This window comes from Arvicola amphibius, chromosome 2, assembly GCF_903992535.2.
Source record: "Arvicola amphibius chromosome 2, mArvAmp1.2, whole genome shotgun sequence".
Taxonomy (NCBI): Eukaryota; Metazoa; Chordata; class Mammalia; order Rodentia; family Cricetidae; genus Arvicola; species Arvicola amphibius.
Genome location: NC_052048.2, coordinates 113,071,237 through 113,133,423, shown reverse-complemented (window position 1 = coordinate 113,133,423; position 62,187 = coordinate 113,071,237). Strand labels below are relative to the sequence as shown.

The 62,187-nt window shown below is 41.8% G+C and overlaps 1 protein-coding gene and 1 pseudogene across 2 annotated transcripts; one reads left to right on the top strand and one right to left on the bottom strand.

The window, feature by feature from the left end:
• Nucleotides 1–15,695: 15,695 nt before the first annotated feature.
• On the top strand, nucleotides 15,696–57,240 carry Gtf2a1l (general transcription factor IIA subunit 1 like). Of its 2 annotated transcripts, XM_038320449.1 has the most exons (9): nucleotides 15,696–15,716; nucleotides 18,531–18,632; nucleotides 18,826–18,943; nucleotides 33,903–33,958; nucleotides 36,593–36,677; nucleotides 38,367–38,956; nucleotides 54,315–54,575; nucleotides 55,236–55,325; nucleotides 57,133–57,240. In XM_038320449.1, the coding sequence occupies exons 1-9, from the start codon at nucleotides 15,696–15,698 to the stop codon at nucleotides 57,238–57,240; spliced, it is 1,431 nt and encodes a 476-aa protein (XP_038176377.1). The 2 variants fall into 2 exon arrangements, with proteins under 2 accessions (XP_038176377.1, XP_038176378.1); XM_038320450.1 differs by lacking the exon at nucleotides 18,531–18,632.
• On the bottom strand, nucleotides 48,405–48,844 carry LOC119808109 (annotated as a pseudogene).
• Nucleotides 57,241–62,187: the final 4,947 nt, after the last annotated feature.

The following is a 62,187-nucleotide window of genomic DNA, read 5'->3' as shown; positions in this document are numbered from 1 at the left end:
TTCAGTCTTTTTCTTCCGGGGGATGCTGCAGGCCTGGGAGGAGTGGGAGGTGGCGTCTAGCTGTTGCTTTTGCCTTTTCTTTGGCGCTTTGATATTTTCACAATGTTCAGAGTGAGTTCCACCCAGAGGTCCTGAAGTGCAGTGAAAAAGGACAAGGAAAGAGCATCTCCAGGAGTGGCATTGTTAAATGCCAAGAGGCAGCCTCTCCACAGGATCATTCTGAGATATTCTGAAACACTTTCCAAAGGCTTTGCTATGCACTCTTTGCGGAAAAGGACACACTCCATATTAAACTGGTGCTGGCATGAGAGACGGCTGCGGGTGGAGCTGTCAACTGGATGGTGCTCGCAGCTGCCTTTTCATCTCTTTCTTTCCTTTGGTGGGTAGCCCAGTTCCATAACCTGTATCTCCTTAAGGCTCTTGAGGTCTTCCTCTCTTCCCTTCCACTTCATGTGACTGACACCAGGCACTCAGATCTCGGTGTTCACCCTTCGGATGCTGTGTCTGGGGCTTTTCAAGTGGAGATGCTGCTCATGCTTCTGCAGCCCCCAGCTCTCCAGGAGTCTCCTGACCTGCGGTGTGGTCACCATGTGCTCTTTATTGTAGTGGTCGGGAGCCCAACCTGTGCTCCATGCTGTAGTGTGTGTGGGTACACCTTGTACCCTGTGCTCTATGCTATAGTGTGTGTGGGTACACCCTGCATCCTGTGCTCTGTGGTGTAGTGTGTGTGGGTACACCCTGCACCCTTTGCTCCATACTGTAGTGGGTAGGGGTACACCATGCATCCTGTGCTCTGTGGTGTAGTGGGTGTGGGTACACCCTGCACCCTGTGCTCCATGCTGTAGTAGGTGGGGGTACACCGTGCATCCTGTGCTCTGTGCTATAGTGTGTATGGGGTATACCCTGCACCCTGTGCTCTATGCTGTAGTATGTGTGTGTACACCCTGCACCCTGTGCTCCATACTGTACTGGGTGGGGGTACACCCTGCACCCTGTGCTCCTACCACTACATGGTCCCTGGACCGTCCTTTCTCAAATTCATTTGTTTCTCCATCCCAGTTTAGGGGCCCTGTCCTAGGGGTTTCCTATTCAGGTTAGGTGGCCCTCATAAATGATTTTAAAACCAACCATATTATAATTATTTGCACATTTTCCTCTCACCTCATTTTTCTGGTATTTGATTGGGGTAGTTCTACCCACAGTGATTATCTATTTTGTGGAAGACACTCACATACCCCAGACTTTAGCACAACTGACACCATGTTGGAAGTGCATTCAGGCCATAAAACTCAGCACATAGACAGCACCACCTGCCAAAATGGAAAGGCCTAGTCCATCAAAGCCCATAGATCTGGGCAAGTCTCTAAACGTACTAACCTTACTTCTCTAGTTCTGCTTCTGGTCAACTGTTCTTATTAACTGAAGCGTGTTAACCCAGGATATGGCTTTTGTGCTTAAAAGCTCACCCTGAGAAAGGACTCAGGAGTGCACCGGGATCCTGAACACTCAGGGTGGTCGATGGCCAGCTAATAAAGACCTTCTATTGGCTTCAGCTCGAGTCTGAGCAGGCTTCCCTGGTGGCTGGCCCACAACAATACAAGGGTGGTGATAGGTAGGGAAGAGAGAGAGAGGCAGCAGTGTGGGGCTGACCCTAGCTGGGTGGATGACCTTGAAGGAACGCTGCATGAAAGAATGGTGGGATGGATTTAGCCCTGTGCAGCATTTCCCTTAGCCTATCTGCTGCCTAGTTCTTAATTCCCCCCACTTTTAGGGTAGTGATTTTTTTAAAAGATTTATTTATTTATTATGTACACAGTGTTCAGACTCCATGTATGCCTGCAGGCCAGAAGAGGGCGCCAGATCTCATTGCAGATGGTTGTGAGCCACCATGTGGGTTGCTGGGAATTGAACTCAGGACCTCCAGAAGAGCAGTCAGTGCTCTTAACCTCTGAGCCATCTCTCCAGCCTTAGGGTAGTGATTTTATATTGTAACAGCTGAAATAAATTCTGACCGATAGTACTTAAATGAATAATTTCCTTATTTGAGGTCTTATGCTAGGAACTCAAGGGCCAGATACAGTTGAATCATATACAGCCTCAGTCCTCAAAGGATTTAAAATTGGCCCCACTTGTAGCTACCATGCAATCTTCGAGTTAAATGTGCACATATAGCCAGGAAAAGATGAATATGCTTATTTGAAATTTGATTTAATTTTGTTTTTGAAAACTGCCAAAGGCTGAGAGGAAGCAGCTGTAGGTTTTCAGCACCTGTACGTGCCATGGAATATGTTCTATTATTTAATACAGGTCACCTGAGAAGTGTTTCTCTTTAAGTGTCTTGGAAGTACTATGCAGCCGTGACTTCCTAACATCCCAGCCTTTCTTGGTCTTGACACATTACTAGGCACTTGATTTCCTTCAAACAAGGAAAAAAAAATGTAACTACAAATGAAAAACATTTGGGGAAAGAATTGCTAGTTTCCCTTAAGTCAATGAACACAATAGACAGGCTGTTAGGAATCCCTGATGTGGCCAGGTCTACGGGAAAAAACTGAGGCTGCAAATCAATGTCTTTAACCAAAGGGACCAAGGTATGAGCGACTCTCAAAGCCAGAAGAAAACATCAACCAGCGAGAATGGGGAGAAACGATACCTGCCTATCTGTGACATCTGCAGAGAGGGGTGTGGTTATTGTCTAAAGGTTTTCTTTGTCCTGTTGTTTTGCTTTTAAGCCAGGGTCTCTCTATGTAGTTAGTTCAGCCTGTCCTGGAACTTGCTCTCTAGACCGGGCTGGCCTCAAACTCACAGAGGTCCATTAGCCTTTCTGCATTCAGAGCACTGGAATAAAAGACGTGAGCTACCACACGTCTTTTTTTTTAAAATTTATGTTTTGAATTTATTTTGAGACAATGCCTGCCCCTACCCATCCTGGAAGTCAGTATGATAGCCCAAACTGACCTCACACACTCCTAATGCTCGTCATGTAAGCCTCTCAAGTCACAGGAATGGCCAGGCCCTTCCCCCGAGGGCCTCTAACTGCCCTAACTGTGCTGGACCCTATCCCTACCCTACAGAGTAAAAATCCCACCAATCTCTGCCCTGGAAAGTTCCACCCTGTAAAGTTCCACCCCCTTCCCAAAAAACTCTCTATAAGCTCTCTATCCTGTTAGCTTGCTGCTGTTTCTGGCCTGAGCAGAGGCAGCCACTCTCCTGGCTTTTTCCCCTCCCAGGAAATTTCCTGTGTGGGGTTTGTTGCGCGGCGTGACTCTGTGGTATTCTTTGACTCCTGACTGGCTATCAGGAAACCTGTTCCATCTGAGCTATCATGCTTACGTTTCTTGATCCAGAACCCACTGCTGGGATTACAAGTGCGCATAGCCACATCTTGTTTGAATTTTCTGTCTTAATGCCTCTTTCTTAGTCCCCTGCACGAGAGATTGGACTTGGACTTTCTTGTTTGTGCCATTTGGCAATTCCCACATCACCAGCTTCCCCCACATCTACCAGACCAGGATGTTTGTAGCTAAAAGTTCAGGGAGCTCATCCCTGGGGTTGTAAGGTCTCTAACTGCAGTGTCTTTTTAATGTAGTGCTTATGCTTGTTCATTTTATATTTAATATCCAGAATATTTAGCTGTTCTCAGAGGAATAGGAATAAGAATGTCTGCTATGTATGTCGTTCCTTCTACTGATGCTTGAAGCACATAAGGCAACAGAAGAAACTATTTAGGTTGTTTGCACAGCCTATAAAATGAGAAAAATTAAGCAAGAGGAACTGTACAATTATGTTGAGAACAAAGCTGGGTGGCTCTAAGACAGAGCCTTCAATTGAGATTATTGGCCTTACCCATCTTCTTTAAATACAGACTTATGTTGGAGAATTAACAGAGTGAACATTATCTTAGCTAATATTTCATGTTCATGTATAATTTTACACATTATGACAAAGACATGAAAATGACACATTTGTTAACCAGGAGCTTACAGCATTCTCATCGAAACATTGATGAGATATCAGATAAGTAGTGACGGGGAAAACTGAGTCTGGGATCATCTTGAATGCTTTTTGTGAATTATCAGTAAACGTACAAGTGTATACAAAGGCTATCTCTGTTGAATAGCAAAGAGCTGACTACCTTTGTTCCACTGTGGGATCAGGAGGGACCTCACCCGGCTATCATGTAGCATCCTGTGGTCGCTTTAACTGAAATCCTCTTGGGGAGTGGGAAGGGAATTTGTCGCAATGGAACAGTACCTGATGCTCAAATAATGTAAGCTGATTTTTGAAGTTGTATTAGAAAATGGAAAATGTTACAGAGATGCCGAGTCTAAATAAATCAGAACTGCCAACAGTGGAGCCATTTCAGAGTTACAGGGAGGACAGATTACCTGAGTTTTCATTTCCTGTAAAACATGAAGGTTGAAGCAGAGGCAAGGAAACAATACTGCTGGATTTAATGCATTTGTGGCAAAATGTTCAGAAGCTAATTCGGGCTATTTGCTGCCTTAAGTCATATGCCCAGAGACTAAATCACGCTTTTCATTAAAGATAAATATATTATTAGAACCTGTGCCATTACTGAAAAAGAAAACCACATTTGATTGTAATGTTTAATATGTAAAAGAAATAGGTTGTCTTTAAAATATATACATTCTAACCCCCTTATGCAAGGGAGGACCTTTTCACACGGTAAACTGATTGAATGTTCTCTCTACAGACTCTCAGAAGGAAAATAATGAGAACATATAGAATATGTAAAGATTAATTGGATTATTAAGATTTTCTTAAGTGGCGCAAGTGCTGGTGTATATAGAGATGGGCATCATGGTCTCTGGATGAAGCAGGAGAAAATGAAGGTGGATGATGGCTGGGAAGAGCCTTTTGCTTTTGCACAGGTTTAATTTCAAAGAACTAAGAACCCGAAAAAGGGTCAAGGTTCAGAATGCTCTTTTTATACTCTGTTTACTAATATAAAGTATTGTCCCTGTAAAATTGCATCACCAAGGTTTTGGGATCTTCAGAGTTCAGTTTGACTATCCAAAGCGCTTTGTGTATGCAACACTACCACCTGGATTTGGAAAAATTACCAAAAGAAATGTGGCCAGCACGTGACTAAAGCAGTCTGTTTCATGACAGTCCTGGGTCAAAGGCATCCAGTACTGCTCTCTAAAGATTATTTTATATTCCATTCTTTTAAGGTGCTCTGTGACTGACGAGGTTAACACTGAGGTTACAGGGAGGGGAAGACACACCTCCCATAGGCACTTGGCAATCCGACAAAGGGCTTACATTCCTCATCTCTTGCTCCATGACTCCAACACTTAACATGCTTAACATAAGTACCATTTCCAACAGTTTCTGAGAATTAGAAATCTGGGAGGTGCTTAGAGGGGCTTCTGCTGCATCCTCAGAAGGATGCATTCATGCTCTCATTAGGACCAGAATCAGTGACAGGCCAATTGCAGAGGCTCAAGATCCAAACCCACTTGTATGATAGTTTGTAACACCGGATTCCTTAGCATGTGGGCCTCTCCATAGGTGACACAAATGTCCTTGTGGCGTGACTGTTGTAGGATTCAGCTTGACCGGATTGTACCTGTATTGGTTTGTGGCTGTCATTGATGCCTTATGTCTTGATGACACCTAAGACTTAATTCTGTCCATAATCCTTCATCCTTGCACTCTGTGACATTCTGGACGGGTTTACCTCTTTCTTCAGTCTCTCCACACCTTCTGCCCTTTGTGGTTGGTTTTGTATATCTCGTTTTCATGAAACAATGGGCTTCTCCAAAATGGCTGCCAACTGAGCAAGTCATCTCACCAGTGTAACAAGGCTTTCTTTCAGGCCACCAACCAGCTCCCAAATCATTTCAGGAACTTGGTATTAGTTATGAGTGCTCAGCCTTATCTTAGCTCTTACTTTAATCTGTTTCCCCTTGTCTATGTTTTGCCTTGGGGCTCCCTCCTTCCCTCCCTTCCTCACTTCCTCTCTTCCTCCCTTCCTCCCTGCCTCCCTTCCTCCCTTCCTCCCTGCCTCCCTGCCTCCCTGCCTTCTTCCTCCTGCCTTCCTGCCCCCCCTCCCTCTCCCTCTCTCTCCCTCCCTCCCCCCCGCCCTCTCTCTCCCCCTCCCTCTCCTCCCCCCCCCTCTCTCTCTCTCTCTCTCTCCCTCTCTCTCTTTCTTTCTGTTCTACTTTCACTACTTCTCCATGTCCAGCTGCTGCCTGGCTTCTGTCCCCAGGTGTGTTTCTCTCTTTCTCCCTTGTTTTCTCTTCTCTCCTGTTCTTCTTTTGCCTAGATTTCTCCTCCTATTTATTCTCTCTGCCCACCAGCCCTGCCTATCCCTCCCCTGCCTAGCTATTGGCCATTAAACTTTGTGTTAGATCAATCAGGTGCCTTAGGCAGACAAGGTGAAACAGTAACATATCTTTTCATGATTAAACAAATGCAGCATAAACAAATGTAGCATACCTTTACACAATTAAAGGAATATTCCATAGCACACCACCATTTCCAACGGTTTTGGGAGTGAGAAACCATTATTTTTGCTTTATTCACACATAACATAGAAACACTGTGGTGCAATGTGGGAAGGATGCCACCAGCTTGCGATTGTAGGGACAGGGGATCCTCTGGTGGCCATCCTAGAAACTGGTTCCCATGTGTTCAGACAGGATGTGTATTTTTTATGACTTTGTGACACAGTACCCTAGGAAATCAGTGTGATGGAGTGAAGACTTATTTCGGCTCATGTTTTACAGGTTTTAGTTCATGGTCTTTGGTCCCATCACTGGGCCAAGGGACCACAGTATGGTGAGCAGTATGACAGAGCAAAGCTGTGTATACTATGGCAGTTAGCAAGCAATGAGAAAGAACACCAAAGGGAAAAGGGTCAGGAACCAAATGTGTCCTTCATGCCTACTTCTTCCAGCTAGGCCCACAGCTATGAAACAACCAATGGAATAACCCAGTTAGGACTCATGGGTAGGTAATGGTCAGTCAACTTGACTGGACTTAGAATTATTTATGTTAGGTCTCAAAGCCAGGACAATGGCTGAGGTTCCTACTTAACATATCAGAGCAGACCCAGCCTCCAGGCTCCCCAGCATCCCTCAGTCCCTCTGATAGGGTCCTTTTGTCCGGCATACCCCCTCTCCTTGCCTTTAACTTTTCCAGCACAGGGATTGAGCTGTCCTCCCCCCCCCCCCCCCACCCCGCTGTGCTTCCTTATTCAATCAGCCATTTTGGTTCCTTGACTCCTTTTGTCTACCCTTTACTCTCTGGTTCTTCCCTCTCACGTCTCCTCACATGGACCAGGGTCATGCTCACTCTGGACTCTCCCAGATGTCTTTGCCTCTGACTACGCTCTCCCTTTTATCTACAATAAACCTTCTCCTCTACCATACCGTCCTTTTTTATTTTTTATTTTTCATTCATCTAGCACCATAGCCTAGGATTGGCATATATGAGCTCCCTTTCGAGGGAACAGGCCTCTTTGAACCAAGCTGTTGCTTTGGCTACCCTGAGGTATGCACATATCAGTTGTTTCTGCTGGCACCTGCCATTCATTAACTTTGACCCCAGTTCTAGAGTCTGCCTTCTCGGCCACTTCCCCCTCCTGTGCTCTAACTGCTCTTCTCCTTGTCAGAGCCCCAAGAGTCATCTTCCTCTGAGAGCCTTCTACACCCTCACAAGTATCTACCCGCCTGCTCGCATATAGTGGGTCTGGCCTGGTATACCATCTGGGTCTGTGTACCAAAGAAATTTACCTCATTCCTTTCCCCATGCTCTCGCCTCTCTCTCCAGGATCAGTGTCAGCCAATCTGCCTGCTTTCTCTGCAGTCACTACCAATGCCACCCCAGTGTGCAGGAAGCTCCTCTTCCCCCCAGTGGACACCCTTCCTCTGTGATTTGGAATATTTTTTACCTTGACAAGTTTCCTGTTCTGCTTGTGGATGACCTGGTTGGAATTTCTTGTCACAAAGACATTTTATCCATTTTAGCTCCATTACTTTCTCTCGCCTTCGCCTCCCTGGAGGAGCTGCAGTCCCCACCTGCAGTCTTCCTAAGCTAACTCTCAGCCCCCACCTGCAGCCCTGCAAACTTCTGCTATCAGTTCCCTTCCTAAACTTCCTCTACCCCTCAGAGCTGCCTGCTCTTCCTCTTTAAGCCCTCCTAGGCTTTCCCCTCTTGGGTGGGTCTCCTTCTTCAGCTTCTCTAAGCCTGAGCCCATATGGAATACTAGAGACAGCTCGCCCTTAGCACAGATCAATAGCCTAAGATCGGCACACTGCAGTTTCAAATTCTCTCACATGGTAACAACTTCTCGCACGGCACCAACAAACGATCCCCAAATCTGCTATATAGAAACTTGCTCTGGTCCACACTTCTAAAAGTCTCAGAGGTTCTGCTTGGCGCTCTCAATCTTTCATCTCTACTCTCTGTGCTCTGCTCTCAAAAAAAATCTCTTAAAACTCTGTTGTTTCTCTATGTTAGGGTTTGTAAGTTCATTGAGTATAGTTAAAAAATCTATAATATTTGTAAGAAAACTTGGCCTTAAACTTATAACAAAAGGCTTATAATTTAAAATCTATACACAGGTAATCTTAATTTGCTACACCTTACTATATATGTGATTTAACGCTTGTTTAGAATATATTGTATATGTAACTTGGATTCAACTTGTGTTTAAAATATAGATCTATAAACAATTAGATACTTTAGCCAGGCGGTGGTGGCGCACGCCTTTAATCCCAGCACTCGGGAGGCAGAGGCAGGCGGATCTCTGTGAGTTCGAGACCAGCCTGGTCTACAAGAGCTAGCTCCAGGACAGGCTCTAAAGCTGCAGAGAAACCCTGTCTCGAAAAAACCAAAAAAAAAAAAAAAAAATTAGATACTTTAAATAACAACCGCATGGTTGGCAGTTATCTTTACTAAGGTTACAGGGTACATGCCATGTGACTTCACCATCTTAAGATGACCACATGGTACAAACCAGCTAATGTGGCACCTATAAAAACCTCTTAGTTCCATTGAGCTCTCCAGTTACCATTACATATCTTCTTCAGACTAACAGCACGTCTTCACATATTTTAGGTTGCTTTGGATTTTTGTATGTTGATAAATTTAACCTTATAAAGTTCTACTCAGATTAACAAAAGTTGACTTAGAGATTTGCACCTAACTACTTATGTCTTTGCTAACTGTTCAATACTAGGCTTCTAAAAAATTTAAATAGGTAACAATATGTGTTTGGTAATTAAGGTGTATTTGATTATAAGGTGTATAAATTCCTAAGGTTTCCTCAGGTTCACAGTAATATTTGTATAGCTTCTTTGTCTTTGCTCTTTTTGTCAAGCTTTAGTTATTTGGATAAACTAAGCCATAAAACAAAAACCCTGCAACATTCTGTCATGGTTCACTATAAAAGAATCAGGAAAGAAAAGTCATGGACTACATTTATGGTTTAAAGTTTTATTTTGATGGTAAAGGATCTTCAATTAAATCTTCAACTCAAAAATTTAAGGTTCAAACTTAACAGAGATAGAGCTGTAAAATCCTAGTCTTATGAAAGCTACTAACTTAAGCCGTTAAAGAAAATCAAGACATACCATTTAATATATTTTATATTCCTAAACTTAATAGATGGTCCTCAAGCTCTTCAGAGATCTTCTGAATATGACATTTGAAATGTTTAGTGAAAAAGCTTCTCATAATAGATAGAAATGCTATTAGTGGGAATCCCAAGTTCTCCAAAGAAGACAGATAGGGCGTGATGACTCTAGCTGAATTGTGGTAACTCGAATCACCAGTCAATGCTTCCCCATACATTGCCTGCTGCCAGGGCTCTGCCCAAACTGTGGACACTTTTGTAGTGACTGTCTAACACGCCCTGGTCAAAGTAGAGTCAGTTCTCCAAATTCCTTTTCCACAGGAAAATTTCTCCAACCTGGGTTTGGCAGTTGAAGGTCAGTGCTGTTCTGTGTGGCAGCTGAAGACCAAATGCTGTCCTGTATGCTCCTGAAGACCAACCATAGCCCCCAACTGTTAGTAGAGGGATGTTTGTTCTTTCCCAATTGCTCAGACCTGAAATAATCACACAGAAACTATATTATTTTTTTTTTGTTTTTGTTTTTCGAGACAGGGTTTCTCTGTAGCTTTGGAGCCTGTCCTGGAACTATATTATTTAAATTACTGCTTGGCCAATCACTTAAGTGTATTGCTAGCTAGCTCTTATATCTTTGGTTAACCCATTTTTATTAGTCTGTGTATAGCCATGTGACTGCAACTACCAGCGAGGTTCCGGTGTGTCTATTGCCAGCGGTGACTGCATGTCTTCTTGTGCCTCTATCTTTTTTCTCCCAGCATTCAGTTTAGTTTTCCCCATCTAGCTCTACTCTGCCCTATCACAGGCCAAGGCAGCTACATTATTAATTAACCAATAAAAGCAACACATATACAGAAGGAATTCCCACACATTTTCCCCTTTTCTATGTAAATAAAAAAAAAGGTTTGGACTTTAACATAGTAAAATTACATACAATAAAACAGTCATCAAGCAAGAATTACAGTTATAATATTTATATCTACTTTATCTTTTATTGCAACTAAGGAAAACTATAATTATTACTATCTATTCTTCAAGTCTATCAAAGACTCCAGAAGGATATGATATTACCTAAGGAAACAGGAAGTGCATTGTAAGCAACTTTCAAAACTCTAGAAATGACAGAGACATCTCTCTACTGGGACAGTCACTCAAAGTTCTTCTGTAATGGTGGGTCATCCGTCTTTAGCCTACAGGCCCTGTATCTGGCAGACCTTTCCATGAAGCAGGAAATTTCAAAGACAGTCCTCCTATACTGACAGTTTGTCAGTCACTTTCTTCTGTGTCTAGCAGAATGTCTGGCAGACTCTTTCATGAAGCAGGAACCCCAAAGGACTGTCTCATCTTCTTTAGGCAAGTTCAGCTGTCATTTTTCTGTGGTCCTGCATCTAGTTTATACATCATACCATCAAGCAGTCCAGGCAAGAGCAGTTTCTTGCCCAAATGGCTAACAAACTCCATAAGGAGTCTCTTCGATGCCCATCTTCCTCTTGAAGTAGATTGGTGTTGCCAGGGGTAGATGTGTTTCGTTGTCATGATAAGTTTTAAATTCTTAAAACATTTTAAATGCCATATCTGAAGGTCTCTGAAAGATTTGAAGAATACCTATCTAACTGACATATATCTCTATATATCTAGAAATCCTGAATAACATGACTAGAAACTTGAATATTATTGCTGACTCTCTATTAACCTATATTTCTTAATTAAATATTACATTTTAAATGAGCTGCACAAACACAATACCTTAATCAAGAGCAGAAATATACATATAACAAAATTGACCTTAAATTTGTATTAATAGACCATGATCATGTCAATGCAAATCTCTATAGCATATCCCCCTTTAAATGTAAACAAATATTTATAAACAATATTTGGGAATTCGGGCATAGTTCTCTCCAAACTGCTTCCTGCATTTTGTTGGGCAAAGTGATTTTTGGGGGTGTTCACAGTGACCTTTAGGGGGGTCTTGGTCCATCAAACTATCCTAGTCTGGAAGGATTCCACAGGTTCTCATCCTCCCTGGAAACAAAAGCAGAACCTCTTTTCCAAAGCAACAAATCCTTAGACCCAAATTTTGAAGTTTATATACCTTTATGTTGATTTATCTTAGCAGCCCATACAATAAAAATGTCTCTGTATACTTAGCTCTTTTGTAGTCAAATAATTTAAAGAAAACACAATAATGACAGAGGTTTCTATCCCTTTGGGTCTCGCAGTGGTTCAGTCCCAAAGAAACACACAGAGGCCTACATTAATTATAAACTGGTTGGCCTATTAGCTCAGGCTTTCTTATTAACTAACTCTTACATATTAACCCATAATTCTTGTCTGTGTTAGCCACATGGCTGGTACCTTTTATCAGTGAGGCATTCTCATCTTGCTTCCTCTGTCCTCTGGGTGATAACTACAGACTGAGCCTTTCCTCTTCCCAGAATTCTCCTGTTCTTGTTGCCCTGCCTATACTTCCTGCCTAGATACTGGCCGATCAGCATTTCATTAAACCAGTACAAGTGACAAATCTTTACAGAGTACAAGACCATTGTCCTATAGCACTCAACAAAGCCATTGAGATCACAGGAGCCTAGGGCAACTAGATAGTGGGTAAGTCTTTGTCATTTTAATGAGTACATAGGCCATGGGATTATACCTCCTGCTGTAGCTTATTCTTCTCAGATCTCTGATGATGTTGACTGACTTACTGAAGCTTTAACAGCTAGTACACTAGCTCCTCCCCCAAGACTATGGCTGCCTTCTCCTCACAAGTAAAAATCAGGCCTCAGGCCTCACTTTCCTAGAACATTTAGGTGTCCAGCTGAGAAGGACAGACAGTTTGCCTTGCTACCCAACTCTGCAAAGGGACAAACTTACAGGTGCTTTTAACTCAGAATCATTTTCGGGTCCCCAAACTTTTACTATGACCCAAAGGTGTGAGTCTTCTGTCTTTTCCACAATGTGGATTTCAGTACAAATTACAAACAGTGGCAATGCTAATATATCTAAAGATTTTATCCTTTTTTTATAAATTTAAAAAATTCTTGTAAGCTACAGGGTGTCGACTTGGATCTATGTCTCACAGGTTGATTACCTGGTCCTTTCCTCTACTCTTTTTTGGTCCTCTGGCTGCTGCACCTGATTCCTGCTTTCTCCCCTCCCTCTTCCCTTCTCCCCTCTCCGTACATGGCTCAGGTTCATGTCCACTATGGACTCTTTCAGATGTCCTGGCCTCTGGCTATGCTTTCTTATTTATCTGCAGTAAACCTTCTCCTCCACCTTGCCTAGGAGCAGTCATGTCCTTCCCTTCTTATTTCTTTTATTTCATTCAACTTAGAAGACTGATGAAGTATGCCTACACGTGTGCACTATGAGCCTTTTAAAAGAGGGTTAACTGAAGCAGAAGAGATATTCTGAACACGGGTGATGTCATGTTCAGAATACCATGCCATGGCTGGGAGTCCAGTCAGAACAGGAGAGGAGAAAGGGAAAGCACCAAGGGATGGCACTCCCCTCTTTCTCTGTGCCCTGGCCTGCTAAGGTCATCTCTAGAGAGATACTTCCCTCAGCTATCAGATTATTGAGACATTGGATCCCAATTAGAATTTTCCAGGAGCCTCATGCCAGCCAAGGGAAAGCTTGGGACTTTGGTGACAGAAGGGAACTTGTCTCCAGAAAAGAGATTTCATACATGCTGCCAGTTAAGTCAGACCACCTTGCAGGGAAGACTGGGGCAGAGACAATGATGGGTCAGTCATGGGTGGACCCCAGCTGAGGGAGAGGGACCGGCTTGCTACAGATAGGTTTCGTTCTGTCTGAAACTAAAACACATCAAGACACTAAATTGAACACTGGAGTCACACTCACCTTGTGTGTTCCTCATCCCGGTGTGATCGCATTGAGTACGTCTCCTTTCCGTGCTTGTCACCATCACTTGTCTCTTTAATCAGCCTGTCGAGGATGTGCGAAGGAGCCTAGTGTGTTAGGGTTGCCAGTAGCAACTCCAGTAACAAACTGAACTGTTTTGTCTCGATGGACTGAATCCTTTGAACTCACAAATAAAATAAGTCTTCTTAAACTTCAGTTATTTCTGTCACAAAGTTACCTAATTGGCCTCTAGAAGCCCTATACCTGGGCACACTGTTGCTTTGAGTACCAAGCATTAACACCTGTATGTTTTGGACATTTCATATCTAAGGTAGAACAACCTAGATCTTGGATTCAAGCACCCTTCATTTAATGGTCATTGTTGGCTACTGGGAAGAAACCAAAGCAGAATCTATCAGTGACAATTTAGATACACAAAGGCGCAAACAGTCCCTGAGATTGCTTGACCAACATTGCATTATTTTTCTGTAAAAAGTCTATCAGCTATATTATGTAGTAACAATCCAATTGTTAGTCACACTTTTTATGGGTACCAACATCCACATTTAAATTTATAAACACACACGGTCTATGCTACAGCTCTGAGAAAGGTATTATGTATAATGAAGTACAATGAAATGGCACACTGTCACAAAATGTTAGACTGCTACCCATTCTATGCATTTAGGATGAAAATTTTAAAACCTTGAAAGAAAGATGGAAAACAAGAGACCTTTCAGCTTTCTTATTTCCCAGCTTGAATAATTTAATTGGATTTTATAATATCAGAAGGAATCAATGCTTGCTTTTAGCTTTTCTATTTTGGGTGAAAGGTAAGTCACTTTGAATATTCCTGGTAGTAAATTGCCATGCAAGTAGAGAGACGTAACCATTAAATATCACCACACATACTTAATGGCTTTTTGTAGAATAAATTCCCAGTAGTTTTCAATTTAGGAAAAGTCTTCTAGATGACAGCAAATGAATCAGCTGCTAGAGACTTACACTTGGTCCAGGCGAGCCACCTCAAAATGGGGAGCGCACACCATTGCACCTACACTCACAAATAAGCAAACAGTCCACTCTAAACCTTAATGGGATTTTTAAATCATCGCATAGACACCTGGTCGGTGGAGTTCTGCTTTCAGATCAGAAAGGATGTTTGAAGGCAGGGTGGTGGAAGTAGACGGCTCTTTCCTTGTTGAGCTAGCGGGGTTATGTGTGCTTAAATCCATCTTTGACTTTAGCTAGTTAAATCTTTCCATGCCCCAGAGAGCGAGCTAGGGGAAGGGAGAGAGGGGAGAGGAGGGAGGGAAGAAGGAGAGGGAGGTGGGAGAGAATATAATTACAGGTCGAAGATGGAGACTCTGCCTGAAGAGCGAAGGAGCCATGCTGGCTCTGCGGAGCCGAGCTGACCTGATTTAAGTCATAGCTCTCCATCTCTGCAGCATTTAAAATCATATACTCTGGGGAAGACTCAAGCACTGAACCTTTAAAAAGAAAAAAGCTCTTCAGGCAATTTTCATGTGGACCCAATGTTGAGTGTGTCTCAGGACAGTGGGTCTCATTTTAATGCCCACCAGAATCAGCCGGAGAACATTTTGAAGTCACTGTATGCTGGGTCCCTGATTGCCAGTCTCTGATTCAGAAGGGATGTTCGCATTTGTGGGTCCTTAGTCGTTTGTATTATTTCTTTTACATGACTTGATGCATGGGTTGTGTCTTGGGCCCTACTTTCCTTCTAGCACACAGGTCAGGATTGGCAGCAAGCATCTTGATGGCGCCCATTTGCATTTTTGACAGGTTCCCAGGTGAAGTTGCTGCTGCTTTTGCCCACACTTCAACAGCTAGTTATAGAAGTTTGGCTCTTGTCACACTTTATATCGCATCGTGGAGTGCAGCTGTTTAGGGAGGCGTGACAAACTGGTAAAAGCAGAAATAACTCATCTGCCTTCTTTCTTCCTACATCCTTCAAAGATGAAGTTGCCCCACCCCTTACTGCACAGGCCCACTTAGCCTGTTAAAGCTGGTTAGGCACCTCACCACACTCATGCCAAGCCCAAACTCTATCCCTCCAATCATTAACCTTTTTTCTTGTCCCGCCTTACTTAGCTCCGCCCCTCAGCGTCCTCGTGGTTGCGCAGCAACGAGCGCCTCGGTTCAAGAGCTGGCCTGACTGCTCTCTAGGGCACAGGCACAAACGGTCAAGCGCAGAGCCGCCGCCAGCATGGCTTTCGTCAACCTGGTGGTAAGGAGGCAGCACCCTTTAGCCGTCCATGGCAAGTCACAGACTTTGATAGGCACCCCGTCTCACCATGGATTAGAGGAAACTGAAGACAGTCACGTGGGCTTTGATTCTATTGGGAAAATTGTGCTTCCCACTCCAACAGAGACTACCTAGGTTAGGGCCTTGAAACTGTATAGAGCATCTTCAATCAGGATGATTTCCTCTACGTTCTCTTGTCTTTTTCGTTTCTCTTCTCTTCTCTTCTCTTCTCTTCTCTTCTCTTCTCTTCTCTTCTCTTCTCTTCTTTTCTTTTCTTTGTCCTTCCTTCCTTCCTTCCTTCCTTCCTTCCTTCCTTCCTTCCTTCCTTCCTTCCTTCCTTCCTTCTTTCCTTCCTTATCTTTTTTCTTTTTGATAAGGTCGTGTAAAGTAACCCCAGGCTGGCTTCCGACTTTGGATCTTTCCACATTCTCTCTCACTGCAAACTCCAGCCCTAATTCTCATTCTTTATTAGGACATGTCTGGTTTGCGCTATATTACTCCCTAACCTTGGAATAGTAGGTGATGAGATTTGGGTTGTTGCCCCCACCATCTCGCCTTTCCTTGTCCTTTAGCATCTTAACGCATAAATGTGGAACCCACTAACCCTAGATAAGGGTATCTAAAGCTCCTACAATGAGAGTTTACTAGCAAAACAGCATTGTTCACTACTCCCATCGGAAGTGAAAATCCCAAGTTAAAGGCCAAAACAATATCAACAGATGCACATTTCCCGAAAGAGTGTGAGAGCCAGGATAGGTTTGTGTGTGTGAAATTCCATGCGTATCTATGGGGTCCAAAAGGCTCTGATTTTAGAGACATACTCATGTACATCTTATGATGCCCTAAGGAGTGTAAAGTACTTATACCAGCTTGCCGGACTGTGACTGTCAATGCACATATGTTTTCTTTTAGAGACGTAGGTAAGATGGAGGTTCAGACTATATACAGTTTTAATAAAGATAACGCAGAGAAAGCAATCTGAAGCTTATGGGTACTCCTACAAGAGAGACTACATTCAATACTTATTTTGCTTTTGAAATATTGTGTTTTAACTGGCCTCTTTTGGACTGCCACTGTTATACTCCAAGGGTAGAGCTTAAAAGATGTTTTTAGCCCTAGGAGTTTTTTCCTCCAGCTCTTAGAGTGTGATCATTTAGCTGGGATTAAAACCCAAGCATCAGTTTAGAAGCCCTTATCAGGGTAGACTGTCTTAGAAGAAGCAACTCATTTGGGGGCACTTAGTCTTAATAGGTATGCCTGTGACTGACATTCAGATGGTACTGATTGGCCTATTCATAGACTTACCCCGGATCTTTGGAAGGATTAGTTTAAAATATGCTGTTCCTAGAGTGAGAGGGTTTTTTTTTTTTTTTTTTTTTTTTTTTTTTTTTTTTTTTTTTTTTTTTTTCGGGAGGCATGAAAAAGCAGTCCATGAATATCTCAGTTTTCATTTGAGCTGGGTTAGGCCATCCAGAATAAAAGCAACGGGAGTTCTTGCTTTACCATATGCTATCTGTGGCCTTCTCCTGGATCAGGATTGTTTGTGTAGGAGACCTCGGCGGGACACATTTCATATAGACCAGGAAGGCCGAGTGTATTTCACATGCTTCTTGTGCTGTTGGTGTAACCTGTGACTCTGGGTAGACTTTACCTGATTTTGTTTCAGCACCGTTGGTTTCTTCATGCACTTATTGGTTACTGTATCAGGACATTCACTGGGACGTAGGGGTGGTTGTGTTTTTACTTGACCACATCAGCCCTCTCTCTGATGTGGGAGGGTCTTCTGTTTGAGTTGATTTCATTGGTTAATAAAAAACTGCCTGGCTCATTTGATAGGCCGGCCCTTAGGTGGGTGGAGTAGGCAGAACAGAATGCTGGGAAGGGAAGTTAATAAATCGCCATGCCTCTGTTCTCTGGGTTAGACACGATGAAGCTCCGGCCCAAGATGTATGTACGCTAGAATCTTCCCGGTAAGGCACCACTTCGTGGTGCTACATTGATTATTAGATATGGGTTAATCAAGATGTGAGTAAGAGGCTGAAACTAATGGGCCAGGCAGTGTTTAAATGAATACAGTTTGTGTGTTGTTATTTTGGGTGTAAAGTTAGCTGTGCAGGAGCCAGGCGGCCGGGAGCTGGGCGGCAGAATGCAGCCTGCCCACAGCTCCTTACTACATCTCTTCACAGCTATTTTGGAAGCAGGGCGGGCTCTGATTGACCCACTTTTAAGACTTGAAGTTCATTTACATCCACATAGTTCTCTAATAGGTGCTGCACTGAGAAAAGGCTGGACTGGAAACGGGGCTTATTTCCAGCTGCCTCCAGTTTCCCTTTCAGAAAGGAACAGGAAGGTTTCCTACATCTGGGAGATTCCCCACCAGGCGTGGTGTAGTCTTGTGATTGAGCCTTGTGGATAGGGGCCTCCAGGGAAAGATAGGTGATGAATACAATCTATAAAGAGCCAAGGCCGAGCTGGGAGCAGGGTGTTCTCAGTAACTGTGGTTGTTTTCTTCAAACCAAGGACTGGAAAGTGTGCTTTAATGATTTACCTTAGTTATGTGTAAATCTGCATGGGGTATGTAAACATGTATACAGCCCCAGGAGACAAGAAGAAGGCAGATTCCCTTGGGGCTGGAGTGACAGGCAATTATGACCCAACTGACATGGGTGCTGGGAATCAAACCCAGGGCCTCCTCAAGGGCAACAACTGAGCCTCTCCTGCCCCCATCGGCATGTTTTTAAAGCCAATTCCATTCTAATTTGAGAATTAAAACTTCCGACAATTGCTTTCATGTAGCCGAAGCTGTACCGGTCTGTAATTGAAGACGTAATAGAAGGTGTGCGGGACCTGTTTGCTGAGGAAGGCATCGAAGAGCAGGTGTTAAAAGACTTGAAGAAGGTTTGTGCTCATGTCTCTCCTGTCTTGTCTTCAAAACCTGATACGTGATGATACTTTTCACCTTTCAGATGCGTTAATATGTGTTCCTTGTGCTGTTCACTGAAAGCATAAACACTTAAGAAAAAGCCAACATAATATTGGTGTCTTTTAAAACACTATTAACAAAAATAAAACAGTATTTTTTTCCTCTTAGCTCTGGGAAACCAAAGTTTTACAATCTAAAGCGACAGAGGACTTCTTCAGAAATAGTGTCCACTCGTCTCTGTTTACGCTTCAGCTGCCACAGGCTGTACCAACACTGCAGTCAACAGGTTGGCGAGAACTAGTCTAAGACTATTATGTTTTCAGAATGAATTCCTATTTGGTACTGTTTTTTAGTCTGGATAATTAATGTTCTTAAAGGAGAGAAGTTATCACTTTAGATGATTTAATTAGATGGACACAGTATGCATGTTTATTTTAAAAACTCACATTAATAAAGCCAGTTTTAATAACCCCTTACTCTAGAGAAACGATGATGTAGTTGGTAGGTTTACAGCATCCATTGTTATTTCTGGGAAGTGGACTGGGTGTTGTGAGGAGTGTTCCAAATATCACTGCTGAGGCCACAGGGAGAAAGGTAGGTGCCTGAATGCTTGATGGAGGACTCTCATTGGCTAAGAAACAAACTGCCTTGGCTTTTTGATAGGGCAGGATTTAGATAGGTGGAGTAGACAGAACAGGAAGAAGGAAGTGAGGTAGATGGCTCAGATATTTGCCACGCCTCTCTTCTCTGAGCCAGATGCGATGAAGCTCCGGCCCAAGATGTGAGTAAGAGGCTGAAACTAATGGGCCAGGCAGTGTTTAAAGGAATACAATTTGTGTGTTGTTATTTTGGGGCATAAGCTAGCCAGGAGGCCGAAAGCCGGGCGGCAGGAATGCAGCCCGCAGCTCATCACTACAAATGCTCATGTTTGCTTGCTTTCCTCTCCCCGTTTCCCCTCCCTTCTGTGCACGTTAACCAGTATATTATTGCACTGGAAGCAAAACAGAGTGAAAAAAATATGGAGATAATTCAGGCTACCTTATAGTTTTGACTATTAAAGTAGTAGCAAGGGAGTAACTATATGCATTTTATTTTATTTTATTCTTGGATTTACTAAATTTTACTTTTAAGGAAAGATTTTGCCCAGATTTATGTGTGTAATTTAAACTGGTAAAGACTAATAAAAGACCAAAGAGACACTAATCCCTCCAGCCTTTCTTTATTCTGCTTCTTTCCGATTCCTATAATCCCTAGGCTACTTGAGTACATATGTCTAGGCATGCACACACAATAGAGTTTATGAGTACATATGTCTAGGCACAATAGAGTTTATGAGTACATATATCTAGGCATGTACACACAATAGAGATAGGTATGTACACACAATAGTTTATTAGTTTTAGATGAAGTTGAGTAGAATAGTGTTTGTAAGAATGAAGGGTGATATTTGGACTAGATTGACATTAATAAGTAGATTATTTGTATGTTTGGGGATATTCTATTTTATTTTTCTATTTTATTATTATTATTATTTATTTTTTATTGTTTTTTATTGAGCTATATATTTTTCTCCGCTTCCCTTTCTTCCTCTCCCCTCCCCTTCTACCCTCTCCCATGGTCCCCATGCTCCCAATTTACTCAGGAGATCTTGTCTTTTTCTACTTCCCATGTACATTAGATCCATATATGTCTCTCTTAGGGTCCCCATTGTTATCTAGGTTCTCTGGATTGTGAATTGTAGACTGATTTTTTGTGGTTTTATGTCTAAAAGTCACTTTGAGTGAGTACATATGATAATTGTCTTTCTGGGTCTGGGTTACCTCACTCAATATGATGTTTCCTAGATCCATCCATTTGCCCACAGATTTCAAGATGTAATTATTTTTTTCTGCTGTGCGGTACTCTATTGTGTAAATGTACCATGTTTTCCTCAGGTGAGGGGCATTTAGGTTGTTTCCAGGTTCTGGCTATGAAAAACAATGCTGCTATGAACATAGTTGAGCACATGTCCTTGTGGTACGATTGAGCATCCTTTGGGTATATATTCAAAAGTGGTATTTCTGGGTCTCGAGGTAGATTGTTTCCTAATTTTCTGAGAAATCACCATACTGAAATTAAAAGCAGCTATACCAGCTTGCATTCCCACCAGCAATGCAGGTGTGTTCCCTTAACCCCACATCCTCTTCAGCATAAGTTGTCATTAGTGTTTTTGAGCTTGGTCATTCTTACAGGTGTAAGATGGAATCTCAGAGTTGTTTTGATTTGCATTTCTCTGATGGTTGAGGATGTTGAGCATTTCCTTACATGTCTTTTAGCCATTTTAGATTCCTCTGTTGAGAGTTCTCTGTTTAGGTCTGTACCCCATTTTTAAAATTGAATTATTTGTTCTTTTGATGATTAAAAGAGTTCTTTGTATATTTTGGAGATCAGCCCTCTGTCTAATGTGGGGTTAGTGGAGATCTTTTCCCATTCTGTAGGCTGTCATTTTGTCTTGTTGACCGTGTCCTTTGCCTAACAGAAGCTTCTCAGTTTCAAGGAGGTCCTATTTATTAATTATTTCTCTCAGTGTCTGTGCTACTGGGGTTATATTTAGAAAGTGGTCTCCTGTTCCAATGCATTCAAGTGTACTTCCCACTTTCTCTGTTATGAGGTTCAGTGTGGTTGGTTTTATGTTGAAGTCTTTGATCCATTTGGACTTGAGTTTTGTGCATGGCGATACATATGGATCTATTTTCATTCTTCTATGTGTTGATATCCAGTTATGCCAGCACCATTTGTTGAATATGCTCTTTTTTTTCCATTTGATATTTTTTGCTTCTTTGTCAAATATCAGGTGTTTGAAGGTGTGTGGATTGATATCCAGGTCTCGATTTGGTTCCCTTGGTCCTCCTGTCTGTTTTTATGCCAATCCCAGGGTGTTTTCAGTACTGTAGCTCTGTAGTGGAGTTTGTAGTCAAGGAAGGTAATGCCTCCAGAAATTCCTTTTATTGTACAGGGTTGTTTTGGCTATCCTGGGTTTTTCTGCTTTTCCATATGAAGTTGAGTATTGTTCTTTCAAGGTTTGCTGGGATTTTGATGGGCATCGCATTGAATCTGTAGGTTGCTTTTGGTAAGATCGCCATTTTTACCGTCTTAATTCTGCCTACTTAAGAGCATGGGAGAGCTTTCCATTTTCTGGTGTCTTTTTCAATTTCTTTCTTCAAAGATTTAAAGTTCTTGTCATACAAGTCTTCCACTTGTTCGGTTCGAGTTACTCCTAGACATTTTATGTTATTTGTGGCTATTGTGAAGGGTGATGTTTCTCTCATTTCTTTCTCAGCCCATTTATCATCTGTGTAAAAGAGGACTACTAATTTTTTTGAGTTAATCTTGTATCCTGCTACATTCCTGAAGGTGTTAATGAGTTGTAGAAGTTCCTTGGTAGAATTTTTGGGGTCACTTATGTAAACTATCATATCAGCAAATAGTGAGAGTTTGACTTCTTTTCTGATTTGTATCATGTTTGGGGAAATCCTTATGATATTCATGTCTGCTATGGTGAAGAAAAAAGAATAGTTCAGTCAGTGGCAACAGGGACAGGGGCTGAGCGATGTACCTCCACACACAGTGGACTGAGTCATGCACCTCCACACACAGTGGACTGAGTCATGCACTCCACACACAGTAGATTGAGCCATGCACCTCCACACGCAGTGGCTGAGAACCTCTGTTAGGGACCTCAGCTCAGGTAGAGTGGGATCCTTGGCTTTATGCAGGAGGGAGTTTTAGAGTGGGGCAGTTCAAAGCAGAGTAGGGGTCATTAAAAGACTGTGTATGTGCATGTGTGTGTGTGTGTGTGTATATATATATGCATGCACATACATACACTTACATATATGTACACACATATCCTTTCAGATGAGTTTAATTCAAGGTGACACAGCATTCAGAACAGCAAAGATGAACAGCAGGTGCTGGCTGGATCTGAGATTGGATTTACCTTATGATTATTACTTATTTAGTTTTACCAAATGTATTACAGTGTCCAGCAGGCTCAAAGATAGCACTTCATTCTAGCAATAGGTAGCAAAAAGATGTGACGCCACAGTGTCCAGATGTTAAACAGGAGTGGACGAGGTCACCTCGTCTAGGCATAGCCAGATCTCTTGATTCCTCCTGTGGCCAACACCCTTCCCTGCTGCCTTTCCTGTGGGCTTCTCTTTTCTTCCATCCCCTCCCCCACACCCAGTGCCCTATCTTCTCCACCCATCACCTTAGCCTACTGCATGGCTTTCAGGGACTTCTGGCCACCATCTGCATGGTGCTGCAGCCCTCTTCCCAGACCCAGTTCCTGAACCATAGTGTTTTTCTAATTATTTATTTTTATTTTATGTACATGGGTGTTTTGCCTGCATTCATGCCTACATACCGCCCAAAAGAGGACATCATGTCTCCTGGACTGGAGTTCCAGATGGTCATGTGCTGCCACGTGGGTGTTGGGAATGGAACCTGGGTTCTCTGGAAGAGCAGCCAGTGTTTTTAGGTTCTGAGCCATCTCTCCAGCTTCTTTTCTTGATTCTCAGCTGGCAAGAGGTACTCTGGGATGAAGCATCTTTTCCCTTCTAATGTCTTCTTCTCTTGCCTCACCTCTTCCATTCAAAAATAGTTGAAATATGACGGCAACTATAAAAATGAAATAAACTGGGCCGGGTGGTGGTGGCACATGTCTTTAATCCCAGAGGCAGAGGCAGGTGGAGTTTTGTGAGTTCGAGGCCAGCCTGTTCTACAAAGTGAGTTCCAGGACAGCCAAGACTACACAAAGAAACCTTGTCTCGAAAAACCAAAAGGAAAGAAAAAGAAAAGAAAGAAAATGAAATAAATTAGCAAATGAATGTCAAGTTATCAAGCAGAGATTTAAACTGTAAAATATGATATTGCTCTGTGAGGGTCAGTCATAGGAGGACCGAGGAGATGGTTTAGTGGTCAGGGCACTTGCCGTTCAAGTTTGAGACCTGAATTTTGATCCTGCACCCATGTAAAGACCTGCCCGTGACCTTGCAAGCATCTGTTAACCCCAGAGCTGTGAGGGGTAGACAGAGGACTGTTGTAGCTTGCTGGTCTCCAGTCTTGCTGCACATTGAGGGAGAGACTCTGACTCAAAAGGTATGAGGCAGAGAGTAGCCTGTGCAAGTATACACACATGTGTACTTAATGCATATGTTCCACATACATGTATATGCAGCTACTACACACAAACCACACCACACATGCATATACCACATCTACATATATCACACACATACACCACACACCCACCATACACACGCACACTGTCACATATACGTATACATTGCATACACACATGCACTGTCATACAATATGTATATATGATACACACCTGCATATCCAGCACACATACCACACACACTTGTGCACACACCATGTAGATCACACAGTCACAGGAGTTTCAATGTGAAGCTGACATGTGGAAACATTATTTTATCAGCGCTTGTTTCTTTAGCTGTGCTTTCATTTCACACTCTACTTTTGCAAGTCTCAACACACACACACACACACATACACATACACACACATACACACACACATACACACACATACACATACACACACATACACACATACACACACATACACACACATACACATACACATACACACACATACACACATACACACACATACACACACATACACACACATACACACACATACACATACTTTTTTTTTTTTTGGTGGCGGGCAGGAACCTGTACTTGAGCTCACTGTTATTGCCCAGGCTGGCTTGGACCTACGTTACCCTCTGCCACAGCTTCTGAGACCTGGCCTTACAGGTTTGCACTACCATGCATGGCTAAGGCATCTCCGTCTCCCGGTCACATAGCCCTGAGGTTGGCGAGAGGGTGTGATTCGTAAGGAGGAGGAAATATTTCAGTGTTTCGTATGAAAAACTTCTCATTTTTCTTGTCATTCAGAATTGCAATACTCCATTTTGCCCAGAAGATGGCAACATTACCAGTGATGTAAATCACAAACTAGCCTGACAAAGCCTGGCTCTGGCTAGATTTCACTCGGCACCTCATTTTTTTTTTTTTTAATTCTGTCTCGGAAGTTAGAATAATAGGAATAATTACATTTAAATAAGACAGTTTTTCTTATTCTCTTCCTTGAAATTTACAGTGCAGAGGCTTAAGAAGAAAGGCGTGCTACAGACCCCGTTCTTGTCTGTCTTCATTTCTGGGCACCCTTCAATAAGAGTCTCAAAATAAATAGCCTCATAAAATTGAAGTACTTCTTAATTGTATCTTCTCATGGTATGCTTTAAAAAGCCTGATTAAAATAACTTAAACTGCTGCAATCTTTTTTATCTCTTTTGATAACAAGCTCAAACAAAATCCATAATTGAGTAAGTCATTTACCTCCGTCAATTCTGTTTTAAAAGCCCGTTTTTCCTTTGTTATATATTTTTTGGCTGTATTATTCACTTCTTAGGAATAGCCTGTGTTATCAGTTTTCAACATTTTTTTTAAATCATGGGGTTTCTTTACACGCTTAGTAACTGAGGACCCCAAAGAGCTTTTTAAAATACGGATTTTGTTTGGGAGGTGGCTCAGTGGATAGGCACCTGCTCTGCAAGGGTGGGGCCAATTCCTGCATCCACAGAGAAGCCTGGCCAGGGTGGTAACTACTTAACATTTGGTCTTGTTATTACTGTTGTTGTTGTTATTCTTAGTATGTGTGTGTGTGTGTGCATGTGCACATGTGTGCACACTTGAGTGTATGGAGGTCTGAGGACAACTTTGTGGACTCCATTCTTTCCATTGGCCCTCACATAGGTTCTGGTTATTGAATTTGGTTTTCAGACTTGTGCAGTAAGCCCCCTCCCTGGCACCCATACCTATTTTTGACTTAAACTTTACTCTGATTTTTTAAACTGGGCAGCACGATGTTATGATGTACATAGTGTTGCTGTGTGTTATGTAAATTAGAGTGTCTATCATTTTTGAGTTAGTCATTTAAAAAAAAAGTGTGGCAAGAATCTCAAACCTACACTGCTAGCAAAACTCTCAAATATTATACAGTAGTAAGAAGGACCCCTGTGCTGCACATTTTCCCTGTAGATGCTGGCACTCTGACCAAGCCTCAGGTCTTGCTCCCCTGCATCTAGTAACCCCCCATTTTATTCTTCATCTCAGCAGGTTTTCTTTTAAAATAAAAAATCTTGACTTAACATGTGTGTGTGTGTGTGTGTGTGTGTGTGAGTGCGTGTGCGTGCTTGTGTGTGTGTATACAGGCACATACATGCTAGTGTACACATGTAGGAGTCAAGGGACATGTTTTAGGAGTCAGTTCTTTCCTTCCACCATGTTTTCAAAGGACCAAACTCAGTTGTCGGTCTTCGTGACAAGATGCTTACTGAGCCAGCTCGTTGGCTCCATTTCCTTTTTAGATTCTAAACATAAGTGAGAATACCCAGCATTTTTCTTACCTCATTTTTTTTCATTTAGTGTGGAGTCATCTAGGTTCATCCATGTTGTAGTGGTGTACAGAATCTCACTGTTAGAATCTGAGAAACAGTCCACATAGGCTTATAGGCTGCTTATGTTGCTTCCTAGGAGCTAGGCGTGGTGTCACAGAGTCATCCCAGGAGAAGGGCAAAGACGTGAGTCCAAGACCATCTAAGTGACCTTTTCTCTGCGTCATCATCATCACCCCTAATCTCTTCTTGACAATAGTCATCCTTACAGGAGTCAGGTGTATCTTCTAAAACATTCCATGCTGGTGATAAAATCTAGGCCTTGTGTGTGGTAGGCAGACCACCCCCAGTGCCCTCATCCCACCCTTTAGCCCTTTCCTTAGTCTTTCTCCGATGAGCAGTGGTGGCAAGTGCCTCTTTAAATATCCAATGACCATTTTTATGTTTTCCTGGAAAACATCTGTCCATATATTTTGCTCATTTTAAAACGACTTGTTTTTCTACTACTGACTTCTTTACATATTTTAGATATCCACCCTTTATCAGATAGGTGGCTTGGAGATGTTTTCTCAGCTGCATGTTGCCGTTTTGTTGACAGATCCTCTTGCTGTGCAGAATTCTTTTGTTGTAGTCCTGTCACAGTTAATCTTCTGTGCCAGCTTGACTGCACGGAGAGAGAATGCTTGGAGATGACTGGAACCCGCTCTGGCTGTGTCAGCGTGGGCATCCTCAGAAACGCTTATCCGATGGGAGAATGTCCATCCTGGGTGTGCACAGCATCCCATCTAGAGGCCAGAGCCCCAGGGAGGATCGAAGAGTCAGGAGGAGGTAGCTCTCACGCAGGCTTACTCTTTGTGTTCTGGTTGTGATGAGGGAGGAGATCTGTCCCATCATGTCCTCTCTGCTATCGCAGCTAGCCTTACTTCAGTCTTAGCACAATGGACTGAAATGGTGAACCACGTTGTTTCATCTTGTTTCCTCTTCATATTTGTCCTAGTGACAAAGTCTAAGTAACTAAAGTCCTGCTTATTCTTGTATACTCTAAACTTTCGTGATGGCAGCCTAAGGGCTAATGTCAAGGCATTCCCCCTTTTGTCTTCTTCTGGGAGTGTTAGGGCTCAGGTCTAATGTTTAGGTCTTCTATTCATTTTGCATGTGAGTTAATTTTTGTGCGTGTAAGGCATAAGAGACAGGTTCAGTGTTGTTATTTTACATGTGAAGATTCAGTTTTCCAAGGATCCTTTTTTTCTGAATTGGTTCATGTTTATTGGAGGAAGTGAGTTCATAGTTGGAAACAGTCCCAAAAACTTTAACTAAAGGCATAGGGTAATTTATCCCAACCTTACTTAAGTCCTGGTGTGAACTGTGAGAAACTGTTATCCCCATTCATTGCTGCATCAATACTTGGGTCATAGGAGAGAATATCAATCAGGATAAGAGGATTCCTATAGATCTGTAATCTTGTGACACTAAAGATGAATAAAGGGAATCTTATAAAATGCCAAATCATCCTGGAAGCTTAGATAAAACTTAAGTATTTCCTACAACATACAAGAGATATATCTGGTATTCAACACTGAAATAATGGCCTCTAATGTCTGGAAAATACGCTGTCTGCTCTAATTAATTATATCCATATAGTGCACTACAATGCCAAGTTCTGTGTGAGAAGAGGAATGCATCTCAGAAAAGGAGCATGTGAGGTGTAATAATCAGGGCACAAAAGGAAACAGTTTTCAAAATTTATGTAGTGAATCAGTATTTTGAAAAACCCAACACCAGTTTTTGAAGAGATGGTTCTTTACCCTTGTCTCTTTTAGTGTCGTGTTGGAAATTAGTTGATCAAACATGTTTGAATTTATTTTACATCTCCATAAACTTCCCCCAATGATCTAGTTTCCCCCCCCCCCCTCTCTCTCTCTCTCTCTCTCTCTTTCTGTGTTACAGTCATTGGCCAGCAAGCTCTAGGGATCCCCCTTCTCTGCCCTATCCAGCGCTGGGATTAAAAGCACTGACTTCCTGGCTTTTACACGGTTATCTCCTCAGTCCTTAGCTTATAAGTTTTTATGTCAGCATCATGCTGTTCTGTTCCTATAGTTTTGTAGTAGTATTTTTTAAAGTATAAATACTTGTAAAATATTTTAAAAATACCTTTTTAACCCAGGGCTCAGGCTGTTCTTGAATTCCTTTTTCTTCCTGTTTTTAAGCAATCTTCCTTGTTTCACATGGACTGTGCCTGGCTTTATAGTATAATCTTACAGTAGGAAATGTGAGGCCCCGATTCTGTTTTTGTCTTGTGTGTGCGTGCGCGCGTGTGTGTGTTCACACACACACACGCGTGCATACACACACATGTACATTCATGAGCAGGTCATCATGGAGGCATGGTTGTCAGAGGGCAACCTCAGGTGTTGGTTGATCTTCAACCTTGTTTGACAGAGGACTTCATTGCTACTGTGTATGCCTGGCTAGCTGGCACATGACCTTCAGGGAACTCTCCTGCCTCTGCCTCCTGTTTCACCACAGTGGCTCTGGGCCTGCACGCACATTTGTCATGTCTGGCTTTCACGTGAGTGCTCAGGCTCCAAGCCCAAGTCCTCATGTTTTCTTTTTACCCACTGAACCATCAACCCAGCCTTGGTTTTGTTTTCTCTGGATTGCCTTGGTTATTGAGGTTTATTTATGGCTTGCTTGAAAATTTTAGATTTTTTTTCTATTTCTGAAAGGGTATCATTGGAATCTTGATAGAGATTGCATAACATTTAGATGTCGCTTTGGGTAGTATGGACATTTTAACAGTATCAGTTACTTTAATCAGTCTATGGATAGAAGTGTCGTTTATTTCTGTATGCTTAAATCAATAATCCGTCTCTCTCCCTTGGCCTCCCTCCCTCCCCTTCTTTTCCTCCTCCCTTCTAACTCCCATTCCTCCCCTCCCTTCTTTGACGGGCTCTCACTGTGTGTCTCATCTTCTCTGATTTCATTTTAAAAAGCTTTTTTTCTATTAGAGATACAAATCTTTTACCATCTTGATTAAATTTATTCATAAGTATTTTGTTTTTTTTTTAAGATGCTGTCACATTTTGATTTCTTTTCCAGATAGGTTGTTTTTATTCAGAAATACAACTGACTTTTTAAAGATTGGTTTGAATCTAAAACTTTACTGAGCTCAATTATTAGTTCTTTTGTGGACTCTGTTCTTTTCTGTGTATAGTTTCATACCATATGCAAATTGAGATAATTTTTTTGCCCTCACATTTCTGGTTTGTATGCTTTTTATGTCTTTTTCTTTATAATATTGCTAGAATGTCTGGTTCAATATTGAGCAGTTGTGGCAAGAGTTGGCCCCTTATCCTATGGAAGATCTTAAAGGAAAAGCTTTTAAATCCCACTGTTATGATGTCAGCTGTAGGTTGTCATAGTCATTAAGCGACTTATTGTTTATTTTTCATTGCTTGTATGTCTCTGTATGGGAATAGGCCTGTGAGTGCAGGTGCCTGCAGAGGGCACCTGGTTCTGGGGAGCTAGAGGTACAGGCTGTAGGGAGACACCTGGTGTGGGTGATGGGGACTGAACTCAGGTCCTCGGGAAGAGCAGCAAGCACTCTTAGTGTGGGGCCATTTCTCCAGTCCCCATAGCCTTTATTATCTTTATTATATATTAGAAAATGTTTTTTGTTTATAAGCTGTTGAGTTTTAAAAATTTACTTATTAATGTATCTGTGTGTGCACAGTGTGTACATGTATGAGTGTGCGTGTGTGTTTCTTGAAGTGTATGTAGGTCAGAAGACAAATTTCAGGAGTTTCAGGTTGTTTTTCTTCATCCACTCGTGCAGCGACTTTCTTGTTTCTGACATGCTAGCTTACTTCTGAGCTTGTGGATTATTATTGTTGTTGTTATTATTCATGTCTCCACCTCTCACTTGCTACAAGAGTGCTATGATTATAGATTATGCTACCACATCTAGCTTTTTTTGGGTGGATTCCACAGATCAAACTCAGGTAGTCAGGGTTGTGCACCAAGTGCCTGTTCCTGTTCCAGCTGAGCTAGCTGGCTGGCTCCTTTGTTTGCTTTAATCAAGAAAGGATACAGAGGGTTGACCAGATGGCCTAACAGGTCTTGGTGTTTGCCACCAAACCTTTTGAACTGAGTTCAATCCCTAGAATCCATGTGGTAGAATGAGATGACTGACTTCCAAAAGTGGTTTTCTGACCATCACATGTATTGTGTGGTATGCACGCGCGCGTGCGTGCGTGAACACACACACATGCATACTGTTAAAATGAAGGCTTTGTCAAGCACATCCTTCCTCCTTCCCTCCCTTCCTCCCTTCCTTCCTCCCTTTTCTTTTTTTCTTTTGTTTTATGAGACAGGATTTCACTGTGTAGCCTGCCTACACAGTGTAGTAGTTGAAGTGTGTGTAGGTCACTCTGCAGACCAGGCAGGCCTCTAACTCACCAAAATCCACCTGCCTCTGCCTCCCCAAGCAATCACATTTTCTGGAACAACTGAGATGATGTGTGTTTCCTTCCATTCTGCTAATGTTATATATTGCATTGATTTGTAGATGTTAAGTTGTTCTTCCATGCTAAATATAGATGCTCCTTGGGTGTGGTATGATCTTTTTTGTATGTTGTAGCATTTGGTTTGCTGTCATTTCATTAATTTTTTCATTGTTAGGGTCTCTTAGAGACATTAGCCTGTTCTTGAGTATTTGTGTTTGGCTCTGGTGTCGAGGTGATGCTGGCCTTGTAAACAGTGCTTGGAAGAAGTGTTCCTATTTTTTTTGGGAAGAGTTTAAGGGGATTTGATATTAATTCTCGTTTGAATGATTGAATTTGACCATGAAGCCACCTGATCCTTGATTTTTCTTTGTTGATGTTTATGGAGGGTAGTATCTTAATTTATTGCACTTTTAAACTATCGATTAACATGTAGTGGCTCAAGTATCACACTATGCCCCATGCACATACACAACACCTGTATCCAGTGTGTGCTAATCATGGAACACCAAGTAAGTGGTGGGATCTTTCTTTGAGATTTGGACTCCTAAACTATAGGAGGTTCAAATGCCTGAACTGAGATTGGGAGGAATGCCTACGCTGGCGCTTCTGGTGACTTTGGGGACTGTTTCAGTTACATTGTCAGGAAATACTCATGTATTTAAGAAGAAAATGACCACATACTGAATTTTTAAATTATGTGCTGTGCTGGCTAGTTTATGTCAGCTAGACATAGGCTAGAGTCATTGGAGAGAAGGAGCCTCAATTGAGAAGATGTCTCTATAAGATCAGACTGTAGGCAAGCCTGTAGGGCATTTTATCAATTAGTGATAGATGGGGGGAGGGCCCAGTTCATTATGGGTGATGCCATCCCTGGACTGGTGGTCCTGGGTTCTATAAGAAAGCAGGCCGAGAAAGCTGTGAGGAGCAAGCCAGTAAGCAGCACCCCTCTATGGCCTCTGCATCAGCTCCTGCCTCTAGGTTCCTGCTCTGTGTGAGTTCCTGTCCTGACTTCCTTCAGTGATGAACAGTGATGTTGAAGTGTATGCCAAATTAACTCTTTCCTACCCAACTTGCTTTGGTCATGGTGTTTTATCCAGCAAAAGTAACCCTGACTAAGACATTTGGCTCACATATTAAGATTTGTATAGACTCAAAATGAGATCAGGAATTGTAAAGCAAATGCTATCAGAATTTTTGGTTGTGGATTGGGAAAAGGTTACTGCAAATTCAAATATTGTTAAATAAGATTATTATGTTGATTTTTTTACATTATACTTGTAGGATTGAATTTTTGCTATTAATATAAAATCTATTATTTTGAATTTAATGTTCCTAGAACACATCTATGGAATCTTAAATTATAATACTTCATTTAAGATACATAGTTAATGAAAAGTTACTTGGTTATCAAATGAGTTTGAGTATTTTAAATTTTCAGGACAAGTTTAATGATAGAGATAGAGCTTGTGAACCTATATTAAAGTTAAGTTGGGGGGGGGTGCACAGAGCTTCTCAGATCTGTCCGGTCTGGCTTTCATTCTGATGTCTATGGGAATGTGTTAGCAGTTCTCAGATAGCTTTGTTGATTCCCTTAAACATGGAGAATTGTCCTTTAGGGTTTATTACAAGGGGCTTGCGAGAAAAAGGTCACTGCTGGTTTTTCTTAGGCTTCAGATGCCGAAGAACCATTTTATATCCTCAAGAGCAGGGCTTAGGCTGGGGCAGCATCAGCTTTGCTCTCTCCAGCTAATTATGACTAACACCATTGAGTTCCTGCCACTCCAGTTCTTTTTCATTTGGCTTTTCTAAGAGAATGCCTGCTAATAAGCAAAGCCATAGATGAGTAGAGGATAAAAATAATTGTGTGCTTCATTAACCATCAGTGCATAGCCCCACTTCTAGTTAATGTGGGGAGGATGGTTAGCTTTGGAAAAAGTGCTCTATTGAGCTATTTGTTGTGTGTGATGGAGCCATTCTTGCATCAAAAACAGACCTTGGGGCGATTTTCCTTAGTGCAGTATGTGGAAAAGAGTCAGAATTAATATCATCACCCTCAGTACACACATGGCTGCATAAGCACGCTAAAATCTCCTACTTTTATTAAAGGCGAAATGGCATGGTTTTTATAAATTATTTTTAAATTAGTATTCAAAGTAGCAAGCTTTATTATGGCGCTTTCATGGGTGTGTGTGTCATCATCTCTGTTGTGGTTCTCTCCTCCCCCGGCCTCTCCTCTGCCGCTCCCTTCCCCTCACCATAGCCCTTTGTTCCATTTCAAGTCATATATCTGTTACCTCTCTTCCCCCTTCCCCAGGAAGCTCTCCTGTTCCTCAGGCCTGGTCCCCCGTCTAGTGTCCTCACGCAGATATACATCTCATGCCGTGGGATACATACTCTCACAGTTTTCAATGCAGGTTTCACAGGCTAGAGATCATGGGCTATCTGTCGTTCTGAGTGGCTTTGTGGGTCACGTAAGGACTTGCAGCTCTGAACATTTCCTTGCATACGTCATGATTTCATTTTTCTTTTAAAATTTCCTTGGGCACATGTAGCACATTTTCCTTCAAAAATTTATTAGTATGTGCCTGTGTCTGTATGTGATTATGGATATGCACATGAGTGCAGGTCCCACAGAGTTCAGAGATGCCAGCTCCCTCTGGACCTGGAGTTACAGGTGAGCCACCTGATAGGGCCTAGCAGGACTCGAACTCAGTCTCAGGGAAGAATAGCACATGCACTTAACCATTGAGCTATCTCTCCACCCACTTACCACATTTTCTTTATTCATCGTTGGTGTTTGTCTCTGCTTGTGTGCTTTTTATCAATAGTATCATCTCTTACAAATGTTCTAATATTATTTTTTCCCTGGGGAAAAGTTATCATAGTTATTGTGGAGACTTAGAGCCTCTCTGACTACCGAAGACAATCTGGATGTTTCATTATGGATTTCTGATGTACAGTCTACTGTATTTTAATGAGATATTTGGCTTTAATAACTTCAAGTAATTTTGTTGTAAAGTCTTTAAAGTTGTCTGGAAAAATATAGTTGAGTGCTTTCCCCTTTGGATGGAACCATAAGTTTAGAATTTGGCTTGGTCTAACATGACTAATATATGTTTCAAAAGTAATTTACAATTGACTGTGATCAGAGTATAGTACAAGAAAAAAATAACCCGACACAATTATATTAGAAATAAAATGATCTATACGTGGCCATGTAAAGGGGTAAGTTCTAATGGCTGTGTCCCATCTTATTTTCCATGCAGCATCGTTGCTTATCCCTGCTGGTAGACCTCTCCCGAGTTTCACACCAGAAGACCTGGTATGTAGCTTGTCTCCTCATTGAAGGGTGGCAGAAGGTTGAGGGCAGGTGTAGTTCTCAGCCCTCGGCTTGAGTGGGAGGAGATGTAGAAGACCAGAAGGGTCAGCAGTAGTTTCTAGGCCTTGGAAAACCGGAGGAGCCCTGCAGCGAATGGGTCACCACATATCCTGGTCTCCCACAGTCGTCAGCGTCACGTGGTAACTACAGAGTGTGGGGGTTTAATGTGCAGTGTACGTTCATACCTGGTGCCTCTGAAGGGGAAACCTTTTCCCTGGTTTTCTTTTCTTCAATGGTAGAGTCATCTGATACTTTTCATTCTGTTTAAGTGTTTTTGCTTGTTTTTACTTTGATAAAAGTAAAAACTGTTTCACCTTCTCAAGGACTTAGAGGCAGGTAATAAAATTATATGTTTTTTATAGTATTTATAGAAAATCGAGTAGCTTTTAGATAGGCACACTTTTCCACATTTCCTTCTTTTCCATGGTCAGAATCCCAGATCTATTTCACACCGTCTTTACGTCCATGGATTGCCTTTCTGGGGTGTGAGGCCTAGCAGGCAGCCATTCACCTTTACTCATTAAGATAACACCCCATGAGGGTTTTCTTGAGAATGACTCTGTTTTAGTAGGAGACCAATGGGATGTCTCAGTCTTTGAGATTTATGGAGCCATCCTCCTTTTCCTTGATTGCAGAATTCTATTCTGTCAAAAGTGAAAACACATTTATAAAGCAAATCCTGAAAGAGCCTATTCCCCGAAGATAATCGTTGTAGTTGTTTAAAACTGGATCATTTATTTCCGGAATGGGTAAACAGTAAAATTGCTCTCTTTGCTGTTCCTGTAATCTTCTCTCCCTCTCCCTTTCCTCCCTTTCCTCCCCTCCCTTCTTCCCTTCCTCCCTCCTCCTCCTGCTTTCTTTCTATGGTCCTCTCCTTGACTAAGAAGAGCTCTCCTTGCTGGTAAAGTAAGACCCGCTGTAGTAGCTAACAATAGTTCATTGGTGGACATTTTCTAATTTTCTATTTTCCGTCTTCTAATATAGAATTTTATTGGTTATATTTGCACATGTCTCTTTATGAGATAATCCCGTAAATTCCTAGAGGTTGAATTTCTGAGACACAAGCGTGCATGTTTTTCACTTTGACGTTTACAAACTTGTCCTTCCAAAGAGTTGTTCTAGTCAGTGTGCATTCTGTATAAATAGTGGTCTGAGAAAAGCAGTTTTTACCACACCCCCAGAAACACTGCATGCTGCTTATGCCAAAGTAGAGCATAGCTCCTGTTTAAGGGAGAGAGCGACCACAGCCTTAGAACGTGAGTTCAGGCTGCTGTGAATGATGTGTCTATCACAGAAATGTTGATGTGAGCTTTCATAATCACAAACAAAAACCACACATGTGTTTAGTAAATACATGACAGACACCAGGCTTGCAAACTACAGCAAAGAAGTGACATCTCCGTCCTAGGTTTTAGAGGTATTTGAAGACAGGCTTGGCTTCTGGGTTGGGAAAGCTACCTGTTTATAGATTCCAAAGGCTCAAAATGCCAGCTAGAAGATGTTAGATCAGACACATTGGTGACTGTTACATACATGGCTGTTACGGGGACTAAACAAATTCCAGAATAATTTTGGCTCTCAATCTGCTCCATTACAACTCTCTATAATGACGAAGTTCTAGATAGCCAAAGTTCTAGATAGCCAATCAGTTTGCATAATCTTTGACAGTGATTTGCCTTTTCAGGAACTCTAGATTCACATGTTCTCTTACGTTTTTGCAGCTCTGATAGACAAAAATGTTTCTTTGTCTCAATTTAGTGGTTTTTAGAAATCCTAGGTTTAATTATATAAAATTATATAGTACAGATGAACTATTATATATACTTAAATGCAGCTAAAGACCAATTTAGAATCTGGAAGATCCTTGCAAACTATGACTCTTACATTTGGCCTCTGAGAACCAGTGGTCCAGGCATAGCTGTGCCCTGGACCAGTGTTATGGGAAGGTGTCCATTCTAGTCATTATCATTTACTGGCCTCATGGCTAACTATTGCAGTGGAACTCCTCTTGATGGAATGATATGAACCAAATGTTAACATGCGGTTCAATCAGATAACTTAGCCTTAAATGTTTATTTATCTTTTATTTTAAGGGTACATTTGTCTGTGTGAGGGTATCGGATTCTCTGCAACTGGAAATTACAGACAGTCATGAGGTACCATGAGGGTGCTGGGAATTGAATCTTGGTCCTCTGGAAGAGCAGCCAGTGCTCTTAACCACTGAGTCATCTCTCCAGTCCATCCTTAAATATTAAGTGTAGTCAAACTATGGTCTAGAGCCGGGCGGTGGTGGCGCACGCCTTTAATCCCAGCACTCGGGAGGCAGAGGCTGACGGATCTCTGTGAGTTCGAGACCAGCCTGGTCTACAAGAGTGAGTTCCAGGACAGGCTCCAAAGCCACAGAGAAACCCTGTCTCAAAAAAAAAAAAAACCAAAAAACAAAACAAGAAACCAAAACAACAACAAAAAAACAAACTATGGTCGAGAGAATCATATTTTTGACTTCCTGTGATAGTGTGGCAAAAGACATAATTCTGGTCCTTTTATAACTTTCTAACAAACATCTGTTGTGTCTAGAACACCCCCAGCTGTGGAGCAAACTTGGCCTTTCCTGGCTATCCTATCCATGTTCCAGCAGGCGTGACCCTGCAGACTGCGTCTGGTGAGAGCTATTCTAAAGATACTCATTTTAGCATGGACAGTAAACTATGTGATCTGTTAAAAAGTATTTGTTCTTGAGAATTTCTCATGTATTTTGATTGTGTCAACCTTTAACCACCTTCTACTTCCTGAAAGGTTTTGTGAGTTTTAGTAAACTGTACGCTAGAGGGGATAGGAACCTCTAATAAAATGTTTAAAGGAGAAAAAAAATTAAACAGCAGTTGTGATTGTTAGGAAAGCAGTCACCACAGAAGAAACTAAGCTGGGCCTGCCATTCCCAGTTCTCTTTCCTATGAATTAGAGACTTAGTATACATTCAAATTCAATTCAAGTTAACTAGCTTAATTTAATTCTTTTTAATTAAAAATATGAAATTAGGGGCTGGAGAGATGGCTCAGTGGTTAAGAGTGCTTCTTCTTCCAGCAGATCTGGGTCTAGTTCCCAGCATCCACCCGGCAGTTCACAGCCATCCCTAACTCCAGGACCGGGGCTCTGCTGCCCTTTTCAGACTCACATGAGTGCTGCATGCACATGTGCACGAACATCTGTGCCACCGAACACACACTCATGCACAAATGTGAACCTTTAAAAAGTAACAAAATGCAAAACTAGGTTTTATTTCTTTATTTGTGTATTTGTGGGGGTGAGGATATGTGTGTAGGGAGGTCAGAGGACACCTTGTGTATGTGTGTATCTTTGGGGGTGGGGATATGTGTGTAGGGAGGTCAGAGGACACCTTGTGTGTGTATCTGTGTGGGTGGGGATATGCATGTAGGTATGTCAGAGGACACCTTGTATGTGTATCTGTGTGGGTGGGGATATGTTCTTAGGGATGTCAGAGGACACCTTGTGTATGTGTGTATCTGTGGGGGTGGGGATATGTGTGTAGGGAGGTCAGAGGACACCTTGTATGTGTATCTGTGTGGGTGGGGATATGCGCGTAGGGAGGTCAGAGGACACCTTGTGTGTGTATCTGTGTGGGTGGGGATATGTTCGTAGGGAGGTCAGAGGACACCTTGTGTGTGTATCTGTAGGGGTGGGGATATGTGTGTAGGCAGGTCAGAGGACACCTTGTGTCTGTTGGTTCTCTCCTTCCACCTCGTGAGTCCGGGAGGGTCCCTTCTCAGGAGCCGCTTGAAGGGAGCACAGTCGCAGTGATGGAGTGCCGGTCTGAGGCAGCTTGCTGTCTCACGTTTATCAGTTTTAGCAAATATAAAGTGAAAGCGTGTGTACTGTTCCGTGTCAGCTTGACACAGGCTAGAGTCATCAGAGGAAGGAACCTCAGCTGAGGAAAGGCCGCCTTTAGATTCACCTGTAAGGCATTTTTCTCATTTAGTGATCAGTGGGGGAGGGCCATAGTTGGTGGTTCTATCCCTGGGATGGTGGTTCCGGGTTCTATAGGAAGGTGGGTAGAGCAAGCCATGGGAAACAAGCCTAAGGACCTGAGTTCGAATCCCCATCACTTATGAAAAAGCCAGTGCTGTGTAGAGCAAAGACAGGAGGATCACGGGATTTTCTGGTTGCCAGACTAGCTCCTGCCTCAAGAAATGAGGCAGAGAGAGTAATAACTTGGGACATCGATGTCTTTCTCTGGGGTCTGTGAGCACACCTGTGGACACCACACACACACTGCCCACAAAACGAAAAGAGAAACGCATTATACTTACCATTTCATTTTCTCCTTTTAAAGGTCACCTTTACAAAGTTAATGTGCCTGTTATGGTGACACAGACTTCTGGAAGAACAGATATTCTCCAGCACCCATTCCAGCAAGTCCTGCAGCAGCTTGGGCAGCCTTCAATAATACAGAGCGGCGTTCCACCATTGCACCCGTGCCCTTTTCCAGCGGCTCCTGAGAAGTCCCACAGACTGGACCCTGTGCTGCTACAGCCTACCATTCTGCATTCCGCTCCGGTAGATAGGAAACACTTGGAAAATGCTACCACAGATAGGCGTGGGCTCCCTGGAAATGAGCACAAGACTGTGCCGGAAGCTTTGCTGAGGCCACAGGAAAGCTCTCAGTACCTCGGCCTTCCCGGTGTGGGGTTTGCGCCTCACATCACTCTAGCGGAGTCTAGCCTGGAGCCGGTGCTCGGCGTCTCAGCAAACATGACTCAGAATCTGCATGGTGGTCCTTTCCCCCGGGGTCCCCGGGGCCCTCTCCATCACCACATGCTTGACGGGCAGCTCCCTGGCCTTAAGGACAGGATGCATGGATGTGACTCTGGAAAGCAACTGAGGAGCACTGAGGAGCCCAGCAGCCCTCCTACATCAGAGAAGGTAGAGTTCTGTGTTCATTTTCTTGATAGAGGAAATAGGCAGTGGCCTGTGGTTAGATTTTCTAGGCTTTTCTTTTGAGGTAAAAGATGAATCAGAATTATATATGATGATTTTTCCCATAGAAAATTGTTTCTTTTTTGTGCATCATGTTAAGTTTCACATGTCGGTTTGACTTGGGGAAGAGAGAGGAGATAAGTATGATAAAAAATATTGTATGAAATTCTTAAAGAATTAATAAAATAACATATTAAAATCAAAGACAATTTCATTTTCTCGTTAGAAACATAAACTCTTACAGGTAATTCCATTTATCCAGTTTAGTGTTATATAGAAAATGAAACCTCATGCTCAGATAGAATTCATCCCTTACTCCACTCACAGTCGGTAGAGTGGACAGTTGAGAACCACCTGACATTTTATCTTTAGAATATTAAAATTTCTTTTCCCTTTATTTCCCTTGCCTTTTCTTCTTGTCCTCATTCTTTCTTCCATTTTTCGTTCTTTCTCCTTCCTTTCTTGTCTTCTTCCACTTCCCCCTCCTTCCTTTCCCTCTCTTCTCTCACTGTCTCTTACATCACTGGGATCTCACCAGGGGCCTGGAGACGCCAGGCCAGCATTGAACTGCATCCTCATCCTCTAACTATTCCAGCTAGGACACAGATGGGGTACAGTGTGGAGGATGATGGGTACAGTGTGGAGGAGGATGATGGGTACAGTGTGGAGGATGATGGGTACAGTGTGGAGGATGATGGGTACAGTGTGGAGGAGGATGGGTACGTGGCTGACTGCTGTCAAAGTATTCTGAACTATTTTTGAGTTCACAGTGATGACTGTGGGGGACAACTTGTTCTGTCTTTGAACATTTCAGATCTTTCATGACACTTGTTCCAGGCCTTTTAGAAAGTTTGCTTTTAATTTTGGTATAAATAATTAACATTAAAATGTGATTTTTTCCCCCCAGAACATACAATTTAGTAACTTAATACAGGCAAATCTCAAAGTATGCGATATTTGGTTCTGAGGTAGAAGTAGCTAAGTGTGAGTTGTTCTTTCTTTCTTTTGGAAGACATTTAATTTTGGAAACATTTTCATTCTGGATTTTGTATGATCTTTGCATATTTGAGGTGTGATGATCAAGAATTTAGTCTATTCTATTAGCTGTTGTCACATATTTTTTCTGCTTGGAGAAAGTAGCTTCATTCAGGAATGTTAATCAAAGATAGTTTATGGGTCTCTTGGAAGCATAATAGAATAAAATTCCAGCTTGACTACTTATAAGCAAGCAATGGAATGTTTCTTTCTGAATTCAGGGATGGTTTGTAACCTGGGTGTAATACAGCCTTACAGCTTCGAGAATGGTCAGAGAAGGCATGGACAGACTCAGCTTCAGGACCAACAGTAAGCTTTCTGGTTGGACTCTATTATGTGGGCTCCTGGGGGTGGGTTAGTCAGCAGAGCTGGAGTGCTCAGCAGCATGCTACCTACCTGCAGTGGGTGAATGCATGGTGCATTAGCTGTTGCTATGTCATCTTCTGGCTTCTAGAGACCCATGTAAAGCGAAGCCCAGCCTGTCCTTCACATCACAAGCCAGGCTGTCTAACACATTTTCATTTGCCCATCACCTTGAAAGACAAGCTGCAGCGTCTTCCTGTATATACATGGACCTTTGCTTCTCTGCCAATTTCTTATTTATTCTTCCTCTCATGCCTAATATTTTATTGCCAACACCAAAGATCACTAATTCTATCAATTTTGATTTTATAGGTCTTTTTCTTAAAAAATTACATTTTTTATTCCTCCTGCTGTGTGTGTAGTTATGCAAACCATAGTGTATAAGTGCAGGTCAGAGGACAGGTTTAAGGAATCAGTTCTCCCAGTTTGTTGAAGCAGGGTCTCTCATGTTTTTGTGGTAGGGCGGTGCATAGCAGGCTATCTAGCCCATAAGCTTCTGGAACATAACACTGTCTTCACCTCTCATGTGGCCATAGGAGCACAGGGATTAGAGATGCACATCACTGCCTCTTGATGTAGGAGTGTTTCTATCTATCTGTTGTGTCATTGGTTAATTAATAAAGAAACTGCTTGGCCTGATAGGTCAGAACATAGGTGGGTGGAGTAGACAGAACAGAATGCGGGGAGGAAGAGGGAAGTGAGGCAATCGCCATGCCTCTCCTCTCTGGGTCAGTCGCCATGAAGCCAGCCACCAGGTCAGACGTGCTGAATCTTTCCCAGTAAGCCACCACCTTGTGGTGCTACACAGATTATTAGAAATGGGTTAAGCAAGATGTGAGAGCTAGCCAGCAAGAGGCTGAAACTATGGGCCAAGCAGTATTTAAATGAATACAATTTGTGTGTTGTTATTTCGGGTATAAAGCTAGCCATGAGGGAGCTGGGCGGGATGAAAAGCAGGCCTGCTTGTCTCATCACTACAGCCTCTGACTTTTGATGTGGGTTCCGGGGTTCTAACTCAGGCCTTTCCTCTTGCAACAGCAAGGGTTCTTCCCTGCCAAGCCATCTCACAGATCTTGTATAGTTTCTGAATCTCTCCAGAATCCTTGTCTACTAAGGAAAACTGTTTGAACATTTTTTCAAATTCCTCACCCATACTAAAATCTTCCGTGCTGTGTGTGTCAGTTTTGACGTAATTAATTAGGTTGTTTCAATGGTCAACATGCTTAGATTAGGAGACATTTAGGAGATTGTTGAAGTATGTTTCTGGGTGCGTCCATGAGAGTGTTTCCAGGGAAAAAGATGTTCTCTGCATTGGCCAGGGGACAGGATGAAAATAAAAAGAGGACAAAGGAAGCCTAGAAGCAGGAGTATACTTTCTCGGCTCCCTACTGCCAAGGTGAGCAACCTCACCCAAAGCATACCCCATTGCCGTGATGGTCTCCTTCATTTGAGGCCCAAACCAATGAGCTCAGAATCTGAAACCACGAAGCAGAATAATGGCTCTAAACTGTCTCTCTCAGGTATTTGTCACAGCGACAAGGAGTCTCAGAAACACACATGCCACACGGGAGTAGGGTGGCCCAGGGTGTTATTGTCATTGCCGGCTAACGTGTAGCCACTGTCACCATATCATGATTGATCAAGACTAAGTTTCTGTTAAGAATAAGAGACACAAACCCATCTCTCTGAGTGTGGCCAACGGTGGGGGCTGACTGAGAAGCAAAGGACAATGGCGCTGGGCTCTGATTCTTCTGCATGGATGGGCTCTGTGGGAGCCTTCTCAGCTTGGTCGGTCACCTTCCTGGACCTGGGGGGAGTTGGGAGGACCTTGGTCTTAGCATGGAGTGGGGAACCCTGATGGCTCCTTGGCCTTGAGAGGGATGGAGGGGAGGCATGGGTGGAGGGGAGGGGAGGGAAGGGGGAGAAGGAGGGGAGGGAAGGGGGAGGAGGAGGGGAGGGAAGGGAGAAGAGGAGAGGAGGAGATGGAAATTTTTAAATATAAAAAAATAAACCATGAAAAAAAAAAGAATAAGAGACACAGCTGGGTGGTGGTGGCACACACATTTCTGTAATCCCAGCACTCAGGAGGCAGAGGCAGGTGGATCTCTGAGTTTGAGGCCAGCCTGGTCTACAAGAACTAGTTCCAGGACAGGCTCCAAAGTACAGTGAATCCCTGTCTCAGAAAGCAATGACAACAACAAAAGAACAAGAGATGCTTTGTCCTGCCCCTGTGAGGAACTGGATTGTACAGAATCAAAGCTGAAGATGGCGGGGATGTTGCCCTGGATTCTGACGTTCTGTCCTGCCAGCCACTGGGATAGTGTAGTTATTTCTGAATTGTGATGGTTGGAAGTTGGACTTGGCAAAGCTTTACCTTAAGGAATCTCATCTTATTTATTTTATGACATAGCCACAAAACCCACACACACTTTAGTCACCTTTGCGAAGTGGAAGATCTTGGTCATTGAGCAGCTGGTTTGCTCTACAGAAGGGAGGCTGAAGCAGCCACCCCACCTCATTGCATTGTCTTGCAGCTAAACTGCTGACATTTTCGACATTCACACAGGATTCATGAAGGAACGACACTGACATTCCTTTAACATTCAACAGGGTAAAATTGCCAGGTGCTTCTGAGGGCAGCAGGCCTCTGATTCTAATTCCCATCCACACACTGATGTCATTAAACAATTCCTATGCTGTGAGTCTTTTTCCTTTTCTAGCTGGAAACTCACTTCTTTGTAACAGTGAATGTCTTCTACTTGGCAGGGCTTGAGACCCTGCACACCAGCGCACCGTCTGTGGATGCTTCCTCCACAAGCAGGGTTTCTCTGCTGCAGTAGAGGGCTTATGCTGTGGGCTCCTGCAGGTGGCCTGTATTACTGCAAGGCCAAAGCCAGTTCTTCCAGAAGTCATGTCTGCTGACATAAAACTTGAAGACTTTTAAGTCACGGTTTTGAATTATTGTTTTTTTCCAATGCATGTATCAAAAATGTAGATGAAGTGTTATATTCTCCTTTCTACAGGATTTTTCCAGCTTTTGAAAGAAAAGTGCTGATGAAACCCCTGCTTAATGTTTGCTCTTTTGAGAGGGAAGGACAACCCCTTCCTAACATTTCTTGTGAAGGATTTATTGGCGTGTGGTTGGCTCTGTGAAATTCTGGAGTCTTTGTGTGCACCGTCCTTCAGCATTCATTGTGGATGCTGTGGAGCACGATTGGCTCTTTTGGTTGTGCAGTCGGGGAGACATCATAGCCAGCAGCTATGTGAACTTTCCAGTGTTTGCTTCTGAAGACAGAAGTTAGAAATGAAAAAAGCAAAACTGTTGACGTCATTGATAAGAAATTTGAGTTTATAATATTCCTTTTCTCTCTGAGTAAAAAGGAGTTCCCTAGTTTCAGAAAAATAGGGTCTTATTTTAATTCAATTCAGAGTCCTGGAGAGAGGAACAGGGAGGGAGGGAAAGGAAGTGAGGGGGGGGGGAGAGAAGTGAAGAGACTGGGGAGAAGGGGTCTGGGGAGGGGAGCAGGGGGTGATATGGATGTTGCACACAGTCAGGGAAAGATCAGAGGAGCATGTTTGGTGTCCTTCTCTATCTTTCTATGCCTTGTCCGCTTCAAACGGGCTTACTGAACTGGGAGCTTATGGTTTTTCAGCTAGCTGGCTAGCCAGTGAACTGCTGCCTCCACTCAGCTTGGGGTTACTGGCTTGAGCAGCCACACCTGCTTTCTGAAGGGTGCTGAGGATAGGACCTTAGTAGCAGCAAGTACTCTTACCACCGAGCCAACTTCCCAGCCTAGTCCTGGGATTTGTCACATCACCTAGTAAGCTGGTAACTCATTGAACAAAGTCCTGTAGGGGTTGCAGTTCATTTTTTACAAAAGATATTTGTAATTTAAGGTTTCCTTTTTGCTGTTAAAATGAAAAACCACATTTGGCGTTGATTCAGGACTAGGACTGACTCAGTTACTTCCTTTTAAAAAGTCAGACTCATTGAGGTAGAATCTAAATATAGTAAAATTCACCTCTTTTGGTGTACAGTGTGAACTTGGGCAAACAGGCAGTTCTACAAAGCAAGCACAACTGTGCTTGAGAACCTTTGCATTACTCCCAGGAATGCCTGGGTGTGTTTGTAGTCATTGCCTTTCCTCTGCCCCCAGTCTCCAAAGTCCTTCACTGGGTCTGCTTTCTTTCAGCATGGAGCTGCCTTTTCCAGAATGACAGTCAACTGGAGCTGTGCAGTGTGCAGCTTTAGTGGCATACTTGAGATTACCCTATGCTGTTGCATGCAGCAACATATCCTTTTATGAATGTACCCGAGTTTACCAGGAGGGCATTTGGGTTGTTTTCTAGTTTTGGAATTTGTATAGCATTGTGAGCCACCTATTTGGGTTGACTTTTGCTGCTGTCCTAGCCATGGTGGGTTTGTATATTCCAAGGTAGGGGCAAGAAAATTAGAAAAGTTAAGTAGGAGGAACAGAGATAAGAAGAATCACAGAGACACAGCAAAGTAATGGGAAGGCAACTCAGTGAATTCTGACTGCTGAATTTTGACTTCTGAGTTCGCCCATGTTAATTTTCCATACACTTTTGTACCCCAATACAAAAGGGGAGAAGAAGACAAAAGACTGCTTTAACATGATACAAAGGACAACTAGAACAATTTCTTGGTTCAGTACTTAATCCTTGTTGTTTAGGCAGTGAACCCACCCTAAACCAAGAATCCTAAAGGTAGTCACTCTCTAGGTCAAACCTCCTATTTCAAAAGAAGGAGCAGAAGTATGCTTCTCTGACCTTTGGTCAGGGTGGAGTGGGTCTACCTGTATGAACCATCTTAATGTCCAAAGCACCAAGTAACCAAACCCTAGGTCAGGTTGTGTACGCACACTTGGTGTCAACAACTTTGAGTGAGCAAAATAAACTCAGACTCCCTGACCTTCAGGCAAGGTGGAATATGATCACATTTTTGGGCCTCTACGGTATAGCTGGGGTTAGATAAATATTTCTCTATTATAAAGGGGCCACACATAAACATCTGAGAAACCCTGTGAAAAGCATGTTGGCTCTCTGGGACAGCTCATCTTCAATTTTAATTGTCTTGTACTGATTTATTTCTGGGCATTCTTTCTTCTACTTGACCCATGACTATTTGCTTTCACCAGTACTGCATTATCTTTATTGTAGGGGTTTTAAAGTAAGCTGGGCATCAGAGAAAGAGTTTTTCAAATTTTTTCTTTTTCAAAATCATTTTGGCTGTTCTAATTCCTCTGTATTTCCGTAGAAATGTGACAATCAGCTTGTTAACTGAAAACAAAACAAAACAAAACAAAACAAAACAACAAAAACCTGAAACCCAGCTGGGATTTCTTTTGGGCTGTGTCAGCTCTATAGATATACCAAGAGAGAATTGGTTGACAACCACAATCTGTTCAGAGTGTCTATTTTTTCAATCTCGAGGCTAGGTTCCCAGGGATATATCTATTTCATCTACCTTTCCATTTTCTTTAAAGACTTATTTTTAATATTGTATATATGAATGTGTGTGCCCATGTACATGACTGCAGGTGCCCATGGAGGCCAGAAGAAGGTGCGAGGTCTTCTGGAGCTGGAGTTACTGGTGTCTGTGAGCTGCTCAGCATGGCTGCTGGGAACCTAGAAGAGCAGCATTTGCTTTTAACTGCTGAGTCTCCTCTCTAGCTCTCCTAGACTTCTCATTGTGTTGGTGGAGAAGCGTTCTTAGCATTCTATGAAGGCTCCTTGTGTCTGTAAGGTCAATAGTGATGTCCCTTGTTTGGGATTTGGGGTGTATGAATCTTCTTTTTCTAAATAAAGAGTCATCCATTTCATCATTCTGTTTGAAGAACTGACTTTTGATTTTATTACTTTCCTTTCCTTTTTCTCCATTTTTTTTGTTTTATTTCTGTTCGTTAGTACTTCTGATAACCTTGGATCCCACTTCACCCCCTACACCACCATTCTGTCATGTATTAGGTTAGGTTGCTAATTTGAGATTGGTCTTTTAAATCTTAGTTAGGTCCTTCTAGAACCTGTAAACTTTGGAATGTGTGTTATGTGTCCTTCCTTTTAAATTTTATTATTTATTGAGAGCTCATGCTGGTCTTGAACTGACAGTCCTCTTGCCTCAGCCTGTTGAGTGTTAGGCTTACAAGTATGTGCTCCACACTGAACTGTTGTTTCATTTAAGATCTTAAGATTTTATAATTTCTTTTTTAACCCACTGAGTTTAAATATATGATGTTTAATTGATACATATTTATAGATTTTGTAGTTTTCCTCATGCTATTTCTAGTTGTGGATTTCTAATATTTATTCTAATTTTTTATTTTTGTAACTTTATTCACAATTATTTCTAGTATTATGATCATAAAAGATGCTTAATATGATTTTTTTCTGAATTTGTCTTTCATCCAAAGATAGTCAATCTTAGTGACTATTATTGTGCAAGTCTGCTTCTGATGGATGGAGAGTTCCTTTGTATCTTTTCCCAGTTAGTTATTATCCACTTGACACAAGTTAAGAATTATCTTGGAAGACAGATCCACAATTGAGGAATTGTCTCCATTGGCCTGCCGGAATGTGCGTGGGCAGTTTCTTATTGCTAGTTGATGTAGGTGGGCCAGCCCACTGTGCGTGGTGCCTTCCCTAGGCAGGTAGGCCTGGGCAGTATACGGAAGGCAGCATTCCTCCATGTTTCCGTTTCTGCTCCTGTTTGGGCTCCTGCCCTGATCTTCCCGCAGTGATGGGCTATGGCTTACTTTTGGTCATGGTGTTGATAACACTGACAGAAAATGAACCAGAAGAGTCATCTATTCTAAGTCCTACTGGTTCTATTGTTAAGTTCATTATTTGGTCATTGAATTTCTATCTATATGCCACTGGAAGTGAGGTATTAAAGCCTCTTGCTGTCCTAGCATTGTCCCTGCCTTCCATCCTTTCAGCGTTTGTTGCATATGTGACTCTTATATTTGGTGACATATTTATAATTATAATCTCTTTGATGAGATAATCTCTTAGGATTCTGTGTTCTTCTTTCCGCCCTCCCTTCTTTCCTTCCTCGTTTTTATAATCGTTTTTTTTTACCTAAAGTCTGCTTTTTCTATTTTCTCTTCCTTCCTTCCTTCCTTCCTTCCTTCCTTCCTTCCTTCCTTCCTTCCTTCCTCTCTCTCTTCTTTCCTTCTCTCTTTCTTTTCTTCCTTCTTTCCTCCTCCCCCTTCCAACGACACATCTTCTACTGATTTCTTTGCTACTATCGTGTGCCTTTTAATTTTCTGTCTTTTTATTTTTCAACCTATCCATGTTCTTAGATTTTCAGTTAGGATCATGTAGACAGCAGATGGTTGAGTTCTGTCTTTTTCAATCCAGTCTGTAGTCTATGTGTTTTGTTTGGGAAATGACTTGGACAGAGAAAATCTCCTGCTGGTTTAGTCACCAGAAAGGTGGAGCTGATGTAGGAGCATTTGAAAAGGAAGAAGAACTCAGTCATGTCCTAGGTCCACCATCAGGATAGATTCATGCTGAACTCCTAGAATGGGATGGCTCAAAGAGTATCCCCATGAACTTCAGGTGTGAAAAGAAATTGGCTTGGCTCCTCCCCAGGTTCTAGTGTTCCACTCCTCTCCATATGGTCCCTCCATTGTGATTCCCTATGCTTGTGACATCTCCATCAGACTCAAGCAGGTGCTGGCTCCTTCTGAAGTCCTAGAATATGAAAAACTGTTGTAAGGAGAGGGATTGCTTGTTTGTCCCAGCCGCCCGGCTAGCTTAGCCCTGAAATAACCATATAGAAATTGAAATTGTATTAATTAAATCACTGCCTGGCCACTATCTCTAGCCTCTTATTGGCTAACTCTTACATCTTGATTTAATCATTTCTATTAATCTGTGTATTGCCATTTGGCAGTTGCTTACTGGGAAAGATTCTTTTTTTTTTTTTTTTTTTTTATGAATGAGGCAATTTATTAACCCAGCACCCTTTGTTCTAATGCTTCTTGTTGGCAGCTGCCACCTGTCCGGCAATCCTGTCCAGATCTCTCTGTCCCTGAGGTGTTAGCTTGCTCCCCCATCTTGGTCCTTTTCCCCATTTTCAGTCCCTCCAGGGCTTGGAGAATGCGGCGGGTCACACTCTTGGAGCCTCTGCTGAAGTGGCTGGGTCTGACACCATTTCTCTGCCGTCCTCCATAGATCTTGGTCATGGAGCCAACCCCAGCACCACCACGCAGGTACAGGTGCCGTGCTGTAGAAGCAGCTCGTGTGTAGAACCAGTTCTCATCATAGGGGGCAAGCTCTTTCTTTATGTTTGGCCAGCTTGACTGTGTCCACCCATTTGGGGACTTTCAGCTTCCCGGACTTTTTGAGGAAGGCTGCCAGAGCTCTGACGAACTCCTGCTGGTTAATGTCTTTTACAGTAACTCCAGCCATCGTGTGGCCTCCACACTGCTAGCCAGGGGAAAGGGCACGGGGAAAGATTCTAACCGGAGTCCGTCTCAGGTGGAGAATCCATGGCATCCCCCTGACTCTGCTTTCTTCCTCCCAGCATTCAGTTCTGTTTTCCATGCCTACCTGAGTTCTGCACTATCAAAAGGCCAAGGCAGTTTCTTTATTCATTAACCAATGAAAGCAACACATTAAACAGAAGGACCTTCTACACCAAACAACCTCTTTTCTTTATAGATTTCTCAGGCTCAAGTAATTTGTAAGAACAACACAAAATGGATTGATAGAAATGATTTGATTCATGTATGTTTTAGGTAATTATTGATAGGGAAGGGGTAACTCTTATCATTTTGTTACTTGTTTTATATGTGCCTTGGGATTTTATTCTTTGATTTCTTCTTTGCTGCTTTCTTTTCTGTTTAGTTGGCATTCTTATATTGGTACATTTTGATTTCCTTAACATTCCCACTTTGTGATATTCTTTAGCTGTTTTCATTTTGGTTATTATGGGGATTAAATATATTGTCTTCACATGGTAATAACCCCTTTGATTCTGACAACAACAAATTTAGCCAAACAAAAGCTTTCTTCTTCACATTTAAGCCATTCTCTGCTTTTCTTTATTGTCACAGGTTGTATTTACATATTTAGATTCATAGATTTATGCTTTTGTCTCTTAAACCTTAGAGAAGAATAAAAAGACCATTGCACTAAAATTATAGTAATGTGGGAATCTGTATTTGCTGTTGTCAACTCCCCTTTTTGGAAAATGTCTTCCTATTGTTTCCCTGTTAGTATCCTTTGATTTTAACCCAAAGGTCTCCTAGGAAAACCAGTGGTGATGGATGCCTTTACCTTTTATCTGGGAACAGTTTAATTTTCCCCTCTTGTTTAAGATGGAAGGTAAACTTTATGCAAAGGGGGAGGGAGAAGTGGCAACAGCTATACAAATCACTAAAACAGTGTTTGTTGGGATTGGATTCAACACCTTCCCTATTTTAAGCACTTTATATTGTCCCCCTGCATTCTGCCTTTGGGTGTTATGCTAGAAATCTGGCAAAGAGCTAATGAATGTAAAAGGTGCTTTTCTCTTCCTGCTTCAAATGTATTGGTTTACAGTTTCAGTTATTTATTATTGCTAGGTGTAGACATACAATTTTTGTAAGCTGATCTTATATTCTGTCACCTCTTAAAACCAGGGAATTTTGTATAGTCCTTAGAAATGTGTTATACAGTTGTAATCATTGTGAACAGAACCAACTTAATTGATTCCTTGCCAGCATCTTTTTCTTTCTTTTTTTCTCATCTCTCTAAGACTTCTAGTTCATAATTATAGTGAGAGAGAGCCAGCGTTTCACTCTTGGTCCCTAGGGAATAATGTCGAGTCTTGTTAGCAAGTGCTGTGCTGGCTGTGGGCTTTTTTTTTTTTTTCCAACTTCTTTTTTTGGTTTTTTTCGAGACAGGGTTTCCCTGTAGTTTCTAGAGCCTGTCCTGGAACTAGCTCCTGTAGACCAGGCTGGCCTCGAACTCAGAGATCCGCCTGCCTCTGCCTCCCGAGTGCTGGGATTAAAGGCGTGCGCCACCACCGCCCGGCTGGCTGTGGGCTTTTGTAGATGCCTTACAGGTGGACAAAATTTCCTTCAGTAAAGGATTGCTGAGAGTGGCCTGGGGAAGGGAATGAAGGAAGATGCAAGCCTTTAACCCTGGCATCTGAGAGGCAGAGGCAATTGTGAGCTGCCTGATGGTGCTGGGTGCTGAGAATTAGTGCTGTGTCAGTTCTCTAGCCCTCACCTTAGATACTTTTAATTGATCTGTGTTATATTTAAAGTGGTTTCTTATACACAGGATATTATCGGGTCTTGTTAATTTGGTTCATCCTGATGGCTTTGTAATTGGTGTGTTTAGACCATTTATACCTGTATATTTACTAAACTGCTTGTTGGTCGGTTCTGTGTTTTTCTCTTTTTTCTGCATACTTTTGATTCTTTCTTTGTCTATATTGATTGTACTGATGACTCCTTCAGATAGAATTTTTACTCTGATGATTTTTATTTTTAGAATTTCCATTTGACTTATACTTTCCCTATGTCCAAGGAAATTCCCATGCTAGGATTATGCTTATTCATGCTGCCCATGTTTCTCACTGGATTGCCTACTATCAATCACAGTCTGATTCTGATACCGGAATCTGATTCTGACATCACAGTCTAATTCTGACATCACAGTCTATTCTGACATCAGTCTGATTTCTGACATCACAGTCTGATTTTGACATCACAGTATGATTTTAACATTACAGTCTGATTCTGATGTCATAGTCTGATTCTGACATCATAGTCTGATTCTGACATCATAGTCTGACTCTGACATCATAGTCTGATTCTGACATCATAGTCTGACTCTGACATCATAGTCTGATTCTGACATCGAAGTCTGATTCTCTTGGTTGGCTTTCCTGCCTGTAGCTGGCCTTTCTTGCTTTTTTGGTTTCTTGTTACCTTTTATTTTGATTGATGGTCAGACATCTTGTATAGAAAAGGAGAGACTCAGGTTTATAGTAGGTACACTTGGAGATAGCCATCATTCTCATGGAGAGATGTAGTTATATGTTCCACACAACCAAGGGCTTTTTGTCCTTCAGTGTCCGGTACCCCAAATAGATTTTTTTTTTAAAATGAAGTCAAGCAAAGCTGCGATGTGACTGCTTGGCTTCTGCTCTTTGATAGTGTGGCAGTGGTATTCTTTTTAACATTTTTATCATGACAGTGGCTATTCTTTTTTGTACATGAATAAACATTATCTTGTTTCTATAATTTAGACTTATTTATATTTCAGTCACACCATAGCCATTCATTTCTGCATAAATGATGCACCTTCATCCATCTGTGAATGCATTCTATTTCCAATGTTATAACAGTTAATTGCATGTAAACTAATTACTTATCTGTTTATTAATATTAAATCTCTGTAAGGTTATTTTTAAGAGTGCTTTATGAGGATTCATTATAGAGAATATTTATATGGATATGCATCCCAGAAGCATAGCCATCCACTCAAAAACAAGCTGAGTATTTCCTATGTTAAAGCAGTATCTTGAGGTGATGCATTAAAGTGTATAATTGTGTTGCCTGTATCATCACAGCACAGGAGTGCAAAGAAATTCTAATTGTTCAAACTGCAATAAAGCTTCTTGAGCCTGCTTGGAAGTCTTGCTAGCTTCAGTGACCTTGAAGAATCCAACAGTTCCTTAGGCTGCTATGAGGTCTGATAGCTAACCTTTCTGTGCCCTTGGTCTGTACTTGTTCACCTTGTCCTTAGAGCCAATGTGATCCACTGTTAGATACCGGGTGTCCCCATGCCCACATGCTTCCCAAACAGCTGCCATGTCCTTGTGCTGCCTGGTCGCACCTGGAGCTCATCACCAAGTCTTCGTTTCTGAGACAGTGGCCTTGAACTCACGTGATCCTCTTGCCTTAGCCTCCAGAGTGCTGGTAATAGAGGCATGCAGGGCCAGATCTGGACTTCCATTAGTGTTCAAATTATTTTCATTTCCTTTTAGTCATTAAAATAAATGATTAAAACCACATAAAGTCATTTTAATGAGAAAAAATGAATGTTTCTGTTAATCATCTTCACGACAGAGAGGAGTTTTGAAAATCACTTCTCATGTACAACTATGTTCATATTGGGCATAAGTCTCTTAGAAACATGTCATACATTTAAATACATTGGGCAGTGCATTAATCTGAAGTTTTGCTTAATTTCCCCAGTACTAATACAGGTTTTTAAACACCTTTGAAACCATGCCCATAGTGCATATTCCCTTTTATTACATATATATGTTTATACTTTGATTGGTTTCTTAAAGGGATGATTTTGCTCAAAAAGATAAGTATTCTGCTTTAAGTTCTGTGGTATTTATGGTTACATAAAGTATCTCTTTTCCTTAAGAAGCTTGGAGCTTTGGGGAGCTCTAGCCACCTGTGACAGACTTGAAGTTTGGGGGAGCTCTAGCCCACCTGTGACAGACTTGAAGTTTGGGGGAGCGCTAGCCCACCTGTGACAGACTTAAAGTTTGGGGGATCTCTAGCCCACCTGTGACAGACTTGAAGTTTGGGGGAGCTCTAGCCCACCTGTGACAGACTTGAAATTTGGGGGAGTGCTAGCCCACCTGTGACAGACTTGAAGTTTGGGGGAGCTCTAGCCCACCTGTGACAGACTTGAAGTTTGGGGGAGCGCTAGCCCACATGTGACAGACTTGAAGTTTGGGGGCACTCTAGCATGCCTGTGGCAGACCAGTGAGAGTTAATAGGGTGCATTGGAGGGGCACCCTCTGTAAACAAGCTTGGGTTTTAATCCCATTTCACTCTTTGCTGCCTTTGTGATCTTGTAAGCCATAGTGTCTCATCTCGGTGTGTTGCACTTAGATTTAAATTAGAAAATGCATATAAAATATTTACCAGATATTTGTATACTCTGAGAGAAAGCATGATAAAAGTGATGGTTCTCTATATAGCCAGGTTAATAATTAAATTTACCTCCAGCTTCGCTATCCATTTCCAGAAGGTTTCCATCATTGTAAAGAATGGTACCTGCAATGGCTTGAATGAAAACGGCTCCCATAGGCCCATAGGGAGTGGCACTATTAGGAGCTGTGGCCTCGTTGGAGTAGGTGTGGCATTGTTGGAGGAAGTGTGCCACTGGGGATGGGCTTTGAGGTCTCAGATTCTCAAGCAAGGCCCAGTGACTCACTCTCTTCCTGCTGCCTGTAGATAGAGAACTCTCAAAGTACCTTTCCAGCCCATGTCTGCCTGTGAGCTGCCATGTTTCCCACCATGATGATAATGGTTAAATCTCTGAACTATAAGCCAGCCTTAATTAAATGTTTTCTTATAAAGCTTGTTGTGGTCATGGTGTCTCTTCACAGCAATAGAAACCCCAACTGAGATAGTATCTGCTCCTCATGCCTCTCTTCCTCCCACATCTTGGTAGTCTTCATTTTACTTCTGCCCCCACAAACATTTCTACTATAGGCTCCTCAGGCTAAGTAAAATAACATTGCTGTTCTGTATTGACTGCTTTGACCTATATCATCCTACGGCAGTTGCGTTCATTCCTAAAGTCACTGTCTTTTCTACATCATTCAGTTGCCACTTTAATCACATTAAAATTCAGTAGGAATGTATATAAAAGCTGGCAAATAGTATGTGAAAGCAGGGAGCTCATTAGGTACCAGTGTATGATTGTGCATTTACTTAACTTGTAACTGAACAATCTTTCTTGTTAGAAATGCTAAAGATATCCCAGAATTCCAAGTTTAAAGACTGATATTAGAAGACAGATATATGTTTAAATGGCCACTTTTGTAGTATTTGCCAGTCATTTAACATCCGTATTCAGTGTTTTAATGCCCCGCGTGACCTGGAGAACTCAACAGTGCCTCTTCCTTTTGCAGAATGCTACTTCTGAGAGGGACCTGAATATTCAGGTAATCGATGATGACATTAATGAAATAATTCAAATAGATGGAACTGGCGATAACTCGTCTACTGAAGATGTGGGAAGTATAAGAGACGTAGATGAGAATGAATTCCCAGGGATGGCGGGTGCGGGTGACCTCACAGTGCTCGAGGAAGAAGCTGACAGTGTATCAACTGAAGATTCGCCTGCAAACAGCAGTGACAACGAGGACCAGCAAATAGACACCATGGAAGAGGTGACGAGCTCACCCGAGCCTAGACTTGGGTCACTCACGAATGAGATTCATGCTTTTGTGTGCTTCAGAGCCAAATGCAATTCTAGTTAAGATCAACTTCACCTTTAGTCTTAAAATCAGAATTATCTGTATGTAGGGCCTTAGCATTCCCACTTAAGCTGTAATTTAACCTGCCATTACATGATTAGGAATTGGTTTTCTATTTGTTGCTTAAAATCTATTTGTTGATTAAAATCAGACATAGTAGGAGGCTTAGGAGACACAGTTTTTGTACTTTTCTAATAAATGTGATGAAATTGGAGTAGAATGTGGTAGTTCCGTTGGTGAGGGCTGTTGGCTCTCACTTGTGACTGCCTTTATATATCTGCCTATGGTGTTGTCTTATCTGAGTTCCTATCTTCAACAGTCCTGGTATCCTCTGGATCTCATTGAACTTGTCATTTCATGGATGAGAAAACTTAGATACAGGGAATTTTGATAATTTGCCCAAGGTCGATGTAATTATTAAGTGGTCCAACTGGAATTCAAATCAAGGTGATTTGACTTTAAAGCAAAAAGCACTATTCTGTCTCTTCAGGCCCCTTTATGTCTATGTTCTTCTATCTTTAAAAAATTTGAAGTATCGTGAAATCCCTTAATGTGATCATCTTTCATCTTTAGGATCCTCTAAATTCCGGAGATGACGTCAGTGAGCAGGACGTGCCAGACCTGTTTGACACAGAGAATGTAATTGTCTGTCAGTATGATAAGGTACTGTGCTCACCTTTGTACTTGGAGCTTATTAATTGAACTTACATTGAGAGGAATATAAAATAGTGCGATATATGATGGCGAGTTCCAGTTCTCAGTCAAGTGACTCACAGAACAGCTGTTTAATTCTGTATGTGTGTGCATGTACATTGTGTGCACATTTGTGTGGGTGCACACGTATGTATGGATGTATATGTGCATGGAAGCCAGAGGATAACTTCTGCCATTGTTCCTTAGGTGCTTTTCTACCTTGTTTTTAGAGACAGGGCTTTTCATCAGCCTGGAGCTAACCACGTAGGCTAGTCTGGCTGGTCAACAAGTCCCATTGATCTGCCCACTTGCCTCCCCAGCACTGGGATTCCAAGTGTGCACTGCTATGCCCAGCTCCTTTTCATGTGGATCTGGGTCTCAAACTCAGGTCCTTATGTTGGTCCGGTCATCTTTTGAGTGATCTCTGCAGCCCACTTCTGTAAAGATGAGGGTGTGTTTTGGGTCTACCACGGTGCTGTATGGGATGGTAACACTCGAAAGTGATAATCATTGTTTTCCTCCTGGTGAACTGATGTAGCACTTGTGAGGCAAGGTCTCTGCACTAAGCCATTAGGCCGCACCCCTGCCCTAAATGATAATCTCTGTCTTAAGGAGGTGACGACCTTATTCAAACACAGCATTTCCTACAGGATTAAAAACAAATCACACATGATAAGATGACAGAGCGTGAGAAGTAAAGTGAATGCTGGTAACACATGAATCAACCTTAAGCTATGTGGTAGAGAGCAAGGAGATACAAGGAATCTTTGTTGTTGGAATCTCTGCAAACCTTCATGGGTGATTTCAAAGCCCCCCTTTGAAATGGGGCTTGCCTGCCTTGTCCCTTGGAGATGTGCTGGAAAGCAGGCATGCAGCGTAGCATGATACAAAGCAGATAGGTAGAGGGATGGATTATGTGCATAGAACAATCTTGGCAGCTTTGTTTGGGATGCCCACATCCTTGCTACTACTTATCACATGGTATTTATATCTGTGACATCCTGGTGAATATGAAGTGGATATTAATATAGTATTTTAAGTCATAATTTGATATACTTAAAGGAGACAGAGGATAATGCTTTTAATTGTTATAAAAGTTAACTCTTACTTTAAAAAAATTCCTTATTACTTCTACCATTTTGTATAGATAGAAACTGGTAATTTATCAGGTTTGGTCTCCCTCTCCATTAAAATGTAAACTCTTCAAAGACAGGATATTTTTCTACTTACAAATCTTAAGGTCTACAGTCAGCCCTCTATACCTGCAGTTTCCGCTGCAGAGTCAACCAAGGGGATCAAAACCCTTTGTAAAATTACACGTTTACTGAACATTTGAAGACTTATTTTTGGTCACTATTTCCTGAACAATTCAGTATTACTGTCATTTAAAAGCATTTGCACCACATTAGGTGCTACAAATAGCCCAGAGATTGTGTAAATCTTCCAGGAGGATGTGTATAGGTTGTAGGAAATATATAAGGCCATTTACATAAGGGATCTGAGCAATCCACAGACTTGGGTCTGTGTAGCTATGGAGTCAATTATTGTTATTTTGATAAGGAGTGATGGTTCTCATTATGTATGAATGACTTAATATATCTTCAGTACTTGAGCTGGTATTTTGCATATAGGAACTCAAATGTTTGCTAAAAAAATGAATAAAGTATCCTGAGAAGGTCTTATATTTAGGACCACAATAATCCCACTTGCTATTTTAAAGAATAGCAAGTGATCCCTTAGTTTACAAACGTAGTCTGAATTATTTTTCTCTCTCCAGATTCACCGAAGCAAGAACAGATGGAAATTCTACTTGAAAGATGGTGTCATGTGCTTTGGAGGGAGAGACTATGTATTTGCAAAAGCCATTGGTGAGGCCGAGTGGTAAACACTAGAAGCTCAGTGCATCAGCTATGTGAACATGAGGGACTAGTATATTTTATGTTGTGAACCACAATTTTATTTTATATGTAGTCCATCAAAGAGTTGATTAACTTTTTTGTTCACTATATTGAATAAAATAAAATTATAGTTCAAATGCAGATGCAAATCTACAACTTTACATTTCCTTTGTTTTCCGGCTTGGCTGGTGCCCCCTTATGGTCTCTATCATTGTCAATTGCACTGGTTGCTACAGCACAGGAGATGTCACATTTAGTGATTAGAAAAGTCACCATAGCCTACCTACATTCCCTCATACCCCTTGTCTTTTAAAAATGCAGACAAAATCTATTCAATAGTAAGCTATAAGATGAAGGGAAATAACCATTCTCTTCATGCACTGATATAACTATTGGTAGGTTTGAGGTAGCCACATAGAGAAGTCAGAGCTTACCAAATTACTTTGAATCTTATACTCACTCGCCAGCCTCAGATGATGCTGTCTAAAAACCCAGGTCTTGTGGAGTTATCTGATTCAGTAATTCCCAAGGTTTTGGCCAAGATCCACACAATAGAACACACTTAGAATGTGAAGCCTCTATTTGAGTGCACATGGACACACATGACAGAAGTGCAGTAAAGATGTCAGAAATGACACCTCCCTTTGGCATGGAGGCCTTCTGCATTATTTGACTGACTCTGTGCTGTTGAAATAAATAACAAAAATAAAAACCTAGATAGTTTTGGCTCACAAAGTTGATTTCATTTGTGATAGTTTATACATTTTTTTAAAGTTAAGGTTTATTTATTTTTGAATGTATGTATATGGATGTTTTGCCTGAATGTATGTCTGTGTATCATGCTCATGTAGTACCCATGGAGGCCAGAAGACAGCCTCAGATCCTCTGAATCTGGAGTTACGCACAGTTATGTACAGCTGTCATCTGGGTGCTGGGAATTGATTCTGGGTCCTCCAAAAGAACAGGCAGTACATTTAACTACTGAGTTTTCTTTCCACCTTGGATTAACATTCTTTTAAAATATGCTGACTGTCTTAGTTAGGGTTTCTATTACTGTGCTAAAATACTATGATCAAAAGCAGTTTGTGTAGGAAAAAGTTTATTTTGCATATACTTTCACATCACAGTTAATAATGAAGGCAGGACAGGAAACTGGAGTCAGGAGCTGACACAGATGGAGGAGTGATGCTTACTAGCTTGTTCCTCTTGGCTGGCTCAGCCTGCCTTCTTATAGAACCCAGAACCATCAGCCCAAGGGGTTTCGAACCCCCACAATTACTAAGAAATAACCCTATAGACTTGCATGCCTATAGTCCAATCTTATGGAGGTATTTTCTCAGTTGAGGTTGCCTCCTCTCAGATGACTCTGTAATGTATCAAGTTGACATGAAAGCTAGTTGGCACACTCATATCCATAACTTTAGTGTTTAATTTAATATGGATGTGGTATCCTATTTATAGGATTCAGTTCTCAGCAAGATTATTCATGATGTTTCTTTGCCGTATTATTTTTAACTAACATTCTATTCATTAATAATGCTAACAGGGTTTGTTGGGATATTTTTATACACATTTATAGCATGCATCAGTAAAACACAGCCTTCCTTTTTCCACTCTTCCCCGATGCCCTACCCAGTCCTTAGTTACCAGTATTCTAGATTCAAGTCAACTTTCTTTTTAATAAATTATTAAAGCTTTATTGTAAGGATTAAATTATGAAATTTGCAGGTAAATGGGTGGAACTGAAACAGTTGTCCTAAGTGAGGTAACCCAGACCCAGAAAAACAAACATTATATGTTTTTTCTTATATGTGGTTATTAAAAGCTTTATACTATGTATATATGTATACACACATATTATATTCTTAAAAGTTGAGTAATATCCCATTGGGTAAATGTACCACAGTTTTCATTATCCATTCATCAGTTGATGGACATCTCATTTATTTCAAGTTTCTGACTAGTATGAATAACAGATGAGTAAGTATATTTTGTTATAAGATGTGTGTCAGGGTCCAATGCCCCAACATAAACTACTTTTACCTCTCTGGATTGGTGTGGAGGTGAGGGAATAATTGAGACACAGTTCACACAGCAATATGGGAAAGGAGTCTCAGGCCTCATTCAAATCCTGAAGATCACCCACGTTTATTCTCCAAACACCTTTTATACCCCAAGGTAAACTAAGGTGAAAATTCATTAGCATTCTGTTTCTGGAGTAGCAGGACTACAGTCACATCTGCAGCTTGGAATTTTCACGTCTTTTCAGGTGGTCTACATAATTACAAAAGAAAAGGAGCAACGTATCCTGAGCTTTTGTTAGGGTAGTGACAGCCTGTCTGGCAGGGTACGTGACTGCTCTGGATACCAACTATGGCCTGAGAACTTGGTTGTCACACCATGTAGAAATATGGGCCTACAGATGTGGAGTCCTTTGGGTATGTTCCTAAGAGTGGACAAGTCTCACCCAGCTACAAACCCTGTTAGCTGTAATAAAAACCTGCCTACAGGGTATAGCCACTGGTGCAATAGTGGCACAAATGTTAGGATAGTAACCAACCACTTCTAAGAATGGATTTAAGGCACACTCCAAAGATGGAACCTATACCTGATTTTGTGCCACTCCCTATGAGATTATGGGGGCCAAATACATTCAAACTACTATACTTGCTATTTACTTCTTATTTTTATTCTTTGACTGTGTTTGATCATATTCACCCCTCCTCCAATCCTCCTAAACCTGCCCCTCTTCCCTGACCACCCAACTTTGTGTCCTCTTTTTATTTTTAGGCCTACTGAGTCCACTTTGTACTTCTTGTATATTCTTGGATATATATAGCCTCCCACTGGGGCATGGCTGACTTAACTAGGGGTCAAACTCTGAGAAAACTGACTCTCCCTGCCTCAAAAGCTGTCAATTGCCTATGGTTACTCGACTGTGTAGGGCTTCATGCTCCCCTTCCCTCTGCATGCTGGAATTTTGTCTGGCTCAGCCATGCAAAGGTCTTGTGCATGCTGTCACATCTGTTGTGTGTGTTCACATGTGCTCTGCTGTACTGTGCCAGGATAAAAAACTGTTTCCTTTTAGCCATCCATCACTCCTGCCTCTTTCAGGCTTTCTGCCCCCTTGTCCCTTGCGAGGATGGGGTATCATCTAGGTGTCCCATTTATGACTAAGCACTCTGCAGTCTATTATTCTCTGTACCTTGGCCCACTGCGAGTCTCTGTGTTAGTTGCTGCCTATTGCAAGTAGACACTTCTCTAATGAGGGTTGAGAAATGGGTTAATCTGGGAGCACAATGATAAGTTATTTCATTTAGTACTCTGTCCATCATTTAGCAAAATAAATAGTAAATTCTCTCTTCAATCTATCACCTGTGTACGTATTGGTTCTTGGCCCTAGTATTGGTTCCAGCCATGGGTTTCAGTCTAAACAGAAAATAGTTTGTTCCTCCCATGATGCTTGTGCTGCTGTAGTGCCAGTGAGCATGTTTTGCCAGGTTGAGTGTTGTTGTAGTTCTCAGGTTTCATATCTGGGTAAGAGTGATGATTACTTTCTCCTCTAATAGTGAGAATAACACCTTCCATCACCAAAAGCTAGACAGTAGTTGAAACTTCCAGGTGAGTATCAGCTTGATAAGAATGTTCTATTTCTCAAGAGTCTTTAGTAATAGGGTATTAGTTTCATGTTCTGGAGGGTAACCAAGAATTTTGACAATAGTCTGTAAAGCTTGAGGGTCTATGGACCCTTACTTGGCCAATGACTCCAAAGGAGCTAATCTGTTCCTGACACTGGGCTTTTTATTTATTTGTGTGTGATTTCCAGTAGAGGCAAATGTTACCCTATTATAGAATAGCTGCATTTAAACTGTATATATGTGTATATATATATTTTAGGAAGCTTTTTATGGTAGTAACCTTCCATATGACTTTTTCAAAAGGTAGGTAGTGTTGTTTATCCCTTCAGGTATTCCCCCATTTTTCCTGCCCTCCCATCCTCAACTTTAATCCTCTCCATTCCATTATTTCCCTTTAACTATTTATATCTCATATCCAAGGTATTTTTTACTGCCTGTTGTAGCAAGGCACCATGGTATAAGTTTTTAAGTCTGTAGACAATCTATTAATAAGTGCCATGTGCCATTTTATTGATGGAGAAAATGTCTCTTGTGGGGCTAGAGTTCACTGTGTTAGATATCTCTGAGAGTAGCATGTATCCCAATTCTGTGCCAGCAAACTTTGAGGACTTTACAAACCTTCCTCCTACTCATGTCTGATAGTGCTCTTAAATGTTCTTCCTATTTCCTGCAAGCCAAGATCTTATTGAAATTGTACAGAATTAGTATCTTAGGGACCAAGTGTCTGACCTTTCCTGGTCCTCTTCTTTTGCTTGCTTTATTCAATGTGCAGGGCACCCCAACAGGTGCTGAATATGTGCAAACAATCCATAGCACAGCACAGACTTCACAGAGCAAGGTTTTTTATATTAATTGACATCTTGTGTTATTTATGTTCTATAGGGGAACTATTAAGTTTGAAGCAAATAGCAACAGCTAGTTATGGTAAAAAGCAGGGGACTTTATTTTTCTCAAGACTCCAGGGCAAGCTTGAAATCTCAGTACCAAACCCTATTTGTACCATGCCTTTGTCTATATGTGCTTCATGCTGCATAGCACGAGAGTTAATTTGTTGTTATGTATTAGAGCCTTCTTTGCATCACATTGTTGCAGGTTGTCCTGTCATTAAGTAAAACAAAGGTTATTTAAATGTGATATTGTGACAGAGAAATTGTTAACCAAGGTGGCTGCTAAATGACTCACAGCACAGTGTGAATATGCTACACAAAATCATGATCCAGTCCTTGTGTGCTTGAGTGTGATGGTATGAGATTTATAGTACCATGCAGTGATCAATCAGAAATGCATCAAATGCTT

Bases quoted from the DNA above. Each gene is read 5' to 3' on its own strand.
- Gtf2a1l (XM_038320449.1), top strand. From the start codon at position 15,696: ATGGCTTTCGTCAACCTGGTG. The intron at 18,944-33,902 runs GTTGGCGAGAAC...TTTTCCATGCAG, and splicing joins ACCAACACTGCAGTCAACAG to CATCGTTGCTTATCCCTGCT. The intron at 36,678-38,366 runs GTGAGAGCTATT...CTCCTTTTAAAG, and splicing joins GACCCTGCAGACTGCGTCTG to GTCACCTTTACAAAGTTAAT.